Genomic DNA, 70334 nt, shown 5'->3' with positions numbered 1-70334 from the left:
AGTTTGTATATATTTATATCATTTACTATAATGTGTTTAGTCTGGTTTATGTATATTTATATATGTTTGCATGTATGTGCATAATATGATATAATTAATTTCATGCTGTTATTAATTTCTGTGCAATAATATTGTAATATGTTTGTATTGCATTCAATAAAGATTATACTTATACTAATTCTCTCTCCCATTAAAATAATTATTATTATTCTACTATCTACCACCAAATACATACCAAGAAGCCTACTAAAATGGGCTGTAATTTTACAAGCTTCATGTAGTAATAGTACATTGTGTGATATGTGTTACAACTTCCAATGTTTTAAGTTACATTATGTTAAGTTTAAGAAATTTTTAAATAAAACACAAAGCATATATTATTTTTTATATTTTGTAATATTTATAGGCTTGCATCTTAATTTTATCCATTTCATTGTATCGACTGATTTTGCCTTTCAATATTTTGTTCACATCTCCACATCAAGTTAGTTATACATGAGACAATAAAATTTTCTAAAGAAGAGTGCACTTCACATGATAAATTAAAATTGGAATATATATCAATATTCAATAAAATATTATCAAACAATTGCAGAGACACCGGAGATTCCTGTATGCACTTTACATTTACATATATTAAACAAAGCTTTCATAAAGTCTACGAATTTTGCAGATGGATGTGTCAGTGATCTTTTTGAATAATCATGCTCATATATATATATATGACAAATCACATCTTTCATCTCCTATAAAGCTTTTGATATATACAGGACAGTTTTTAAAGACCTAAGCCCTAGACATTTTCAATACCCAGTCTGCCACATATTTTTTGTTTCATTATGAATTAAACAATTACTTTCTTGGCTAGACTCGTTAGGTGCCTCCAGTTCTTGAAAGTAAAAATATAGCAAAAAATATTTCAATTATTTTAAGAAACCATTGTGTTGAATAAAACTCGTAACACTAGGTATTTCTGTAGGAAAAAGTACTGATGCTGGAGAAGAATAGCCATGTATAGTAGAGGTGGGTGCTGATCGAAGTGACATTGCTTGTTCTAGCAGATGATCAGGCGATGCTGTAAATAATAACATTATGTTACTTAGATCCTTACAAGCAACACTCATTTGGGGCAACAAATCTGGTATATTTATTTTTTCATATGAACACTATTTGTACAAAGATAAAAATTTAATATCTTAGAAAAAAAAGGCTCGGTATTGTGTTTCACACGTAGTTAACACTAATTTCATCAAGAACATCTTACTCTAGCTTACATGGATTTATATCAGGCTGAAGCTGTTTTTATGCATAAATGGTAATACGAGAATAATTTATACATGAATTACTTACTTCCTTAAAGTATTAAGATTTATAACTTACATATATTTAATGTGGGAACTGCATTTCTTATTAACAGGTGACTTGGTAATTGTTAATAATTTTCAAAGTATCTGTAGCAAAATCGGATGTTATTGTAAATATATTCATCGCTCGTTTTAATAATACTTTCCAGATAGATACATGATAGATTCTTTCCTGATGAGGATAAACCCACTTTGGAAATCTGTACAATGGTCCTGAAATATAAACAAGTTAATGGAATATATACTTAGATAATAATTCAGTAGAACCAATAAGTAATCGTTGGTTAGAAAGAGTTTCTCTACTTTTAAATTTATGAACAAGTACCAATATTAGAAATATTCAAGAACTTACTAAAATATTATATTATGGCCTTTGCAATATAAAAAGTATGTATTTATATATATATATATATATATATAATCTTACCATGCACCCAAAATAACATTTCAATTCAGATTTTTTGGTTATTTTTTCCTTTACGCTTAAAATCGAAGTCCAAATCAAAGCCAGGTACGTCGTAGAAACGGGACAAAAACCAATTAACGTAGCAAGTTTATAATCGTGGAAGCAAGTCGTAGAGTCCATAAACAGTCGATAACTCGATATTTTAATAGAAACCACAAAGCTTTCCACTGCTTCTATACAAGACAGGATTTGATTCTCGTTAATAAGCACGGTATGAAATATTTTGAATTGCCAAATACTTTTCGTTAGAAGCAGATAGTGTTGCCGCTTAAAATGTTATTTAGCAACAATAAAATATTTAAAATTACAAAAACTTTTGAAAAATATTCTAATATGGTAAAAATATATATGAATAACATATAATATTAAACTTTAATAAATAAATTTTTTGTATATAAAGCGATAGAAGAGCCATCTAGTCACATCTATGAAGAATCAGCAATTTTTTTGTTTATCCACGGATAATAGATGGCGATAGTTTCGTTAGATTTTTTCGTTTTGAATTTTATATAGGAGTGACATCCCCATGGATAAAATAGTAAATCGGCAACGTAACATTTTTCATAATCGATTCGATTATTGACACCTTAATATTGTGTATTGGTTTTTCTGTTGAATAACAAAAAACTTTTTGTTTATTTTGTTGGCGGTCTCTATGAATTGAATTTCGTTGTTAATTTGTTGAAATGCAATGAATTTGTGTTGAAGTGTGATTTAGTAGATAGTTAAAAAACTTATAAGCAAAATAGCAGCAGAGCATGACCACACAGTTCTGACTTCCACCCGTAGACAGAGAAACTAATAGACGAAATGACGATTTCTCACTTACTCAAAAAAGTGAACGAAAATTACGTTACAAATGGCTTAGACAGAGAGAGAATTATCAAATCTTTTGTCCCTTATCGCGTAACCCGTTTTGGTGTTCGTTTCACTACTCAAGTAGCGAAACAAACTTGACAGTTGGTGCGTCCATTGTATTTTTTTTTGTTCAATTTTTGCTTATTTTTATGTTAGAAAATGATTCTAATCCAGGGAAAAGACCGAGAAACAATCCTTATATCATATCGAAGATTATACAATGGTGCATTGTCGTATTATTTCATGTTAAAGCGATAGCAAGAAGAAAATTGCCGGCGTGTGTTTTCACGCGTAAGTACGACGGTTGGGTCCTTAATATAGTTTCTCAGTGATGTTTATTTAATCCATAGCATGATAGAACCTTATACTGCATTAAAATCCTGAAGATAATAGAATTTTCCAGTTTTTTCATTCATAACCTATAATTATTTATCATGTAATTGCTGCCAGCGTCAGCTAAAAAAATGTCCCGATTTTTGTAAAAATTTCGACTCGTCGACAATGTAAACAAATAAATACGGAGTCCAATAATAACCTAAAGTGCTTCGTTATACATAATTATGTTATTTTAATTTATTCGTTCTCCTATTTAAAATTTTTCATCAATTTATAATATTATTAGATTCCGAGTCAAGAGGTTAACGTAGAAATATATGTGTCGACCATTCTTTATTAATAAATTAATTGAGTGTTTTAGATTTCAACGTCTGAGGAGAATGCTAATCCAGTACCATATAATGATGCTGAAGTACTATTGATAACGGAAACAAAAACAAACAATGCAACGGTTTTTGGGTGTAGTGGGAAAACAAAAAAATATTTTAATTAAATCCTGAAAATTATTTATCTCCCAAAACAGGGAATGCAGTTACTATGGCAGCATTATACGCACACATTGACAAACTATCTCTGTCTCAATCGCGGTTTCACTGCCCCTTGGCCTATTTGTTTCTCTGTCTACGCGTCCACCATTCCACCTCCAATAGAATGTACGTAATCGAATGAATAAGTCAAAAGATACTAAGATTTGTAGCCAGAAACAATATGATTCCACCATTTACAGGAAACAAGATACTCGATTTATTAAAGTACTTTTATGATTACTAGATAGTGACCCCTGAAAATCGGTCAATTGTATTGATAAGGACTATAAAAATTATATTATCAAATTGGGAAAGAGGTGTGCCTTTTCACATTATAAGATAGCTAGAACAGATTACAATAAATTACTTAGTTGGTGGTACCGCTTCGTGAAAGCCCGTCTGGTTAGGTACCCGCTCATCAGATATTTTACCGCTAAATCGCAATACAATTGTTGCGTTCCGGTTTGAAGGATGTGTGACCAAATACAGGCACAAGGGACATGCGATGGTGTTCACTAAACATCAGGTGGCCCATTTGTCCGTGCGCCTACCTATAACATAAAAAGAAGTTAGGTTATGTCTCGTCATCCGTCGAAAATTCTATGATAGAACTAAAAAGATGCAAACAAACTATAGTGATTACCTATGTATAAACTCATAGTTTTCGATTTATTTATTTGCGGCGAATACTGCCACCAAGCGGCAGAACGTAACTACATTTATTATTTACATACATTATATTTTTTTATATGCATTATATGGAGATCGGGTATAATAATTGAATTAAATAGAGGCCTTACAAATTGTAATCATTCTTAAAACTGTATACATTCTACCAAACCTTCAATCAATCCTTAACTATTATTAAATGTAGATTTTCAATTGAAATAAATTAATATACTTTTACAAATAGTATAATATAGTCGCAGACAGTACCGTGTCGACGGAGACCGCTCAATCAACTAAATGTTGCAGTTTGGTTAGGCAGCTCACACTGCGTAATTAACGCCTTACACATGGTCGCCAGAACTTACTCTGATTAGGCTAAATAATCTTTGCCTTAAAAAATTGCCTGAGTTCATCATTCACCTTTAGATCTATAAAGTTTGGAGTGGCAAATGTGCATTTTTAAAGGGTCAGCATAACGTATATCTTTCCATGAAAAATCTCCAAATCTTTGTAAATTTTGGAGAATAATTCTAACATGCTCGGGATCGGCACCTTAAACTGATGTATTAATGAACCCTTAATTCAAAAGACAAGGAGTATTGTTTGCGCCCCTTGTAGGCCGTTTCAAACAAAAACCATTTCGTCGAATAATCTAGACCTGCAGAATCAAGAGCACGAGTCTATAGTTGACATGTTTGGTTATTATCCGGAGAAAGCGAACTCAATCAATTATTCGAAGGTATTTGCGTGTAAGATGAAGTTTGATAAATATTTTGCAATAAAATATTGATCAGCTTACCAATCTTGTATCTCAAATCCAAATATGGAGTTAATATGAAAACTTCATCCGCATCCTTCGTCTACCGTATGACTCGCTATCAATGGAATTTGGATCACTTTGTTTTTTCTTTTCTTCGACGCCGGGTTTAAGACCGGAGATTGTCTAGACCGGCTATTACAACCTGCGCCTTGCTCTAAACCAATATGAGATCCAAGTACACATTTTCTACTTCACTTCTCATAATTTATAATAGGTCAATCACTACTTAACAGTTCACACAGTTCACTTAAGCGAATGAAATAATCACTAAAATAACCTCAGAACATTGAACAAAAACAAATATTTACACTAAAAGAAGTAATGACGCTATGAAAGCAAAATGGCTAGGTTTGTACCCTGGGACCAATCAAATTGTGGGGGCGGACGTGATGTCACATCCCCACACTAAAGACAAGAAACAGGAAAGGAAAGTATACAATGCACTCACACGCCAAATAATAAAGTTTATTTTATGTGTATTATATATATTATAGTATATTTTTTGCAATAACTCTATCAAAATGTCTAAATATACATTCACATCATCTTCACTATACTTTGTGATTTGACAGATGTCGATATTAGTCACGCGCCAAAAGATCCAATATTCGCCCTAACAACTTAACTCATTGAGTAATAATAATATAAATAAATATAATATAAAAAAGTAATAATAATATAAATAAATAACTCATTGAGTAATAATAATATATATAAATACTGAATGAAAAACTGCTGACAGTAATGCATAAAACCTTAACTAAATCTTTATTAACTTTCAAAAAACCAAACTTACTAACGGTATTATAACATGTGCTATTCAAGAAGTGAGAAAAAATAAGTTAATTAAATAAGATTAGGTTACAATTATGTCATATTTATTTGAATATCAAATCATTAATGAAATAAAGAGCGAAATGAGTGTAACTGATACTTTTCATGTTTTGCGCACCATCAGTTGTGTGGATCGAGTCTGGCCGATGTCTTAAACTATACTACTAACATGCAAAGAAAAATAATATTAACCATAGTTATTCAATTAATTTCATTGTTCTAATATAATAAAAGAAAATATATAAAATAATAACACTTTTTTAGGAAACAATTTAATAGGAAAATTATATAATATTATTTACTTCCTTTTCTTCTTAAGACCCTTTTTATGTTTATGTTTAAGTTTTTGCTTTATTTTATCTTTACGCAATCGTTCTTTTACAATCTGCTGTTTGTCACGGAATTCTTTGGAAGAGGCCTCCGACTTCTTCTTAGCCACGCGTTCGTTGTGTTTTACCCAGCGCGGTCGGAACTCTGAGGCTAAAGACAAAACAATGCATCTTCTATTACAGATATAATACAATTATCCTTAGTATACAACACAAGTGTACAAATAATCTTTGCAATAATCACGATCGTTAGTCGTAGGCATATTATTGTGGCTTTAATAGTCAAAACCTAATAAGTAAGGAGTGGAGATGCGTCACCTGTGTGGGCGCGCTGGCCGTCGTGCTCGTCGTGCTCGTCGGCGGCGTTGCGCGCGCGCCACGCGTCGTACCGCCCGCTGCGGAACGACGCCGGCACGCGCCCGCCGCTCTCCGTGCGGATCATCTTGCGACCGCCGTCCTAGTACCATTGATCATTTTAATACTTATTGTTCTATAATAAAAAGAAGAAATTCCGGCAAGAATGCGAAATGCATCTTCTCTTTTACTAAAAAAATTCCAATGAACCAGCCCGCGCGACACCAGTGCAAGCAATTAGATGAGATGTTAAATCTTATTGATTTTTTTTACATCCTAGATTTAAGGCCAACTATTTTAACTGCAAACACACGAAGTATATAAAATATCTTAATTATTTAGTTCCAATAGTAAACTTTACTCAGGGAAAACATCAGTAATAGGATAGGAGTATTTTAAATTATATATTATGTTTAATTTAAATTATATTTGTTATCCAACTTATTTCAATTTCATATATAAAATTTGTAATTCAATGAATTCCTAAAAAAATAATTTGTGATAGGTATTTCGTATTTTAAATATGTGAGAAAAATATTTCGTATGTTCTTTCAAGCAAAGCATGTATTTTGGCCTGCGGCCCTAGGGCACGTATAAAGTATGACAAAGACAAGGAGTACGCACGGGGTCGACGTGCACCATGCGCTTGCGCTTGCGGTCCCAGCGCAGCTGCGCGCGGCGTTGGCGCAGGCCCGCCTCGCTGTCGCCGCGTAACTCCAGCTCCGCCGAAGACGCGCTCGACGCGAAGTTCACCGCCATGCTGAAACATTACCGATTACATTAAGTGTCATATTAGAACTTACAAATTGTATAAAATATTACCTGTGATACAAATTTTCTAATTTCTGGTTTAGTTGCGTTATGCATTATGAAAATGTTGTGTGCAGTTATTATTTGATAACAGTTTTAGTTTAATTTATAGTGTAATGCTGAATAAAATTGTTTGAATCTGTTCTCTATTACTACGTCTAATAAAATAAAATAAAAATAAAACTTATGCGCATATTGTACATTTTTAACCATATCATTGTTTTTAATTTTGTACTTACCCGGCCTCTGTATGTTGGTCGCTAGCAAAGTGAGGTATATAATTTTCGTCGCGTTGTACGACCTTTTTCTTTTTCTTTATACATGCGGTTTTGTGAGCGTCCTTGGCGGGGTCGTTATTAGTATTGAAATTCTCTTCTAATACTCCATCTCCCTAAGAAAGAAATAATGTTACTTATTACTAGATTAAAAAATATTCGTTAATAAGTAATATAAATTAAAATAAAAACTTGTGATATTTAAATTTCAATTCAGTTTCCAATATAATAACTACTTGTTGATTTTTATTTTCCCTTGTTTTCTGAATAGTTTTTCCGTGCACGCGTCGCTTCGCTTTCATGGCGAGGTACATCGGTGAGTCCTGTTTTCCAGTCAGCTCGAGAATCGTCTGCAATAAAACATGAATATGATATTAGCTATGTCGGTAACAACGGTATAAGTTTAAGAAAAAAATTATCATTTATAGATAATTTTATTCCTCAGTCTTAATAAGGGCCAGTTACCGATAAATTTCGAAAAATAATATTGAAGGTTGGGCTTTTAAAAATTTAAATATTTTACGCGATAAGTACAAGCAAATCACACTAAAAGTACAAGCAAGCGTACACTCAACGGTAACGTTACTAGGTGATAGGAAAAAACCTTGACTGCTTCGTTGGTCTAGTCATGTAAGGCCGCAGACCCGGAGGTCTTGCGTTCAAAGCCCAGGTCGGGTCAATAAAAAGTTATTGAGTTTCTCTGTCGAAAATTTTCAGTAGCAGCCCGGATTCTGGAAGATGGAGGTGTGTGTACTCTCCCGTGCCTCGGAAAGCACGAAAAGCCCTGGGTCCTGCGCCTGAACTCTTTCCGGTCGTGTCGGATTGCCGTCCCATCGAATTAACAGAGTTAGGGAATAGAGAGTGCACTTGTGTTTGCGCACACACTTGTGCACTATAATTATAAATATTTCCTGCGTAGTTGGCTAATCTCTCTTGAGTCGCCTTGGTCGAATTCGGTCTGGAGGACATTATAGGTGGTAGGGCTTTGTGGAAGCTCATCTGGGTACCTACCCAGACCAACCAATCATCAGATATTCTACTGCTAAACAGCAATACTTAGTATTGTTGCGTTTCGATTTGAAGGTTGAATAAGCCAATGGCACAGGCACAAGGAACATAACAATCTTACCCCAAGGTAGCATAAAAAATACGCCTACCATTAAAAAAAAAATAATAAGATCTTCGCACTTTGAATGTGCTGCCGCGTATATAGCTGTTCATATTGTCAAGAGATGGGACCGGCGTCGGGACGCTTTTCAAAACGAAATGTTATACTGCCCTATGGCCTCTCACCGAGAACGAAAAGTTACACGTGCTCGCACTCTGTCTCTGTCTCCCTGTCGTAAAGTAACTCACTCCTTTCGGCGTGTAGTTCCGGATCTGCTCGGCGAGGTCGGCGCCGACGCGCTCGAGGCGGTCGCGCAGGAAGGGGTGCGGGCGCGCGGGCGGCGGCGTGGCCTTGGCGCGGCGGTTGGCCTCCGCCGACGCCGCCTCCCGCCAGCGCACGTACTGCTGCCAGCCGCGTCCGCACACGCGGCTCGCCTCCTCCTGCACGAGAACAACTCCGTGTGTTTTATATTGCAACATTTAATTCCACAATCGTGGGTGATATAATGTATACAGATATGTCGCATAATTGCTCGAAATGCTTGCTCAAAATAGGAATATTAACATAATACACGCAGCATTAAGAGAAGCCGGGAAAGAATGTGTTTAAATCAATGAAATGTTTTGCTAGGTTACTTGATACATACGAAATATACAAAATTACTATTAAATATCTATCCTAGTATTTTTGTTATCATATTCCGTATTTTTGTTTTCTATCATTACTTCTCCTGAAAAATGTATTAATATTTTGGCAACTTATTATGATTGGTTTATATAATATACAGATAATAACGATTTCTTACGATTTCCGAGATGTTCTTTTCCCAGGTCACGACATCCTGGTGTCTAAGTTCCAGCGCGCTGATGGGTAAGCTTCCCCACACGCCGCTAGGACACTCATCTCCATATTCTGTTATCTATAACATCATCGTTAAATAAGTTATATAATTGTATGTTTCGGTTAGTATGACGCAGTGGGTAAATATAGGCTTGTATTTTTCTTTTGCAGTTACAAAAAGATAAAATACATGGCCATACAGTAAAAACTTGGACAGTATATATATATGTATATGCTAAAAATTTTTACATAACTATCCAAGATCAATTTAATTATTAGTTTATAATTTATTACATACATATATAATTTGAATAATTTTGTTTTGCTCATTGCTTAAGGTATAAGATTGCTTATTTTTCCCTGGTTTCAAAAAGTTTTATAGACAATAGAAGCTCAAACCTCATCCGGAGAAATGAGTTGCGTGCCAAGGAAGAGGTGCAGGTCGAGCAAGTGCGCCACGTCCTCCGCCGACACCAGCGACAGCGCGCGACCCGCCCGCCCCGCGCGTGCGCTGCGACCTGCGCGCACACACACAGGATAGATATATAAACAGCGCTGCTGGAACGCGCCATTTTATTATCAATGTCATGTTAGCTAAAAGCTTGTGGCAAAACTGATGATGAAATACGTACAATAGTAAAAATTGCTTAAGCAGATAGCTTACTTGCATTTTAATTAAAAAGGGAACTTGTTCATTATAGCTTATATTATTTAAATACTAAAGAAATAAGCTTACACACCAACTCTATGGACAAAAAGCTTGGGTTTTGCTGGAAAGTTATAATTGATGACTGTATCCAATGACGGCAAGTCCAATCCTCTCGCAGCAACATCAGTAACCAAAAGAACTGAGCATTTTTTATTCATAAATTTTCCAAGAGCAATCTTACGGGCTGATGCATCAAGACCAGAATAAGCATACGTTGATGTGATGCCGGCTTGTTGAAGTATCTGAAATTATTTATATAATAAAAAATCCTTCAACAACTCACAACAACAACAATCTATATCTACTAAAGCCAAAAAAGCTATCTTGAAAGTATCTCGAAAGTTGTGCTTATAATTAGTATTTATAATAATAGTTACCAAATACAAGTATTCCACATGATGTTTAGTTGCCGCAAAAACTACTGCTTGTGGAGTTGTAGGAGTTATTACTCTATCTAATAACATTAACAAGGCTGCTGTTTTCAATTCAGATCGGACATATATCCAACCGAGCCATAATGTTGAAGGTAACTTCCAATCAACATCTAATCGTATTAGGACAGGGTCACTGAGACCAGCACGAGCAAACTCTACCAACATTTTCGGTAGTGTTGCAGAAAATAGCAAAGTTTGACGATTGGTTGGCAAACGTGAAACTATTTCTTGTAATTGCTCTCCAAATCCAAGTTCAAATAATCTATCTGCCTCATCAAATACTACAATTTCTGTAAAAAATATTTTGTATAACAACAACCTACAACTTATAAATAATACACACTGCAGCATGTAAATTGATTAACTAAGTGTTGATTCAATAAAAAATAATTTAAATTTTTTTTTTAAGTAATTTAAATAAATTATATAAAGTTCATACTTATGTTATCCAATTTAAGGTTCATTTCTATACATATATGTAGAAATCGTCCCGGCGTAGCAACAACAATGTCAGGAGCAGCACCCGACATTACTCCAAATTGTTGTTCAATAGATTCACCACCGAGAATTGCTGCCGAAGTTAAACCAGTAAACTTGCCAAGTTCCCTCATAAATCTCAGTGTCTAGAATTAAAATAAGATACAACAGTAGTGTAAATTAATTGAACAATTAAAATGAGGAAAGCCAAAGATTAAATACCTGTAATGCTAATTCTCTCGTAGGAGAGAGAACAAGGGCTCTTAAATTTTTTCCTTGCGGACACTTATTTACAGAAGCCATAAGTTTTTCAAGAATTGGCAGAACAAAACAAGCAGTTTTACCAGATCCAGTTCGGCCCATTGCAACTACATCTTTATTATCCAGTGCTATAGGTATTGTCTGAAAATTATAACATTATATATTTTATATTTAGTTTAGTAAATAAATTGAACATTGGGAATAAAATAAGAAAAATCATATAAAGATATTTCATATTCCAAAACATCTAAAATAAAAAAAATATTTTATTATTTTTAAAAACCTAGATGTCTAAAATCTAGATGTCTTTCAAAAAGGCAGTAACGGCGTATAATATCTGGAATTTTCAGGTTATGAAAATAATATAACACTCTCTCACCTTACGCTGGATAGGTGTCGGTTGTTTATAACCCCTCTTAGTTATACCTTTGAGTACAAGAAAACTTAGTCCCATGGACTGAAAGCCTCCAGAATTCTTTTTTTGCTTTTTGTTTGGCACTACGCCTTTCTCGAAGTTTTCGTTTACAGGCACTTCAAAACCTGGGAGATCATCCCCAAGTTTTGGAGTTTGAATCATGATGTAACAATTTTAATATAATTAACGAAAAAGTATCATTAGTTTATAATTAATCTTAAATACTCTAACTACTAAATCTTAATTATAAAAAACACGTGCATCCAGTTTGTTTTGGAATCTTAATTATTTTGACTTATCGTGCTTCTTTGACATTGACAAGCTTTATCTATTATCAATTTGAAATTGACGTTCCTGTAGACTGGCGAAGCATACCACTTTTTTTCTACTTTTTCTTGCGTGCAATCTACACTTATTGTGCAATCTACACTTATTGAGTCCAAAGAAAGTATACTATTACCACTAAGCTTTTAGATTTTTTAAATTATAATACGGCAATATGATAATTGGTTGGTCACCAAACTTAATTCCATAATTGTATTCAGAATCTCCGCTTTAGTAAAAGATGGACGTTATTGATTTTATATTATTTTTAAAACTAATCGGTATAACTCTAATATATTTGTACTAGGAAGTCAAAGCCTTCTTTTTTTATAAAAAAAGTTTTATAACTACTAATTAAGGCTTAAGTATGTGAACATTTCTTACCATTCATCTCGTGTTCAATATCTCAATATTTGCTTTTGTTTTAGAATTTTAAATTAAATAATAATCAACATGTACAACAGTAATGGCAACAATAATTACTGGCACGCTGACCGATCTACTAACACAAATTCAACACTGTATTATACTGCCATATATTCGAATTCCTAGCTCAAATGGTTGTAATGTATGTTGTATGTCAGTTCTCTAACCTAAGGATAGCGTAAGCCGGAGTAAGACCTCTATCGACTGCTACAAAATTTTTAAGCAATGTGCATATCAGCGTTCACCTTAAGAAAATATGGTCTAAGACTATATACTTCAAAACTGTGTAGTTTTAACATTTAAAAAAAAATTTAACCGCCATATATTTTCGATGGATTTACAATTTTATTACAAATTAATGAAACTTGAGATAATCCAAGTAGTGTGGAATGACTTTATCCCTACTTCTGAAACAAAAACGAAGCCCTGAATCCACTAATAAATAAGGAATTAAGGGTCAAGCAAAACGAAGAAGGATTCCCACGTTTTCTTCTTCATGATACTCTTGTCAAAGCGGTCGAGGTCGCCGTGTAGTATTATGAACAACAGTTGTGTTTATTTGATCGGTCCATCGTATGAGCGTCCTTTCACGTGGACTGGAGCTATCCACCTTACCTTGAACGACAAGGCGCTTTATAAGACTAGGACCCCAACAATCACATAAAACTAAGCCCGGGGACGGGGACGATATAATCACGCTGTACGTAATCATATTAAAAACTAAAAAATAATATTTAAAATAAGTATTGCAACACAGTGTTCACTTTGTGTTCCAATACTATATAAAGTATAGAAACGGAAAAGGTTACTGAACTGAATATAACTATTCATTTGAATTATACAGTACAAAATCAGGGTTCAGCTTAGGGGGTCTCATCATAAATTTATAGGACAAAAATATTGATTGCATGTAAGACACTGAATATTATAAAATGTAAACCGACGACTTAGGACGAGTCGCGGGAAGCCGTTGGATGCGGGCAGCGTAAGACCGGCCAACGTGGAAATCCTTGGAGGAGGCCTTTGTCCAGCTGTGAAGGTCTTTCGGGTGATAGGATGATGATGATGATAAATCAAGTATGTTATCCAAGTATGTTATCCAATCTAAATTTCATAATAATTATAACATATATTGGTATTTTAAATGGATTTATTTGTGTATGGATAATTATATTATATTTTTTTACTGTATAATATTAACATTTAACCAAATATTTGGGAACATAATTATGAGGAAAATAAAAACTCAAATCGTGGCAACACTAGCTACAATAAATATATACCTACTTGGAAATTTCTCGAACGAACACGTTTTTAGCGATCGAATAATCTACAGAAGTGAATAAGTTCGAAGGTTCTCGCTGCCTCTATTAAGCTGCTAATAAACGTCATTCGGTTTTTGTGAAGTTGTTCTCTGACTCGCGTGCGTAATTTGCAAAATCAAGCGTTGCTGATAAACGTGCATTATATTGTACAGTTTTATTAAATCAAATTGCAAAAAGGTGAGGTGTTATAGATATTTGATTCTTTTTGACAAATGGCCTATATAAGAATGATGCATTCAACAATAGTCTTACCTGTTCTAACAAAGTTTTAATTGCATTAAATTTAACCTTTATACTAAATTTATATTTTTTGCTTCATCATCATAATTCTTGTCTAGTAATTATTAATTGTGAATTTTATATGTTAAATACGTTTCAATTATCCGATAAAACGAAAGATAAAATGTCATTTTACAATTTTAACTTCTTTAATTTTTTTGAAACCATTTATAAAAAATTACACGACATGAAATATTCTTTTTAAAATTATATCACACTTACTATAGTATGGTAGTGTTATACGTTCATTATCATACTTTTAATTTTATGCTTGAAATACATTTGCAAAATTAAATTAATCAATACACTATATTTTAACATCTTTGTATTTTATAAAAATGTTTTATATATGTTTCATTGCTGCTAAAATAACATCCATGTGTTACATACACATTGTAAAAAAAAGTGGTAGCCAAAATAATTGTTGAAATACTATTATATCACAGTTATAATTATTTTTATTTTTGTGTAGGCATCAAAATGGTCAAAGAAACAACATACTATGACATACTTGGAGTGAAACCCAATTGTACATCAGATGAATTAAAAAAGGCATATAGGAAATTAGCTCTTAAGTACCACCCTGACAAGAACCCGAATGAGGGTGAACGGTTCAAGCAAATTTCACAAGCTTATGAAGTTCTCTCAAATCCTGATAAAAGAAAAGTCTATGATCAAGGTAAACTTTTAAGTATTTCTATTTATTTCTGTAATCATAAAAATAGTTCTATTAAATATATAAAACTTACGATTCAATATTTGTTAAGGTGGTGAACAAGCTTTGAAGGAAGGTGGAGGTGGAGGAAGTGGTTTCTCCTCACCCATGGACTTGTTTGACATGTTCTTTGGTGGAGGCTTCAGTGGTGGACGACGACGTGGACGTGAGAGGAAGGGTAAAGATGTTATACATCAGTTATCCGTTACTCTGGAAGAGCTTTACAAAGGAGCAGTTCGTAAGCTTGCTTTACAGAAGAGTGTTATTTGTGACAAATGTGAAGGCAGAGGTGGAAAAAAGGTTTGAAATGATTCTTTGTTCATGTATAAAGTTTCATAAATTAAAAACAATTACAGTAAATATTTTGTCTAGTAAATTAAAAAAAAATCCAAATCAATCTAATATACAACATTTTATAGGGAGCAGTACAAGTTTGTCCAACTTGTGGAGGTACAGGTATGCAGTTACAAATACAACAACTTGGACCTGGTATGATCCAGCAGATACAGACCATGTGCACAGATTGCAGAGGTCAAAGAGAAAAAATTGACCCTAAAGATCGCTGTAAAGTTTGCCAAGTAAGTGTATATGTTATTGGTATTATTGCAAATTTACCAGTAATCAAATAAATTCTAGTTGGCAGACATTTCAATTAAAAAAAAATAATAAATTTTGTTTTTAGGGACGCAAAACAGTTCGTGAGAGAAAGATTCTTGAAGTTCATGTTGATAAGGGAATGACTGATGGTCAGAAGATAGTATTCAGTGGGGAAGGGGATCAAGAACCTGAGTTGGAGGCGGGAGATCTTATTATTGTTTTAGATGAGAAGGAGCATGATGTAAGAATACACATTTTTTACTCACAAAGCTAATTGATGATATAAGAAATTTAGCCTAAATGGCTACAGTTATTGGATTACAATTGGGCACAATTTTTTTTTATGTAGTGCAATATATTAATAGTATGTAATGGCTTCACAAATTATTATTTTAACATCACATTTACAATAAAGTAAATTTTAAAAGAAAGTTGTCCTTATTAAAATATTAAATACAAATTTCAAGTTTCCAGGATAATAAAAAATATATTTGTTTCAGGTGTTCAAAAGATCTGGGAATGATTTAATAGTTAGAATTAATATTGAGCTAGTTGAATCTTTGTGTGGCTTCCAGAAAGTGATTAGAACTTTGGATGATAGAGATATTGTCATAACAGTATTACCTGGAGAAGTGACGAAGCATGGTGAAGTAAAATGTGTTATGAATGAAGGTTATTATTATTTCTAGTTTCCCATTTTTTATATGGTTAAGTTATTGTTTTTTCATTATAATTCAATGAAATTTTAAGGATCAAGTAAATAATATAATTTCTATTCAAACTACTTCATGTACAAAATGTCAGTACCACTTACATTGATACCAAATATGATTGTTATAGTACATCACTTTTTTATTTTTTCAGGTATGCCGATGTATAAAAATCCATTCGACAAAGGACAACTTATAATACAATTTTTAGTCAATTTCCCTAATAGCATTCCACAAGGAGTCATTCCAGTTTTGGAAAACAGTCTCCCACCTCGACCAAGGGTAAGAAATTACTATAACTTTTTATTTAAGTAAAGTAATAGTTCTTTACTATCCCTCTGCATGGCGAACTTCGCCACGTAATGTTTCATAGGAGGAGATTTCGATGTCACCGAAACCATTGTATTATTTTATATCCAATTTAAATGTGATAGGGTCTTTTGAAATGAACCATACAATGTTAACTTACTGTAAGTTTTAAGTAAATTTTAATCAAAATTACTGCGAAAGACGAAATGCACTAAGCAAGTTGTCAATCAATCTTTTGTAAGAGTACACTGGTGTATCATCTGAAAAAGAATGATGTGTGCTAAGTAAAGTAAAAGAATTTAATAATTACCCAATACCAAAATGATTGAAAAGATTTATGAATGTATAAATTATATATTTTTGCTATTCATTATAGTAGCTTCTTTCTTGTAGTTTTGAGAAATAATTTGTTATAAATTATATTGTTTTTTTCTGCCGCTACAAATAATTATTGAGTAGTAAAAGTTTAAAAAACACTAAATTGAACACTATTTTTATTTTTTATTTTTTTATAATCACTAAGTTATAGGGAAAATAGTATACGAAATCAAATGTACAGGTGGAAATTCCCGAGTTGGCAGAAGAGTGCATGTTGATGGACCTGGATCCGGAGCAAGAGTCCCGACGGCGCCGCTCGAACCAGGCGCATGCGTACGAGGAGGACGATGAGCACCCCGGCGTCAACCGTGTGCAGTGCGCTACGGGCTAGCCGATTTCATATTGATAGCTTATTCTGCGTATTTTTTGCAAAACTGTATCCCGATATAGCATCGATTAATCCCTTTACTAAGTTTACTATCTTAAAGAATTGCAGTTACTCATATTGTTATTTATATACATTATATATTATCACCCCTCTTATTATAATTACAAAACATATAGTGCTCGATTTATGATCGCGGTTTTAGGTCTCGATCTGAATGTATTATGGTAATGTTCGAGTTTTAAAATATTTACAGCTTATTGTCACTGTGATTTTCTTTTTTAATGTAGGGATTGGTTTAAAATAGCATAATGTAGTGTGTAATTGACAGGTTTTTGCTAATAATATTATTGGATTCGATATATACGAAATAGATTGAGCTAGCTGATGTAGACCAAATAGAAAGGATTTTCGAATTGGCAATACAGTATAAATTGTGGGCCTGGTACAGTTTTAACCAAGCAAACTAGGAAACTGCTTAAAATTTATAGTAATAAAAACTACCTATATCAATAAACTCTTCTCGATAATTTATCTTTTATTTTCTTCCCTTTCGTTTTATACTCCATTTCTATATAAACAAGACATAGAATAACAAAAACAAAAAAGAATTATTAACCTTTTAATCATTATTCTTAAAATACATTTCAACAAGACAGTCATTGTATTATTAAAAATATATAAATCCATTTTGAAAACTACATTACCTTATTCTATACCGAATTTCCTAAAAAAAATATTAATATGATAAAATTAATGGCAATCCAATATATGGACTACATTGTATTTACAAAATATAGTAACATTTAATAACATAAATTTTTTACATGTGGTATTAAACAATACAAAAGTGTTTCTTTTTTCTAAACATCAACTTATTGATAAAAAAACACTTCTTAAAATTTAAATCACAAGAGAAAAATGTTTTAAAGTCAGTAATAATTATGTAATAACTATTAGTGTCATAGATTTAATTAAATGAATTATTATACATAAATTAACTTCAAACTATGGAGTTATAAATATCATTTGTCCAATTAGCAATTCAATTTCAATAATATACATATCTTTTTACTATGGAGGCTGCTTCAACTTCGCCCATGTCCTCTAGTAGATGAGCTAAAGATTTGGTAGTGATAATATCACTATCCTGAAAAATCATATACAAAATATGAATTATTTTAATTCTCACTATACCTTGTCCATTTGGTTATTTACTTTTTGAGATCTGCCTTAAAAAGTATCTGCTATTTCCGCCTCTACATTCGCGGAAAAAAAAACCTTAAAATGCAAGTGTAGATGGTTTCGCCCCGTTAGCTTTACAGATTAAGTAAAAGTTATCTTTAAATTGCGTCATAAGAAAAAGATGTAAACTGCCTTATTCTTATTTAATTGTACATGCTGAAAAGTGTGCATTTGCATAATCTGACTATTTGAGGGTTACGCAAGGTAGATCATCAACTTGCAAAAAGTGTCATTCTCGAGCGCGGTCGATTTCTATTTTGAATTCGAGAATAATGGAAAAAATATAATCAAATGAATAAATCGAAAATAATTATTTATATACTTAGGTAAATTAGTACATACTCGTACCTTGAATCAACTGAAATTTCAATGACATATATAGATTAAACAATCCTATATTTCTATAATATTTTACATATTTTGAAAATAAGCCAATCATCATTGCCCATGGAATGCAACCTGCAACCGGAGGGCTGATGCACAGATGCGTTGTCGGCCTTTTCTTGAAGGTTTGTTTCGTAATATAAAATAAGCTGTTACATATTATAAACACAATTAACACATAGAAACCTACACTTGTTCTATCTGTCAAAAAGTGAATAACCAAGTGGACAGAGTACAGTAATGAAAAAGTGGTACCCATTTATCGTGTTGTTGTGTTTAAGAAGAGAATGGACGTCAACAAATACCTTGAGTTGCAGCAGCAGGTGTCGCGCCGAGAGCGCGTCCCGCGCCAGTCTGCGCGCCAGCTCGCGCCACGCCGCGTCGCGCTCCAGCGCCGCCGCCAGCTCGTCCACGAACTGCGGCAACTCCGCCAGCGCCGGCTCGGCCTCCTGCTTACACGGCGGTCGTCCATTATTATACTCAAAATGTTACGCGTCTAAAGGAGATTTGGGGCCTGACTGTTGAAGGTCCAAATTCCTTTCTGTCCCTGCACCCGTGAGTGTTTTTGTCTGCGTGTGAGTGGGTGACAAGTAGACAGTACATCTAGACAATATATACTAACGTCTTCGTCCGCTGACTCAAACTCGTCCTCAGGCTCCGATTTGATATCGTCCTCAATAACGATTCGTGGGTCCATGTAAGCCTGTAGTAGTTGTAGCAACGCTGGTTTATCGCGAGCTAGTTTCCACGCTGGTTGGTTGTACTCTTCGTGTTTCGTCGGATCCGCCTTACATAAAATTGTGAAAGAATAATAAAATACCTTTGATCGAAAGTAAGCCAAAATAACATCAACATCGATTATTAAATATATATAAAACCTTATTTACTTATCATTACTTTGTTATTGATTAGGTGTCAAATATAATTATAAACTAGTTCCTTGTATTATAATTATTAAATATAATTGAAAGTTAAGCTTATGCATAAACTTTAATACATAATCAAATTTTGATAAGATCACGCTTACTTTGTTTTCCAAAAGATGCTTTGCTATTTCAAGCGTATTTTCTTTCATTTCTCCATCACATATAATTTGAAGAGGCGTGTAGCCGTTTCCATCTACCATGTCAACGTAACTCTAAGATAAGAAAACAATACGTTAATTACAATTGTTGTCCTCTGTTTATGTCAAGGTAAATATTCTTTACTATCCTGGCCGCTAGCGTATGTCTCAACCTTGCTTTTATTCACTGATTTAAATTTGAAGTTAAGTCAAGTTTAGGGAACTTGCTCAGAAGGATCAGAATAAATTGAGTCTTGTGTAGAAAAGTACAAGCTAGATTTATTTAAAGCCAACAGTGTAATCTTTACTAACATTATAAATGAGAACGTTAGTTTTTTCATTTGTTAAGTGTTCATGTCTTAGCTACTCAACTGATCTTGAGACTTTGCATACACGTTGTACCTAAAACACCTCACGGGCGGGCGATGTTGTCCACTTTAGAAATGTAACAAGTAACGCCACTTTTTAAAATTACTTGTTGTGGTAGTGTTACTATGTATTTTTAGCGTTGACTGACGATGAGCGGTGAGATAAATAAAATCATCTAGATTTTTAGTTAAATTGGAAATAAAACAATTTCTAATGCTTAAACTGTATAAAGCTAGACTTATTTGGGGTTTTCGTTAAAAATGTGGCACAGCCTGTAAATTTGAAAACGTTATCGGAACAAAAGTTAACCTTAATAAAAATCTATGCTTTAAACGACCCACATCTTCGATTCCGAGTATCGTTAATTTCGGAACCCATTAACATAAGACACGAGAGACGTACGCGGTCGGCGGGGAGGGCGTGGCGCGGGCCGAGCGGCTGCAGCAGGTCGCGCGCGCCGCGGCGCCAGGCGGCGGCGGCCGCGAGGTGCAGCGGCGCGCGCCCGGCCGCGTCGCGCGCGAGCGCGCTGGCGCCGCGCCGCCGCAGCGCGCGCACGCTGTCCGCGCAGCGGTAGATGGTCGCCAGGTGCAGCGCCGTCTGCTTCTCTGCGCGCACCCCACCACCTCGTTAGCATCGCTGTCCCCGTTCCCACATCTCGGCATAATGATAAAATATAATACGTGATGAGAGTCGATACGATCGCTGTATTGATCGCTGGGACGAAATTAGGCTCGGCATCGACTCGAATTGGTAAGTACCTTATTGTATCGCAGGGGAAATATTTTGAAGAGAATTTGATTTAATCGGATATCAATAGATTCATAACCAAAAATATGAATAGATTAAATATACGTTCGTCATTACCGTTGTTATAGGCGTTTATATCACAGGGGACGGAGTAGGTTTTGATAGCGTCCAAAAGAGGTTCAATACATGATTGATATATAACAGCATAGTGGATGGCATTGTTCCCATCGCCATCTTCCTCCATTGGATTGCAGCCTGGAATCAATTAAATTAATTATTTTTGATAAACAAGATAAGCATTTGAACATTTTTATACATTTAAAATGACTTCGAAAAGGATATTGTAAAGTTTCGAACAAACATACCTTTTGACACGAGGAATGTAACCAATCTTGGTAGATCGTTTATGACAGCGAGATGAAGGATGGTTTGCATCTGATCGTTTTTCAAATTCAACAGTTTCGTCATTTTCATACTATGTATGAGTTTTACGATATATTCTAGACTAGGCTGATTGCTGCATAGTGTCATATGTAAGAACCTAAAAAACATTTTATCACGTACATACTCAATTTTATCAATTATCAGTAATCGGCGCTGGTAATTCTAATTAACTAAGCTAGTGAAAAGATTTAACATAGAGTTGTTACTTCGACCGTTTGGATGCTACTAATTACCCTCATAAAACTTTGGATTGTCTAAAAGCACACGAGGTATGCATCTTGTATAACAATAATAATAATTTATTGTGAAAGTAAGTAAGTAAAAAAATAAATAAAAACAATTATAATATAAGACTAGGTACATAGCTTTGTGGCAGGCTAATTATTTATTAATGATATACAAAATTATTATACTGACTTCCATACTAGGCAATAAACCTTTCTTGGATAATCTAATAAATATAAATAAAATATATGCTTGGCCGCGCATTGTCGATGTAAGAACGTTTGACATTGTGATTGTTAAAAATACCATCACATAAAATTACTTCATATGAACTTAGTTTTATTTTTCAGGATCCCCGTATTGGTAAAAAATGATTCGCAGCTACAGGAGCTTTTTATTACTAAATTAGCACAACCTATTCCGCCCGATTGCCTGTCACGAATTAAAATAATAAAATTGAAGCATGTGAAAATCAATACAGTCAATATTACGTAATGGTTACTTACGTATCTCCATTACTCAATCGCATTTCAAAGAGTCGCTCCAGTTTATTTCTAACCATTTGTTTCTTGTGGCCCGTTTTATTTCTGATCATCTCGCATAATTCTTTGACGAGCTGAAAATATAATTGATTTATAAAAATCACAGTTTGTTTTGAAAGTTAAATTGTAACTTATAATAGTTCAATAATTGTGACGGCAATGTTAATGAATATGATTATGGTAAAATATCTTACCTATACAGGATGGGAGGTGGGTCTCTACCTTAATCTCTGTAGTTACAGGAAAACTTTTTTAAAAGGCAAAGTATAAGGAAAAGTATACATTACCTATCGGTAAGTCGCAAAACTAGATGATGACAGATAAAAATACGAATTTGCATACAGTTTAGCATTTTGCGAATATTTTTTTACCGAAAATTTATGATTTGATATAATTCTATATAATCATTTATTTGTAATTTTGGAAAGTTTTAAAAAACATGAATCAATGTTGTATTTGTTAAATAATAATTACAACAAAAAATATTTAAATGTCTTTAATTCCAACTGATGTCAAATAGGTAAATACATATTATTAAATGTTAGACATTTCATATTAAATTCATATATTAAAAAAAAAAATAAAAAAAAAACAATCTTATTTATTGGTTACGTAAAAAATTTACTCTTATCAATCCTTAGTTTTAAATAAGAAAGGAATGAGAGACTAAGGGGCATCTGAGATGAAGATGTAACAAGAAAAATAAACATTCTTTATTAAAAAAAATATAACAATATAATCACATATCTCAGAATAACATTTTCATAGATAATTTCAAAATAAAGTTTTGTTGGATTATAACTAAAAAATATATTTAATATCAGGGTTGATTCAAGAAACACGTAAAATAATGCAAGTAAGATTTTTAAATATCGTTTTTTTTTTACATTTTTACTTTAAATATCATTAAGAAAATCTTCTATTACAATTTTTTCGAGAGTAAAATACAAATGTTACCTAATGATATAATTGAGAATGTTTTGAATTCACTCTTTGGTCATCGTAATCGTAGAACAACGGCGCATCTGCGATTCTATACTCACATTTTACATGCGTATTTAAGTCAAATATATGAGAAGTGTGACAAGACTGGCTTTGCAAATAAAAAAAGAAGAATGACTTTGATAAATGTTACTTATTTATATATTAAAATAAATATATATTTAAAACCGCCTTTGCTTTACGACTTAGACGATTTATTCGTTACCTTCTGGTAACCTTTAAAATATTTTATATTCTATATTTTTAAAGATTTTTTTTCAAGAATATTTGTGAATATTTAAAGGTTTATAAATATATATTAGCATTACATATGGCACGAACCAAATCAACAATTAACAACACTTAATTATAAATTATATAAGAAGTAGTCTGACAAACTTCACATTTATATTTAATTTTTTATTTACGATTGACAAATTGACAGACTTCTACTATTCAATAGCCTAAATGTATTTTAAATATCTTTGGTAAACAAATCTGGTTATCTAAATAAATATGTTCTATGATGATTGAAAATAGAAAAGAATAGATAAATAGGGAAAGTTTAAAGGTTTTCGAAAGTTATTTCAAACTTTCAAATACGATAAAGGACGGTGGACGTGAGTTTTGAAAGAAGATGAATTTAAAATCAGTAAAGAAGAGAGTCATGAAGCATCTGTAAAGTATAGTAAGATGTAAACGATTGAAGTAAAATGGTATTGTACATATGTATATTAGTTGTTACGACGAATTGTTTTAGAATGCGAACAGTTCTGAGTTTGAATTGGATAGTGTCCAAAGCAGGGTAGGCTCAGGTCTCAGTCTTGAACAAACATGAAACAAAGTGATTTGTGAGGTCGCTCAGTGTTTTGTCTTTTTATAAAACTGCTTGATGATTATATCTGATAACCTGATAAATATAGTTCTTGATAATGTGTTGTATCATCATGTAGTTATTGATTAGTAATGTGATGTAAAGTTGTTTTATAATTAATTGAATTAAAAAAAAAAAAAGGAAATTAGCCCGAAAAGCGACGGGGCAAGCCGCCCACTATGGTATGCTATATATAGCTAGTTAATTCACTACTATATTATAAATTCTTAGCTTAGCAAAATACTTTGTGTTTTCTTATCATAGATTATTAAGCATGAACTTAGTGATGAATAAAATATAGACTTGTGCTTGAAACATCATCTACTACTAAAATTAAAAACTGTGGAAAATATGCATTCGCCATAAATCACAATTCACTTACTTTTTTAACTTCAACTCCATCTTCTGCTTTGTAAAATGCTGAATATTCAATATTGGTTTTCTTTTTAATATTTTTAGAATTTTCCTCTTTGACGGTACCGACATTATTTTCCTCTGTCTTAATGTTCTACAAAAAAAAATCTTATTATTTTTTTACAAGTATAAATTCATAAAAAACATACACGATTAATACGCCATTAACTCACATCCTATTATTGTAACTTGTTACCCGACCTTTTTAGCGTTACGAGTAAGCTAAGTAATTCGGCTTCGAAACTTGCGGAACCTTTTTATAAGGACAATTTTTAATGACAAATCTAATTATTATCCGTAAGAAAAACAAATATTAAACAAAAAAGATTATACTCAGAAAGTACAAATAATTGCAATAGCCTCACTCATTCTACATTCCAATGGAAAAAGGAGTAACGATAAACAAACAATGATTTACATATTCCATGCGATTTGCTATATTATGAACTACAAAAAGTTCTCGATTATTGTATCTTTATTTATAATACATCATTATTCTATTTAACTACTTATATCCACTTTAATTTCATTTTTAGATCAATTATGAGAATATATAGGTTATTATACAATCAATGAATATATTTGACGGTGGTAGTTTCTAGTTTGACAATCAATAAGTAAGTGTATAGCTTCAATGTTGAATAAAATATTTTGCTTTGGTTTGATTTGATAGCAACTTAGCCGAGATTTAACGCCACTCTCTCACGAATCCATTATGAGTACCACATAACAATTCATATCATTAGTTTATTTATCTTTGCTGCCATTGGAATCGGCTAATGCAACTCGTTTTTATTATTAGCATATGATGTCCTGACTGATTTTGGTCACTCCGACCAATCTCAAGATTAGCCAACTACGCAGGACATACGTGCACAAGTATGTGCGCAAACACAGATGCACTCTCTATTCCCTATCTCTTATAACCCTATGGGACGACAATCTGACACGATTGGAAAGAGTTTAGACGGAGGATTTATTTTGTTATTTTTATATTATAGGTTGGCGGACGAGCATATGGGCCACCTGATGGTAAGTGGTCACCAACGCACATAGACATTGGCATTGTAAGAAATGTTAACCATCGCGTACATCGCCAATGCGCCACCAACCTTGAGAACTAAGATGTTATGTCCCTTGTGCCTGTAATTACACCGGCTCACCCACCCTTCAAACCGGAACACAACAATAAAAAGTACTGTTGTTTTGCGGTAGAATATCTGCTTGACATGGTTTCCGAGGCAAGTGTGTACACTCCCGTGTACAAACTACCATTTATCAGAATCCGGGCTACAGGGGAAAACCTTCGACAGAAAAACCCAATAACTTTTTATTGCCCCACCTGGGATTTGAACCCACGACCTCGGAACTTGCGGCCTACTGCGGCCTCTAGATCAAGGAGACATGTTTATTATCATATAAAAGTGATATAAAACAAAACGTACTGTGATTCTTCCTGAATCAGCGACCAGCATTCCCGACTTAATGAAGTCCATTGTACTTAGCTGAAAAAACATAGCGGAAATGACATATACTAAAAAAAATTAACCTAAAGTTAAGGAATTATAAAGGTATTTGTTTTTAATTGCAAAACGTATAATTAATATCTTAAAGTAGACTTTTTTAAGCAGTAATAATAACTTATTAATGTGTTATAAATGATATAAAAAACAAAAATATTTACCCCGCTTATGTCGGTACCATCGTAATACTGGAAATATTCTGAAAATAAAGTTTTATCACTATAAATAAATAAATTGAAAAGCACATTAAATTTATAACAGCGAGTGAACCACAGAGTAGTATGTCACTTAACTGCAGTCTTATAACGGTAATAATATCGTATAACAGTAATAGGTGCTTATAGTGCCACACGTTTCTTTTCAAGTTTTTTAATTTGTCGCAGGAAAACAGACGACAGCTGCCAGCCCGTACTCGTGTCGATGAAATAGTCAATGTTTGTTACAGAACCTAGAAGAAACATAGACTGCTCCTTACACCGTAATCAGATGTCGCTTCTCTAGTGCCTGCTACTGGACTGACTCACCGATCATTTAAAAATAGAACCCAGCAATATGTACAAAGTATAAAGATGGCATAACAAAAAGTCGGAGGAGGTCTACCACCTGCGGCAGTATAGCTATGGACTGACCGGCGAGGTCGGCGTCGAGGAAGCGGCGGCGCTCGTCGGGCGCGGGCTCGAGGATGCGCTCCATCTCCGACGAGTGCAGGCTGAGCACGGGCGGGCCGGCCACGGCGGGCGCGCCCAGCAGCGGCGCGAAGGCTGAGCCGGCCGGGTCGGCGCCCGCGCTCACGCTGTGGCTCCAGATGGCGTCCGCCATCAGCTCCGACGAGCTGGCGCCCGCGTGCGCGCCCGCCGGCACCTGCGCGCGCACACGTTAGCCTCGGCCGTTCCTAACACTAAGATTGTGCGCCCGCGTCCGCGATCGCATTCTATTTTTTTTTTCAACTCAGTAGGTGGGCCCAAATATTACAGTTTTGAATTCTCGGAATCCAATAAGAGATTCTCAACCGTTGCCGTACGACCCGCCATATACGAATCGAATCGATACGATGATGTTCGACTTCGAGGGATGTCATTATCAGATTTTTTAGCTGTTTGGTTTGTAACGTTTAAGAACATATCGGGCTGGGCGCCCGATATGTTCTTAAACTAAGCTTTACATAAAACGACTCACTTTGATAGTGAAGGCGGGAGTTTCGTTCATGATCTCGTCTTGCGTAACCAAGTTGTCGCTTTGCTGGAGAAAAGAAGTTATAAATTGAACTTCATTGTAATAATTTTACAATGACGATATCCACCATTTAAAAAAAAGGTATACTCACATTTATATAATCTATAGTAATGGGTAGTTCATTGAAACTTTTAATGGAACCTGTAAGTACAATATTTATTTAATAAATAAAGTCACAATTTTGTATAAGTTTTTTGCCATAAATTTGTAAATATAATCTTTAAAATATACCTGTCATACTATCAAAGGAAGAATAGGAAGAGTTAGCCTTTCTCTTCTTTGTTTGGCAGTATATCGATTCCGCTTTGTATGTGAACTCTCTGGGCTCACTCGTTCTCCCGTCGCTCGGTCTAACCAACTCGACGAGGACTTTCACGTCTGATGTTATTTTCGGATCCGAGTAAGCCGGGGTTCTGTCATTTAATAAAAAAAAACAAATGATAAATTTCCATTATACAAATAAAAATAAATATTAATTTCATCTTTATACAAACTACTGTTCTATGACAAATATACTTCCTTTGTCAAAGAATTGACTTAATAATAATTAAATTGGGTTTTGTTAGTTTAGTACAACATTTTTTTATTAATTAAACAATATTTTTTTAAATATATTATTTACCAGTTGATTGTATAACAAATGATCTTTGTTTATTTAATACAAAGATCCTCTTGCTACGTTTTCTTATTCATTATAAACATTATTTATTAAAGCCACTAATAGTTCAACATATGTTAACTGTTTGTTAATTTTAGAATTTTATTTATTTATTACTAGTTACATAAAAATATATAGTAATATAAATTATATTTTAAAATATCTTTATGTTAATTATTAAAAAATATATAATACTAATTTATTCGTTTAATCGATCATTGGTTGAGTTCTAAACAGTTTGTGGTTCGTTACGTGAAAAATTTATATCTTGAATGTCGGCGAAGAAAATAAGAGTAGAAAAAAAATATGTTTTTAACATGCAAAGTCATATACGGTTTCCTCAAAATTTCAATAATAATTATTGTAGAATAACGTCCAATGGGCGAGCACTAGCCGTAATAAATTGTATTGAGATAGATGATAACAAATAAATACAAAATAATTTAAATCACTCATCTCGTGGGATGTTTGCTACGTTCGATGATGGTTGTAATCGTGAATTTTTATTATATTTAATTATTATCATTCTTTCATTATTTTCCAACAGCGTCACTTCCGTGAATTCCAGATTAAAATTCTATATATATATTTTATGAAATTGTGTTCTCACGATCAGTAAAATAATGTTATTCTTATGAGAATCATAAAGATTCTTCAACAATGATAATATGATATTTTTAATTGATGTGTAAAGAGTTCAGTTGATACATGGCACCATGTGGCGGAGCTGGAACGGGAAAATCCGATCCGATCTAGCTTCGCGGAGACGATGTCGACGTCGGCTCGGCCCTCCCACAGCCCCGACGCCCGAGGCTTAATTAAGATAGGGATAGAACCCTGGGGCCGTGGATGCGTGAGGTGGGCGTCTTGCGTGTCTTATTTCAGACCGCCCCGAGGAGGACGGCAGCCGGGATAGCCTCGCACTACCGTATGCACTAGCGAGGAGTGCGGGGGGACGAGATTACCTGCGCCCCCTGAGGAGAGCGGGAGGGGGGGCGAGATTACCTTCGCCCCCTGAGGAGAGCTCCGCCGAGCCACGAGCAAAGCAAAGCACGGGAGAGGCCACGGATACGTTATATCAACACGATCCCGCAGCCTCCCCGAACCGAGCCGAGGAGGGCTATCGCAGTGGTTTCAGAGGGTAAGAATCCCACATAACCCTTTTCCCCCCTAATGGGAGCTGGGTACCTTTCTAAAGGTTTCCACTGCGTGAAAAAAAAATATGGCACCATGCGCAACGAAGTTGACAGCTGGTTGTTTAAATTTTGAATGACGCAGCCAACGACCGGTTGGTCAATAATTACAAGCAACGTTGTAAAATTATTCACTTAATATATTTTTATAGTTTAGTTTTTAAGTGAAGAGAATAATTGAAGAGGTTTGAGTTCGATTCGTTCGTTCGAGGATCGTTGTGTCAATAAATTCTGAATAATGTAATAATATAATGTAGTTACTTGAACACGATGCCGTACTGGTGATGCACGTCGCTCTGCGGGAACGACGCGTCGGCGGTCCACACGCGATCGCCGTTTTCGTCCAATTCGAAAAATCTGATCTTAATGTTTTCTGAAAATATTATAAAAGTAAATTAACCCTTTGTAAGTTTGTGTTTTTATTCGCTCGTTGTTCAATTCACATCGCATCACTGAATAACATGATGACAAACATAATTATATTAAGATATAAATTGTATCAGGTTACTGAATAATTAAGACCGTTTTACAATAGTAAAATAACCATCTCCCAATTTATCAAATTAATATGTTTATATATAGAAAGAGCACAGTATAAATTAAGCTCTAAATTGTTATTCTGCGTATTACCCATAAGTGACAAACACTAGTTATCTTTCTTTTTCGTACTAATTTAAATACCCTATCTCTTTCACACGACAGCGCAATGTAGTGAAATGTTACCTACATTTCATGTAAAACAATGCGCGCGTGTGTTGTTGCGGAATAATTTTTTCGTTTGTTTTATTAGTGTATAAAACATGTATACATTTTAAAATTATGGCTTTGGCCTATTTCAATGACACAAGTACAAAATACAAATAAATAACGTTGACCGTGAATTGAAATTATAAAATGTGATCTAAAATAATAGATTCATTAATTTTATTTAGAAAACGTGTTCACTTTGTAGTAGCCACATTACAAGTAATAAGGTCAATTTAAAACTTACTTTTGTTAACTTTCTCCACGAATATGAAAACATCATCTCCGCCCTTTGGTCGGCCGCAATAGCGACTGATGCGACATATTTTCAGATCATTCGTGGCTGCGCTCTCTAAATGAAAAATAAATGTCAAATATTACAATAAATAAAACACGTAGATGTAAACTTAAGCGGGTCCTAAAGTCCAAAGTCGCGGGTTCTTATTCTCATGAGTCAGCTGTAACAGAAAACATCTTCGGCAAACCTGCACGTGTCGAATGAAATGCTTACAAATCTACATCCGAACTGTAGAGCTATTCTACATTAACAAACTCGAAACTCACCGCAGAAAAAGGTCGTAAGATGTCAGAAAGTGATATGCGACAATGACCGTAATAATCATAACATTTCAGGAATACACAGATCAAAATATCATATCACCATAATCAACATTTCACGTATGAGCAATGCAAGCAAGTGAGTTCTATAGAATCATACTACTGTGCTTTTTTATTAAGATCATTAATTGTTTCAAATTAATTATAAATACTGTTGACAAACATAGATTGGTAAAATTATTTAAATTGTAATATTCGCTGACGTAGGAATAATTATATTTTGCAAACAAAAACCTTCGAAACATTATCAGTGTCATCCTGTATAAATATATCATCATACTATAATACTATGTCATAATATCATACTATAATGATAAAAATAACATTCTAAACAATCGTTATAAAGGAAATCTTATTAGTGTAATAAGGAGAGAACAGTATTTTTATATACACACATAAGCAAAAAAATAATTAAACTACATTTTATCTTACCGGGTGACCGGTACCAGTGTGAGCAAAATTTCTACCAGTTTTTACCCATATATACACATATGCATGTAATGTTTATAACTATGTGTACTTCCAGTACACTACCAGATGTGTTGTATAAAAGCTTGTAATCATTATTGAAATCTTTTAAAATGAAACATACAAAAGTAACAAACTACTAAATGTCCCCTTACTGTTGGGCTCAAGTCCTCCCTTATTGAGAAAATTTGGAGTTTACTCCACTACGCTGTCTCATTTCAGGTTGGTGGATACACGTGTGCACATTTAAATTCGACCTATGCAGGTTTACTTACGACGTTTTTCCTTACCGCCAAGTACGAGATGTGTAATGAACAAAATAAGCTCAAGAAAATTCAATTTAATTCAAATTCTTTATTTGAATAGCTTGAGTTACATTATATATCACTTTATATAGTAATTCAGTGGTGCTTGTTTCATCCGGCAATCATCGATTAAGATTTATGTGTTCCATCCACCGAGCTATCTCAGCTACAATTGCGAATCAATAGAAAACTAAGTGTAATCATAATTACTAGGAAATTAATTTCTTAAAAACTTACTCATGTTATGAATGGGTTCTGAAAACACCGGCGGACAAATTTCTTTATCAGTCAACAAATCATGAGCGCTGAATTTGAGCCGGACGATATTTAAGTTGATATTCTTTGCTTCATTCTCACACCGTACGCGGAGCTGAAATAAATAATAAATAAAAATAAAAACATAACGCAGTGTTTACTGTAGAACATCGTGACATAAATTTAGTCCCTATGTGTGTAGCACTTCACGGCTCGTAACAAACATTTATCGCTTTTGAGCACGATGACTGTGTAATTGTACACGGCTGCTGTATATGAATGTAAACAACGAACTGATTGTGTTCTGCTGACGCTCAACTTACCAACGATAATATAATACCATTAAACTTTCGGTTTACTAACAAACATTAGGCTCTATGGTGTTACGCTGACATTATTATAAGCTTAATGTAAACATTGTACAGTTGGGTCAATTAGAATTCAAGACAGTTTCTCAGTTTTCATTGTCGCAATTATAGATTAGAATAAAATCAAAATTTTCAGAACATAACAGGAATTCATAGATGTGAAACAAAATGTTATCTTTGTTATACATTATATAACTATATATTGAAACTATTTATAACGAAACTATTTATAATTTGTACAAAATTATATACATATAAAAAATAGAATAAAGAGAATCGGTGTTTTACAAGTGAACAAAAGAGAAATAAAAAAAGACGTAATTACAAGTCTTAGGAGGAAAAAAAAAAAAAAATATTAAAGCAATTAAAATTATTTTTGGGACACAACGGACACTGCCTGTTGTGTCCCAAACACGTGAAGGAACCATTAAGCTTCCAAATGAGGTTATATAATAATATAAGGTGTATTGTGTAATATTAATAGTTATGTTGAATGATGTCAAACATAAGTATAATTTTTTTTTTTTTTTTATATGCCCCGGGATGGCAAATGGCTCTACTCCACCTGATGGTAAGTGGTAGTAGAGTCCAAACGCGACGACGGCCAGTACAGTCGGGAAGAATGTTCTGTACTAGCCGTCCCCGCCTTGCCGGCCCGCAAGATGCCTCTTCACGCCTCGTTTGAAGGAACCCGGGTTGTAAGAGGAGGGGAACACGTGAGCTGGTAAGGAATTCCATTCTTTGGTAGTGCGACAAAGAAAGGAGTTGCCAAATTTCTTTGTGCGCGATGGAATTGATGTCACAGTTAGGCGGTGACATCGAGAACCAGCTCGCGTGGACTTAAGAAGGAAGGGGGAAGCAGGAATTAGAGAGAATAATTCCTCAGAGCATAATGAATCTGTAATATTATGTTACAGATAAAGTTGTTATTTGAACAAAATAAAACATCAATGTTAGGGGTTGAAGCCGAGATGGCCCAGTGGTAAGAACATGTGAATCTTAACCGATGATCGTGGGTTCAAACCCGGGCAAGCACCACTGAATTTTCATGTGCTTAATTTGTGATTATAATTCATCTCGTGCTTTACGGTGAAGGAAAACATCGTGAGGAAACCTGCATGTGTCTAATTTCACTGAAATTCTGCCACATGTGTATTCCACCAACCCGCATTGGAGCAGCGTGGTGGAATAAGCTCCAAACCTTCTCCTCAAAAAGAGGAGAGGAGGCCTTTAGCCCAGCAGTGGGACATTCACAGGCTGTTACATTACATTACATTTTATAAAACATCAAAGCCGGACGTGCTAGACATTGCTTGTTATCCTAACACCTAGACTAACAGAAGGCAGTACATTCCGTGTTAAAAAATATTACCAACATACCTTGTTTTCATTATATGGCGTATCTGGCGCAGATTCTGTCGCATATTTTTTATACAACATCGCTGGTACATCTTTCTTAGCAGTATGAATTATACCCATACCACTGAACCTGTCAAAACAGTTAAGATTTATATAGATCTATTAAACATTTTTTATAAAAGTTTTTCGTCACATTTTTCGATTTGTGCCCAATAAACTATAAATGCGAAAGTCACTCTGTGTGTCTGTTAAGCCGTCGATCTGCGCCAGAACTCTTTCAGTCGTGTCGTATTGTCATCCCATCGAATTATGAAAGCGAGGGAATAGAGTGCTCTTGAGTTTACACTTAGTATACTATAATATGCCCTGAGCAGTTGGTTCATCTCTCTTAAGATTAGCTGCCGCTGCCGAAATCGGTAAGGCCTTCTTCTCCCTCTTCATACTGCTATGCATGTTTATTGGTTAGGTCCATAATTAATAGAAGTGTATTTAAATAAACAACTCACGCGACTCTGTAACTTCCATGTTCTGGAAGAATACTGCTTACGTCCCGATCCTGGTCATCTTCCAGCAGTTTATGTGGATGTTCTTCTGGTTTGTCATGCCGAGCCAATCGACATCTTAAAAGAGCTTTCCCAGTAAAATTTCGTAACTAAAATGATAATTAACAATTTAAATAATCAACATTTATTTAAAGAAAAGATCAACAATTCAGCAATAACTATTGTTGATTAATTTTGATGATATAACAAATATCATAGAGTATAGATTTGAGTTTGTATATTTATTAATTTATTAAAAAGCGTTTATATCATGATCTAGTAGTTTAAAAAAAATATTTTTACAATAGATAGCTCATTTCATTTATTGAAGTTATCCTTGCAACTGCGAATTTGAGTTTATTTGTTTCGCTTTTACATTTTATCTACTCAACTAATTATCATGAAATTTTATATATATCCCTGTCAGGGATGTATATATAAAGACATAGGGTACTTAACAAACCCCTTCTCGTCACACGCGGGCAAAAACGCGGATGGAAACTACTATACTGTGCATGCATAAATGCATAGATAGCATCTTACAACCAATCCCGCCACGGTTAGTTTTATGTATTAGTATTATTCAAGTTTTATTTATTTATTTATTTAGGATTAAAACCATGACATACAGTAATAAATACAAATTAAAAGTTTACAAATTAATAGGTTTAAGGGTAAAAGTTGCCCTACTTATAGGTAAACATTCAATTGTTTTTTATTATCATACTTTTTCCAGATATGTATTTGTAAAATTCTAATTTGATATAATATTTTATTATTAATTTGATTATTAATATTTACCCTAAAAGTATGTAAAGTCACTCAACATAACATACACATACAAAAACTTGATACACAACCTTTACCATTTCTTTATAAATAATTTATTTTTACCTATTCCTTATTCCATTAAAAGTATAAATGTTGCTCGGTTTTCCTAAACATTATTAATTTATCACCTCCGTCTTTCTAATCATTGTTCAGTTATTAGTTTTAATTATAGTAATTAGTAAAAATTTATGATACTTAATATTAATAGCCCAATCTATTAATGAAAATTATAAATTTGTCAAATAAGAGGAAAGTTCCAAACAAAAGTATACACTCTCCTACATGAGACAAAAGAGATTCAGTGAGTTACTACTACTGACAAGATCATTATTTTTTCAATTTGTGTTTTGACCATAACCATATGGCAATTTAGTTTATTTCAATCAATAGCCATTCATAGTCCACTGCTGAACATAGGCCTCTCCCAAGGTGCGCCAAAGCTCCTTGTCCTCTGCCTTAGGCATCCAGTCGGTACTCACCTTCTTAAGGTCATCCACTTTCTTAAGGTCATACTACTAGTTACCATCAGTATGTAAAAATTGGCTCTGTAAGAAATATTATCCAGGCCTTACAACATCAATGTTTTACCAATCTGGGAACAAAGACATTGTGTCCCTTGAGCCTGTAATTACTAACTCACTCATCCTTAAAACAAAAATACTAAGAATTATAATAACGAATTATAATAATTCTAAAGAATATATGCTGTGTGGGTGGTACCTAATCAGACAGGCCTTCAGAAAGCCCTACTATCACTTTCATCCTGTGAAATAATTCAAATAAACAAATATAAAAAAAGGCTTTATTACCTCGACAGTTGGGTGAGTTTTTAACTTATTTGATGATTTGCCAAGGAGACAGCCATGTGTACCAATCATTTCACTTTTGTATCTAAATCTGAAGTGGTTCTGTGGTTGCTCCACAATGCGCAGTTCAGGACACTTGCCTGTTTTAGAGGAGTCATTATTTTTTTTTTTATTAATGATATAGATGATATTGATAAAACATGTAATTAGATACAATAATTATTATTCTATGCATATATAAAATATTAAAACTATTCTTAACATTTTTTGTTTATTTTTTTAAAGTGTGAGGAGAAAGTAAATGCAGTTAGCTTGAGGACAATCAAAGGTGATAACAAATAGATTAGCATCCAATTTAGTATAAGAATAAATACAATACAGATAGTACTTTTTTTATCTTTTTTATTATCATTTTAGCAAAGTATATGTACCAAATACCATTAAATATTTAATCTTTAAAAATAATGCATACTCACAAAATGTGCATGCCATTAATTTAGAATGATATAAGAAAAATTGTTTAATAAATTTTTTTGAGTATTTAAGTGTGATTGTACTCTAGCCTAAGCCTAATTAAATAAAATTAAAAAAAAAAATTCTTTTTTTTCAATAATAATATTATTAATAATAATATATTATTTTTTTGGTAATTTTAATACAGGATAGTGATGATAAAGAAGGGGTCATGTTCATACTGTATATTTTACTTACTATTGTGCGTGTATAATTTGTCTGTACATGATAACTCCGAAATGTTATTGGCCAGTTGGGGTACTTGTTGCGACGGGGAACTATAAGGCGATTCTGTTTGAGAAAATGGAGAATCTAAATTTGAATCACTCATAGTATCGGCTTCACTTGTAGACATTTTGCAGAAACTTGTACGACAACTTGAGGATAAACACAATCTACAGTGTGACGAAATTTAAATGCACTAATCTTGAAAATCACATTTATTTATTACATTAATTATATACGTTTGTTTACAAATAATTACTTAAAAAATAACTAAATTTAAATTGATTAAGTTTCAATTACAACACAATGGCTAATAGTCCGATATCAACACAACATGATAATTCCTATTGCCTTATTTGCCTGACAGTTGCAAAGTGTTACTATAATAAGCTGTACCAAATCTGTAACTAAAATGTTATATAAAACAATTTTCACTGCATAAAAAATATAAATTGTTGTGATGTTAATTTATTGAATTATTAAGGTTTATTTGTAATGACTAAAACTAGCGATCCCCCTAACCTGTTATAATTTTACTAATCTGTAATAGATAAAAATTATAATAATTTATATATACATAAACCGTCCTCGTTTATCGCTCTTTCTGTGAGTAAAAACCGTATTAAAATCTGTTGCTAGGCTTTGAAGAAGTGAGCAGCAATACACACAGAAACAGACAGTGACTTGATATTTATTTATCCTTAAAATTAAGATTACTTCATAATAACTTCTTTCTCATTCTTACTACTAATATAATAAATGCAAAAGTGAGTTTGTATGTTACGCTATCACGTCTTAACGTCTCCACCGATTATCATAAAATTTTGCACAGCCCTTTGTCAGAGGAACAATAGGACATAGGGACTTCACACCTATTCATTCACGGGCGAAAACGCCTCTGGAAACTATTTAAAAATATGTTTAATGATGTTTATGTAAAAATCAAAGTAATAAATAATATAGTTATTATTTATTTTTTCATCTATAACACATAATTTAAAGGATTTCAATCAATAATAATAAGTACATGCGACGAATTTTAGACGATTAACAAGAACGTATAACGGTTTTATAAGTTTTTTTTTATTTTAGCTTAAAAAGTAATTTAATATTGTCACGTATAAATGTATTAAATTATATTATTTTAACAAAAAAAAAGGAATTTACCATATTTCGGGGAGTTATATAATGGTATCACAGTTTCAAGGTTTTAACTGACGGAAGCGTACACGGGGAAGAACAGTCTAGGTACTCGAAACGTGAGTCACAAAAATCCCCGTTTTTGTGATAGCATTGCTTATAGCGGCCAAACAAAACTTGTTTGTTTCAAATTCAGTCACTAGTCAATACTATCTATAGAACAATAAGATATAGCTATATAAATATACGAGATAAACTGTAAATTTGCGAATAATAATAATAATGATATTTTTATAGTTTTGTATTAAAATTTTATTAAGTACCTATATATTTCACTATGTAATTCCAAAATTATACCTTAAATCGTACTTAGGTTCTTACAAAATTACTTTTAAAAATGTTTCCGAAAAAGTAAAATTTTGTACTTACTTACTTCCATTCGGTTTTATTACCCACGATTAACAAATAATTTACAAAATGTTACGTATTACGGTGCTTCTATATTATATATGGGTCTCGTTAATATTCATATAAAATACACTATTGTATTTGGAATATATTGTTGTTGCTATTTTTTGATTCCATGTGAAATGTACAGCCTTTCTCCGGTTTTTCATATAATATAGTTTCCTCACGAGCTTACATTATTACGTGTACGTTACGTATTAGTACGTTTTCCGGAATGTAATCCTCACTTTGATCACGTACGTATTTATTTTGAAATTACTAATGAACATCACGGATTATCATATTGTAATCTGAGGTGTATATATCAAACAGTAGCTTAAGTTTTCTTAATTCGTCCCCACATTATTGCTTTTTCGTAAAGATTTTAAGTTCTTTGCTTTTAATGTCTTTAAGTTTAACACTTTCACTGCCGTCTACCCGAATCCGTTTGTATACACACGTTTTTCATCCGTACGCTTTACTCCGTTCTAAATTGTAGCTGATAAAATGTGTATAGATACGACGATAACAGGTGACAAGCTAAGAGGATAGGTAAACTAACTTAAAATGGGTTTTAACTTTATTTCGTTCGCAAAACTGTAATATATGTAACTGTAGAGTAAAATCATTAATTAAATTCTACCGATAATGCAAATAAGCAAAAATATAAAAAACCTTTATCAAATAATGAAATTATTTCTACTTTTATTTTAAAAAAATATACCATATTTATTTACGCCTAACATTAAATATTAATTTATTGTATTTAGCATTGCGAATTAAATAGTTAAACAAGGAACAATGTATTTGCTGTTATGAATAAATTTATAAATAAAAAATTACATAGTAAAATTCTAGTAAGTAATTTTGAACACACTTCTTAGCCAGGAGTGAACCCACGATGACCCCGGAGGAAACCACGTGAACCCGGTTTTGGACATAGTGGCATCGCCTGAACGTCGAAGTACTCAAAAATGTAAAGTCCCAAATTTTTTTTGGCATACCGATTAGTTTTAGTAAATGAGCTTGGCAGTGAAAGTGTGTAAATGAGATTTGCGAAATTGTCTATATTTTAGGTGTGACGGACATGAATTGATTCATGATTTTATAATTGTTTTTCAGTTACCATAAACACGACCGTCAGAAACGTTCGTTGTTGAAAATGAAGTACTTTTCAAAAGTACTTAAAAAGAAAAAATAAACAGACAAAACTTTTAAATTGTAGAATTGCTACTAATTCTACGATTTAAAAGTAAAAGACAAATGATATTAAACGATGATAGGAGAAGCTGAGAGCCATTGATAAAAATAGAACAATATATACAAGTCGATTAAATGTCATAAGAAAATCTTTGTATTTATCAGTAAAATAAGTCAAAGGTTATAGTTTCGGCTTGCTTACTGTTACAATAATTATTACAATGATTCGTACAGGTATTATTATGAAATATAGTTAAAACATGTTAATACTGCGTAAGCTGTTAATGCTTTATTAAATTCAATAAAAAAAAGTCATATTTCAGATCAACTTTAATATAGTATATAATTTTTTGTCTTATTTTAATATAAGGCACATTGAGGAATGTTTGTATATAGATTCCTAAGATTACTCAAATAACTCTTGAATTATTATTCAATTGCAATTGGTATATAATAGGAAAAATGTTTATGTAAAAATTCTATAAAAACATTATACATAATAATAATCAACCTCATTTTGCTTACAATACAAATGATATGTGGTGTAACAGTTTAATGATGGAAAAGTCTGAGGTTAGTATGAGCAAGTACAATATTATGTTCGTTGCAAGCATCAATCACTTCTTTGTCGTTATTAGATCCTGACGGACTTCCGATGTACTCCACACCACACTGAAATGTAGCAAGATTGAAATTAACAGTATTGTATAATAAAACATTATAACTATGCATACTATGTGCGAATGAAAGCGTCCCATGAGCATTTACGTTAGATAAAGTTCGGAAATATAGCTTTTTGATTTTTCGAACTATATGAGAAAGTTAACTAAAAATACATTTAGTGTTTCTTCATTGCACAGAATGTAACCGTTTTAAGCCATTAAAGCAAATTATATTTTATCATTTAATATTTTTTGTTATGCCATAATTACATTTATACAATTTCAATAATTGGTAGATACCTGAACAGCTCTGTCAATATTATCTCTGAAGGGGAAAAATGCATCTGAAGCAAGCGCTACTTTATCCAATTTCTTGACCCACTCGTCTCTCTCTTCGGCCGTGAGGAGTGCGGGCGGCTCGCCATCAAAGAGGCTCTTCCATTGGTCTAATGGCAGATCCGTTCCTAAGACATACAATACTCATTTAATATACTTAAATTAAGCAAAAACATTATATACTTCAAAATAACCTTCGTCAAGAGAGTTACTACACTAGGCCACTTATAAACAAATACAAAATTATTTAGGAATGGACTAAACGATACGGAAGGACATGGTTCGATTCTCTAAATATAAGTTCGGAGATGTGTCTCACCGACGGTGCCGTTGACGTAGTTGTCGACGGCGTTGGACAGCACGGCGCGCGAGAGGCCGGCGCGCGCGCAGGCGGCGGCGCGCAGCACGCGCGGGTGTGCGCGCGTCCACCACAGCGCCGCCTTGCCGCCCGCCAGCCGCGTGCAGTGGATGCGCGACTGCTGCCCCGCGCCGATGCCGATCACCTGCGACACACCTTACTGATCACACTGCCGACTTGCAGTTTGCATGCCTCGTTTTATTTAATTTTTAAATAACATATATATATATATATATATATATATATATATATATATATATATATATATATTTATATGTTGGACGATGTACAACATTTTCCATTTGATCAGATTCGGATTTCAAATTTAAACTTCACGGACCTGTCCATCCTTCGCGTAGCATACGGAATTACTCTGTGTATATTTTAAAGCGATTGTTGCGATGATGAGATCCCTCACGGCACTCGGCGGAAGATCCTTATTGTTGGTCACGATGTTTTTGAAAAGTTCCGATGTAATCTTTGCGTCGTTACGTCTCTGTTCCAAAGTGAGACCGAAAATTGTCTTCTGCTCCATCAAGTCCGGTGTATACTTGGGATCCATCTAAAAATATAAAATATTATAATGATAGAGTATAAACCCGAAAATTTCCAGATTAAAAAAATGTATGTCGAGACTCGCCTGTAGCACACAGTAGTTGCCGCCCTTCTTTTTTTTGAGCACTGCTAGTGCGGCGGGCGTATACCCGGGCGCCACGATACCGTCCGACACCTCCCGAGATATGATCCGGGCGGTGATCTCGTCGCACTCGTCGGAGATGGCGATGAAGTCTCCGAAGGAGCTCATGCGGTCTGCCCCTCGCGCGCGTGCGTAGGCGCATGCCAGCGGACTCAGCTGTGGCAGGAGATCTGCCACCATGCACACTGCGGCCTGTTTTTACACGTTTAATTAATGTTTCGACATTTATTTTGTTATTTAGACAAACAATTACAGACCGCACTGTACTTTGTTGACTTATTAAGAAATATTTTAAATTAAATTAAAAATATTATATATGGATAAGAGAAACACGTTTTGAACAACTTTTTATCATATATTTAGTATATATAACACATACACCCGTATACACACACACACATATATATATATATATAAGCGAAAGTGGAAAGCCAACTTAGATCGCACGTATTATAAGTTAGACTGACTCACCTCTTCTTTAGTCAAAGGGAGACCAACAGCTGCTCCAGCGGGTGAAACGTGTTTGAAGCTGGTGGCTGCTGGCAGACCTAAGGCCTCTTTTAATTCCAAGACTAGTTGCCATGCGTTTAAAGCGTCGCAAAGATTTATGAAACCAGGAGATCCATTCAATGTGGTCAGCGGCAAGCGATCGTGGGTTGTGAACACTTGAGCAGGCTTTTGGTGTGGGTTCATACCTTAAAATATAAACAGAAAACCCGGTATCCTCTACTTCTATTTACAAATAATACATTTTTTTGTTCTTATTTTATGATTTTACGCATCGTTCTTCCGATTAAGTTAAACCGTGCAATAAAGGGCACTTGCTTGAAGGTTTATGGCATATAACGATCAGCTAACCATAGGTGGTGCTTGAGACGTATAGGGTTATTATTGTCATATAAAAATAAGAGGTATTCCACCATGCATGTCTAACTATACAAGTAATTTACAATAAAATGACTTTATGCATTTACAAGAAATGTATACTATAATATTTTATTATCATGACATATAGCATGTTAATTGTCATTGAAATGCTGTAGCGAGCAATACGTATATATTCACAGAGACTAGCCAAATAGCCATGTCCCAGGCAGTCTATAAAAAGACAGGCTAGGTCTCAGTGGTGACACGCAATTTAGTAAGTGCAGACTTATTTTAGTAATTATAATTGTTAAATGACCTTTATTCTCATACTTGCCCAAGTATGTTTTAAAATAGAGAAGATATTTACAATATAATTCTTCATTTAAGAATTTTAAATATTAAAAAGTTATTTAAAAGAACGTTATAATAATATAAGTTCGATATTTGAATATTACTTACCATATCTCAAAGTCAGCTGTGATTGACCTGCTGAATATTGCTTGCGGAAGTAGTCGGAAATATGAACATCATACTGGGAAGTGTGAGTGAACGCTTTTAAAGCCAATTTTTGCCTGTATAGAAGGAAAAGGGAAATAGGCAATGTTATTATTATACTACTATTGATATTTGAGAAAAGTCATAAAAGGCTAAATATATTATAAAAAAAGTAGACATTTTGGTTACAAACCTTGTATCCAATGAAGTTTGATGATCTTTGCTCTCCGTTAATTCCTTAATAACTTTGTCATAATCAGTGGGGTCACAAATAACAGTCACTCTGTCGTGGTTCTTGGCAGCTGCTCTTAGTAATGTCACACCTCCAATGTCGATGTTCTCTACCGCATCAGCGATAGTGACGTCAGCTTTCGACACCGTCTCAACAAATGGGTAAAGGTTGCAGACAACTACGCTTATCATGTCAAACTTCTGACGCTTCATATCAGCCTGATCAGATTCTGTGAGCCTGTCATAAAGAATAAACAATTGGAATTATGAATTATGAATGTGTACTTATGCAATACAATAAAAGCATAATATTTTTTTACTGTGGTAAAAATTTTATATTTTAAAGGAGATTTCAAAACATAGTGTTGTATTTTAACAACACGAAATTTTCAAATTAATAATAAAGTGTTTGTTGTTATGTTCCATTTTCATATACTAGCATAATAAGAAAATACTTTAGCAATATAAAATCCCTATTCATTACGTACATTACATTATGTATTTTACATACGTGATTGGGTATGCATAAGTGGACAGGTTTTTACAAGTTTGGCGATACTCGAAACAGTGTTGCCATGGATATGAAATGAAAATCGTATTGGAAATATTAGGAAGGAACTTGATGTTGATCAGGTTTATGGACTGTCTGAGTAGCGATACTTATTATTGTGATCTGATTTGATCTAGTGACATAGCGTCTTATTTCCTAAGGTTGGTGGCGCATTGGCGGTGCAAGGAATGGTTAATATTTGTTTTACTCGTCCGCCTATTATAAAGAAGCTGGCTTCAAGTGTAAGTAGAAAATTTACTGGTGTCTTTTGCCTTTAAGTATTATGTTATTGGTACTACTATCCTACATTAGATAGGTAATGTATTTGACACAAATATAATTTAGCGTTAATAATTTTACTTACCTTGACAATATTCCAGCATGAACCGCTGGATGAAGAGACTTTACACGTCCTCCGAGCATTTCCGGAGCTCCAGTGATATCGGAAACATCCTGAACTTTGAAACCAGCATTGCGAAGTGCTGAAGCTGTACCTCCGCTACCAACTAATCCAAGGCCGATTTCAGAGAGACATTTCGCCAAAGGTATCAGGCCTGTTTTATCTGATACACTGAGAAGAGCTGTAAAATATTTTATGATATATTTATCTGTTCTGATCAAATTTTAGCAGGAAAGCATGCACGTTCCTATTGTTGAGCGGACGATGATCATTTAAGAATATAATTTTATATAAATATCTAAATTATATAAAAATATAAAATAAATCTGAGATTATTTAAAATATATACAATATAAACTACACATATACAGTTAAAAAATTATTATGCATAAAGGCAATTTTATCGCTAAGAGAGAAAGGTAACATTATTGTACTTAAAGTAGAGAACTGATAATCCTTAAAAAGGGCTATTAAAATGTCTCGGTCATTTTCATACACCAATATTTATATTTTTCTATGCCAATTATTTAATGTAAAAATAAATAGTGAAATAAATAAAGAAATATTATTATATTTTCATACCTAATTTTCCATTGACTGCCATGACTGAATCTTCAAAATGTAATTATTGAACTGTGAGAACAATGTTCTTGATTACCAAGTATCAATTTGACCTCGCAGAGGGGTCCTGATAACAAAATAATTTGTTTGGTAAATAGAGATAGGGTTGTACATAAACACTAATTTTATAAATGTAGTTGGTTGGACACATAAATATTATTTAATTTAGAAAATCATTAAATAAGTTTAATAGTAAGTATATACAATAAGTAACACACACAGGTTTGTGTTTGTAGTTCATCTTGTACTCTGCGTGACCACCTTATATTACGGATGAAATTTTGCCATGCCCAGCCGCATTGGTAAAATAAATTCCAAGCTCTCTCAAAAAGAGGAGATCAAAGTTCTTAGCCCAGCAGTGGAAAATTTACAGGCTGTTACTTAGATGTTTGTGTGTATAGTGGTTTTTTTAAATCATAATATGATAACAATTTTAAATTAGTATATGTATATCAATGTTTTGACAGCCCTATCACGTTTAAGATTAATATGATGAAAATAATGATGTAAAAATATCTTACGATAGAACACTACATACTGAAATAAACAAATTATATATAAATAATTCTTTTATTCGTTTGTGAGCGTAAAGTATAGTATTTATCTTTATATCAAAAAGGATTTAAGTATTTTTGTAATATTTTTTGATATTCTATATTATGTAGGCTATTAAGTAGTTTAATTAATATATGTAACTTTATTTAAAAAATGTAACACTAATATTTACATTTGCTTTAAAATATTAACATAAGATTCAAAATCTCAAACACCATGGCTACATTATCAGCCGCAGAATATGTCGGATTAAAACAATGTTGTGCAAAAAAATTAAGTAATTTTTTTATTGTAACATAAGCAATGTTCATGTTTTATAATTAACTCAATTATTTCTAGCCCTTCATTAAATTGACTTCGCTTTCGCTTCATCACTCTCAATAAATTCGAGATCTTTTTTAAATACTCCATACATCAAAATATGATCAAAATATAAAGGTCTAGCAGAATGTATACTTACGTATTATATTTGTTCATGGGGTGCCGCTGCCAAAACCCATATGTTAATGGCTGAGCGTACCCAGCGTGCACTACTTAAAGTAATTATGTATTTACCATTCCGATTTTCAACAAAAAAGGTTTACGAAAAGGCGGATGTTTTATCTATGAGAAAACTTTATGTCCACCTATGGATACAAAAATACCATAAAACAGTTGTCCCTTTCCTACCCACAACTAATTTCAGTAGAAGAGATCAATTTCTTTACAATAATGTTAAAAGTAAATTTGTACAGCAACAATATAACAGTCTCGCACCCAGATTTTATAAAAAATTAAATAAATTTTCAAGAATAAAGGACATTAATAAATAGAGATCAAAGCCGAGGTCTTGTGTTCAAACCCAGGTTGGGGAATGTATATATAAATGAAAAGTTATTAGGTTTTTTCTGTAGAAAAATTCTCAATAACAACATGGAGTCTGGATATTTGTTTATAATCTCGTGCCTCGGAAAGCATATAAAGCCTTGGTCTTGTGCCTGATGTGTTTTTGGTTGGCTGATTTGCCAGCCCATTAGATTATTAGAGCACATACTTATTATATGTGGTTGAACTAAGCTCCCTTGAATTTTAAAACCATGGCTAAAATCAGTAAAGAGGATATTATATTTTATAATACACTACACTATATTAATATACTTTTTATTTTTAAAGTTAATTTAATGTTGGTGTAATAAAGTTCGCAAGCAAAGTGCCAAACATCAACATTATAAACAACATATACCATAGATTATTCAAGATCTCGAACTCGATGATATCACATCGATTAGAAGTCAAAGTTTTTTATTTGTTTTCAATATCGATCAATAGGAATCTTATTTCATTAATTTTACACTTTTCAAGGTAATATTTCACTGCTGAATAAAGCCCTCCTCCTCTCCTGTTGCGGAGATCTATTGGGTGGTTGATGAATATACAATTGTTCGATTTTGTGTTTTTAGTGATTGGGTAGTATGTAGGTTCCAGATCCTGGGATCCAACCTTTTGAAGTAATTCTTAGTAAAAAGCATTTACTTCCACAAGTTTTTATTGTTTACAATCTCGGAAAGAAGTTATAGCAAGTTGTTAGTCCAGCGCCTAAATTCTTTCATCAGGCATTCATCCTAGAGAATGACCGTCGAAAATAAGTAAAGACATTTATATAATAATAAAAAAATAGATGAAAATTAAATATTTCTGTTATTACATCTATTCAATTAAATAATAACACACATTTTACTTACCGGTAGTTAATAATTAGTTCTAGTTAGGACTATTTAAGTAAAAAAATGTGATAAATATGTTTTTTTTACAGTTATGCTATATTTGACTTCTATGAAAGAATACAATAGAAATTATTTAAACATAAAAAAACCACATGTAGATCACATGAAATTACTGGTGTCATGAAATGTCATTTCTAAGTACCGATTGTATTTGTATATTTTTTAAATGACATCTAAATTATTCGTAGACAGAGAAACAAATAGACCAAGGGGCCGTGAAACCGCGATTGAGTAGTAGAAACAGAGATAGTTTTCAATGTGTGCGTAAAATGTTGCCATATTAATTGCATTCCCTGTTTTGGGAGATAAATAATTTTTAGGATTTAACTAAAACAAAATAAGATTATTAAATCTTACTTTTAATATTTATTATACATTTTTTTATTAAAATATTCTTTTGTCTTCCAACTACACCCAAAAACCGTTGCATTGTTTGTTTTTATTTCCGTTATCAATAGTACTTCAGCATCTTTATATGGTACTGGATTAACATTCTCCTCAGATGTTGAAATCTAAAACACACAATTAAATTATTAATAAAGTATGGTTACCACATATATTTCTATGTTAACCTCTTGACTCGAAATCTAATATTATTTTAAATTCATGAAGAATGTTAAATAATGTTGTCATTCGGAAATGAGAAATAGAAGAACGAATAAAGTAAAATAACATATTTATATATAACGAAGCAATTTAGGCTATTATTGGACTCCGTATTTATTTGTTTAAATTGACGACGAGTTAATATTTTTATCGAATATCGGGACACTTTTTTAGCTGTCGCTGGCAGCACTTACATGATAAATAATTATAAGCCAAGTCCACACTATTATGTTCAGTTACTTTTATGTAGTCGTTATATATATGCAGTGATATCACTTCTCGTTTTTATTAATTATAATTTTTATTAAAATATCTATCTATTTTAGAGAATATTTTGTATTAATATTTTAGTATTTTTGTTAGTATAATTTGGATGCTTATTTATTTAAAAAACCATTAATGTCATTTTTTTTATTTATTAAATTATATTTATTTTAATGTTAATCTTATAACGTAGTCACATGCACAATTGCAATATTTTAAAAATAATTAATTATAATTCGTATTGGCATAATATTTACTGACGTAGATTGACGTAGGGTAGGGCTTTGTGCCAGCTCATCTGGGTAGGTACAACCCATTCATCAGATATTCTATCACAAACCAGTAGTTCCGATTTTCTGCGCATTAGCGATGTAAGCGATGGTTAACATTTCTTACAATGGCACTTACCATCAGGTGGCCCATTTGCTCGTCCGCTACCTATATGCTGTGCTCTGAAGTGTAAACGTTGCTTAATTTTATACAGAAAATCTTTACACTTTGTACCTTGGTTGCTTTTATAGTACCTATCTAATCTGTGGTACCTATATACACTTTGACATATGTAGCTTGACACTTTAAAATCCTAATTTCTTCACGTGCTGTTTCAATCATACCTATGAATTTGTTGAGTATAAGCAATTAAAAAAAAGTATGTCTTTATCTATAGAATCAATAAAACCCGCTGGCAAAAGTTGGCGAGAAATAAATCAAGAGCGAAAAGCTCTAAAGCGTCAAAGAAATGAGGAGAAAATTGTGAAAAGGGAGAAGCGGCTTGCAATAGAGAAGGAGGCTGACTTACAAAATAAAGAAGACATCAAAAAAGAAAAGCAAAATGCTGAAATATCTACTGTAAGCATTGCAGTGCCAGGATCCATATTAGAAAATGCTCAATCGGCCGAATTACGTACATATTTGGCAGGCCAAATTGCACGAGCTGCTTGTGTTTTTTGTGTTGATGAAATTATAGTATACGATGACATTGGAGATAAGTTAGATACAAAAAAGTCAAAATTAGAAGACATCGATGGTGTTAAAATTGCCCGAAAGAGTTGCGTACAATTAGCAAGGATATTACAATATTTAGAATGTCCTCAATATTTGAGAAAACACTTTTTTCCAATACATAAAGATTTAGAATTTGCGGGACTGTTAAATCCACTAGATGCACCACATCATTTACGCATGACTAATGATTTTAAATTTAGGTATTATACAAATAAGATTTATTATTTAGTATTTTGTTTATTATATTTAAGTAGTTTGAAATAATTTACTCATATTGTACATTTCAAATTCACATTGTGAAGTAATTTTATCTTCTAACTCTGTACAATGACTTGAACATTTCTAGATAAATACAATTTTCTCAATTTTAGGGAAGGGATAACTATGAACAAAAAAGTCAAACCTGGAAAAGGTTCACAAGTCAATGTGGGATTATTACAAGATGTTTCTACAGACAAATTATTAAACCCTGGTATTAGAGTAACAGTCAAATTGCTACCCTCTCCTGAAGGTAGTAAGAAAATAAAGGGGAAAATTGTTAGTCTAACATCACCAAGGGCTGAAACTGGTGTGTACTGGGGGTACACCGTGAGAATAGCTAATAGCCTCAGTCAAGTATTTACACTTTGCCCACATAAAGCTGGGTATGTAAATTGCTCATATAATAGAAGAACTTTACCATTATTATTATATATTGTAGTACCAGTATCTTTTGAGTGGTATAAATTAAATTTTTATTTAAAAAATACTAAAATAAATTTGTCATAATATTCAATGTATTATAAATTTATGTTAATATGAAAAATATGAATTACTAGTTACATTAACAATGTTTTAATTGCAATTTTTACAGGTATGATTTGACTATAGGAACATCTGATAAAGGTACACCAATAGATGATTTACCAATGAATGAGGTCAAATATAACCATGCACTAATTGTATTTGGAGGTTTGCATGGTATAGAAGCAGCTCTTGAAAGTGATGAGCAGTTACAAGTAGAGGAAGCCAGTTTGCTATTTAATCATTATGTCAATGTTTTACCCAATCAGGGTTCAAGAACAATTAGAACTGAAGAAGCCATATTCATAGCTATGTCGAGCCTTAGAACAAAATTGAAAGCTAACCATGAGCCCATGAAATTCAAGGAGTGTGGAATAGCTGTTAGCTCTGCATTCCCAAAACAAAATGAAAATACCAGTGATGGAAACAGATTAGATTTAAGCAGATTCGACTAAAACATCTTTATAAAGCCATACATTGTTTTATTTTAGTTTTTAAAAAAGTAAAAAGTATATGGAAGACAATCACTACAAGGAATGTGTATCCTAAAAATGCATAATTTTAGCTTTTGTCTTAATTGATTTACCCTGATGGTAGATCAAGAATGTAAAATTAAGTATCTTATTAATATATAAGCATCTTAAGAACAATATTTCTCAATAGCTTGTTGCACCGTATCCCGCATTAATTTGATCGTTGAAGCTTGATCCTGTGCTTTAATTACAGCTGTACCAGATACTACCATATTTGCACCAGCCTAAAAAGAAATACATTTAACTGATTACTGAATAAAAAATATAACTGTAAACTTAGTGAGAATTTATACATGCTTTTGAAGTTCGGAAAAGAATGATTGAAAATAATTTTAAAAAACAAGTTTAAATATTTATTATCCTATACTATTTAAGCATAATAATTAGAAAAAAGAATTCCTTAATATTAATATCATTATGTATGTTTATGTAAATATATTTTTCAAATTTAAGTTCTAATTTAAAAATTTCATTCAGTATATGGAATGCTATGCAATGAGGGATATAAGTAAACATTTAATATTATTAAAATATACTTACATTAGCACAACAGTTTATAGTTGAAGGACCAACACCACCATCTACCTCAATATTCAGGAGTGGATAATGTTCTCTGAGGTAAGTAACTTTTTCCATTTGATCTGCCATAAACTTTTGCCCTCCAAAGCCAGGTTCTACTGTCATTATTAACACCATGTCTGTTATAGATATGTACTTTTCAACTTCTGCTACATCAGTACCTGGTTTAATTGCCACACCTACCTACCACAAACCATTTCAGAGTTCAATTGATGAAAAAAAAAGTAATATTTTAAGGCATTAAACATACAGTTATACCTTCATTCCATTCTCCTTTATTTTTCGGCATACATCTTCAACATTACTCACTGATTCAATATGAAATGTATATTGATTTACTCCCGCATCAGCCATGGGCACAATCCACTGGAATAATAAAAAGTAAAAGACACGTCGGATAAGACTATAATGTAAAAAATATCTATAAATAGACAGTTTACATGATTGTACACATAATCTATGTGTGCGTATTTAAGCATTTGTTCAAAATGTTTCGTCAAATATTTAATAAATTATTCCTGGCGGCTTTACTTCAAAATGAAGCATTTGTCAGATAAGTTCCGCACACATCCCCGGAGATTCAGAGGTATAAAACACTTTCATTAATCAAAAATTAAAAAGTTTATTTGCAAAACAGTTTTTAATATTTCTTAAGTAATTAACACAACAATAAATAATCAAACAAATTAAAAAAAAAAACAATAAATAGACAAAATTCATTTTGATTTAAAAAGATAATGTATTAATTTAAAAGTATATCGAATTCTCATCACAATTCACAAAAAAGTAGTGTTCCTCTGTTGAATTTTCTGTTATACTTCCCTATTGTGTTATTTTATTATTTATAAAATAATATTTACTATATTTACATTCAAATTCAATCAATGGAAATTTAATTTTATTCATAATAGTATTTATTTAACAGTTATCAAACAAAAATAAAAATGTCATTATTTCAAGTAAGCCACATGACCTTATTTCGACAATTTAAATAAATTGAATACCTAATGGTGATACTGACAGTATTTAGGTAGCTAAAGTCAAATAAAAACACTCTTTGTACAATAGGGTTTGCCCATCAGTTAATAATAAAAACCTTGCTTAGTCAGAAACGGTTTACGATATCTGGATACGGTGAAGATCGGCATACACCGGTCTTTGCCTCCAACAACTAGACGGACTTAACCAATAATTCACTTAAAGGCTATAATTGTATCATTAGAAGTAATTTCTTAAAATATGAGTTTTATTCAACTTTGAGATAATTATTAGATAAAGAAATTGTTTTATTAAATTGTAAACTAATGCACTAACCTGCACAAATCCGAATAACATCACACAAAAACGCCATATTTTTTTTTAACAATGTGGTATCGTCTTGATGAAAGTTAACTGACAATCTAAATTTCAAATGAAGTTTTTTCTCTCTGTGTTTTAACTAACGCCATGTGCTTAAATTTATAGATATTAGAAGAGTAAACCATTTTCGTACATCATTCTGCTATGTACGTAGCTATTAAGAATTAGTCGTATTCCTTACTGTACGGCCTTACCTGCCCGACGGTCTTCCCCGAATTGACCCTAAGACATTTAAAACATTTTCCATTTTTTTACCTGCTCTGGTTTAGAGACCATCATATGGGTTTCAAAGAAGGCATCCTTAATTTTGTTGCGAAGGCACTTAACTATTGGGTGGCCGAATGTTAAATTAGGTACAAAATGTCCATCCATTACATCTAAGTGTAAATAGTCTGCGCCGTTATCAAGTAACTTTTGAGATTCTTCGTATAACTGAGATAAATCGGCATTAAGAATGCTCGGCCCAATTAGAGCTTTTAATTTGCGACTCATCTTTTAATATTTTCCAAAATATGATTATCTAGCTCTATTTTATGCCTTATCATAAAAACGATTAATACTATACTGTATTTGAAAAAGTTAACAAAGGTTATCTTTATCACGAAGAATAATACCTATGTAAACTTTAAGTCACTGTAGTTATGACAAATGACACCAGTGATGTCAACCCATATAGAACATTCCCCCTAGAACCAACTTCAAATTCGTATAAATATCGAACCCCTAAATTTTTTGTTGTACATTCGGTTTGAGAGGAAAGTGATTAGTAGTATAAAATAGCTGTTGTATTTATGCGGGTCCGTTTTACACATTTAGATACATTAATTAATGACCTAATAATATTAATGATGATATCAATGAAATTAAACGATTTTCATTTTTCATTCAGTGACCAAAAATCAAAGCCCGAGCGGGCCTCCTACATGTTGTACAAGCACGCTGACCGTTGAGCTATTATTTCAATCTCAATATATTATAGTTTTTTGATATTTCAGTTATAGCCCCGCTTGGAGTTTATATTTAGTTTTGGTTTAGTTTTTTAGTTTAGTTTATTGGTTGCGTTCAAGGCTTAATATAAATTGCAGAGTCGTACATTTTTTTAAGGTAAAAATCTTGAATAATATGAGACCCCCTAAAAAATCCCTCTAAATAAATGTATCCCTTAAAAAACCCTTGGACATCTTGTTTCCCCGTGATTTGATAAATTTGGGGGAAAACCCCTAAGTTGGCATCATTGAATGACACCAAAGATTGTATAACTAATAGGATATGTACATAAATGTCACGTACGTTTTGAAATTTCTACTTTTACATAATACTCTACCTTAAATTGAGGAGAATAAAAGTAATACCTAATATTAATATTTTACAATATTACTAGACTTGTTTTTTTAGCCGGTTTACATGTTTTATTTCTATTGTTTACTATACAGCAACATTATTATAGCAACCCATACGCCAACGTCAAGGGTGACGTTTTATAGAATAGGCGCCAAATTATTCAAAATTTGAAACCGAATAATCTCATATATGTGTCATCTATTTTACACGTGACATTGGCAGAATATTTTGCGCTCAAATAGCGTAGATACACGCCAGAAAAGAGAAAAAAAAGAATGTGGCCAATAATTGAATTGTGATCATGGTGGTTCCATTCCATTCTATCTAAATATAAATAAACGCAAATACATCCTTTTTAACTATAACTTTGAGGATGCCGTCTTGTTGCAAATTTAGACATTCATTATAGTAAAATCAAAACAAATGCTGCTATTGCTGTTATTGTTGGTACAAAGTAAATAGATAAATACTGCTACTTTTCCGCCAATTAGCCACGAAGTTAGAAGTGAATAGCTAATCGAAACGAATAAGGGGTAAATAACAACGAAAAGAGGTTATAACAAGAATATTATTCTTAGGGTTGGCAAAAATATTGTATTTGCATGTAATTATTACAATAAAATCAATTTCATATAAAATGCAAGTTAGTAAATATATAATGACCTATGGTTGATCTACTTCATAGTGTTATATCACAATCAAATAAAAAAATCAAAAGATAAATAATAATCAACATTGAATTAATATTATAACTTTGATCGAGAACTTGAATAAAGTTTTGACTTTCGGAGAGATTTTATTCGAACTTTGAAAGTAAAATAAAAGTACATATAAGTAATTAAGTGTAATAGTGTTGTTTTATAAACATATATTTAGGTATTATTCAACCTTTTTGTAGTGTATATAATGTAGCAGAGCTATTAGCAAATCTCATAGAATATGATTGTCTTCATTATATATCTAACGTTTGTTTCGTTACTCCCGCGATTGGAATAGGCTAATTTCATGATCTTTTTGTGAGTACAACAGGGAAATTGGTAATTGGCTAAACGGTATTTCGTTTCTTTGCAGTCATTTAGGACATTTTAATTGAATTTACAATGCACGTGAGCCTTTCTAGGCTTTTTTCATCGTTTCCTAGCGATAACTATATTCTTTTATCGCTGAACATTACTTATTCTCAAACGCGCTAAAATATCACTCAGTACAAAAAAGTACTGTGACGTCCCATTTTGATCCAGTGACAGAAAGAGTAGAGAGAGTAAGAAAAGTGGATTTCAATTATTTCATAATAATATGATAAATAAACGAAAAAGCTTAGTCAAGCTTAACAAAGACCATCTGGATTTTCGAAACTGTCCATATATTGTTATGATCACAGTTTTTTATTAAGTTTAAAGTAAATTACATAAATGCTGTTATTAATAAATTTATTTTTAACTTGTTCTTTTATTATATTATGTTTTTGGGTATTTTATTGTGATTCCAGAAATTTTTGTAGTGTTAAATTTTGTAATAACACTAAAGAACACATCTTATGTAAATTTCAGGTTAGTTTGATTTAATTATATTTTATAAAAGCTAGAAATTAACTTTGTGAATATGTAGGAATTTCTTATTTGTACCTACTCATTTGCATGCATACGCTATATGCGTATGCATGCACAATGCTATGATGGTTAAGAGAAAATTTTAAACTTGTGTCTTATCAGTCCCCAGGCCCTGCAATTTCTTGTATTAATTATATAAAGTTATTTACTACCGAAGAAGAGAAAAAAGATTTGTTACACAAAATCAACAGCAGAAGAAATAAAGTTGCCTCGGGAGAAATTCGCTCCTTACCCGCAGCGGAAAATATGATAAAATTGGTAAGACATTTTTTTAAGCAAGTAGTGTACCTTTTAAATATTTTGCAACAAACGTTCAATATATTCCTTCTAACTGTAAACATTACAGTTAGAGGAAATATATACGATAGGCAATTAATATTCATGTACATTATAAAAATTCGAGTGATTTAAATTCTGTTTGACATTTGTTTATTAGCGATGGAACAAAGATTTGGAAATATCAGCTCAGCGATGGGCAGATCAGTGTGTGCAAAGTAGTTTGAATGATGGCATGGACTCGTGTAGAGATTTAGGTTAGTTAAAATTTTAATGTTTATAAATAGTACAGTAAGAGGTCAGTTCAGAACTCATTTTAAAATTTATCCGTTATATACGCGATAACCCGAGCACAGTTCCGTAACAGCCTGTGAATGTCCCACTGCTGGGCTAAAGGCCCCTTCTCCCTTTTTTGAGGAGAAGGTTTGGAGCTTATTCCACCATGCTGCTCCAGTGCGGGTTGGTGGAATACACATGTGGCAGAATTTCAGTGATATTAGAGATATGCAGGTTTCCTCACGATGTTTTCCTTCATCGTAAATGCACGAGATGAATTATAATCATAAATCAAATCATCGGTTAAGATTCACGCGTTCTAACCAAAAGGCTATCTCGGCTAATTCGCTCGTGCACAGTTCGCTCCATAATACTATTAAGCGGACGCTATGTGACTGAATTAGTGACTGACTTGTCACGCAGTGAATGTCTGTCATGAGTACCAAACTATATAACTTTATATATTCACTTGGCTAATACAGCTACGCAGCATTTCGGTAAATTGTTCCAGCTTTGCAATAATAATTATATAATCAACAAATGTTATCTTTTGTTTAATTATAATATGATATGTAATTTGAGTTTAGCTTGCCCATGTTACTTAAGCTATTTTATTGATGAATAATATTTTTTTTAATTAATTCAAAACATCAAGTTTCGTTCTAAAGCTATTCATTCGTGTGAGTCGTATCGGATATATGTATATAAGTATAATATGTTTTTTTATTTCACAATAGAGTATATGCCAGTAGGTCAAAATATAGCTACAATATATGGCGAGGCACCGGGATTGACACCAACATCGATGATTGATTTGTGGTTTGTGGAGTTACTTAACATGAATGCGTCAATTTTGTCTCGTTACTTACCGTGAGTGCACTTGTACTATGTTTTTAAACATAGTATTATATTTTTATATATATTAATTAAGTATTTCTTGTATTATTCATTTGCTTTTCTTTTTTCTTTTTTGTTATGTTTGAGGACTTATCGTCTTATTCGTTGTTGCTGTATATAGTATGTATTTATATCATATACTTATAATTTTGTATGTACTGATAATATAATTTATTTATGGATATATGTATAGTATGTGTATTTTATATTATATATATAAATTGTTTTATATTATATATGTATGTATAATATGTGTATTTTATATTTACATTTCATAAATGGTTTTGTTTTAATTAAATATTAATATTATTTTATTCATACCATCACCTACCTGGAAGAGATCGCTGTGTAGCGATAAGGTCGCCATAATTGTACATTTATTTAGGCAGTATACATGTTTTGTATTTTTCTCATTGTGGTGTGATGTACAATAAAGTATTAAAGTAAAGTAAAGTAATTTTAATAATTAAATTAAGTAATTTTAATCTATCTTGTAGTGTGATGATATTTATTGATATAGATACTATAAATTGACTAAAATTTTTATTTTTATTAATTTATATTGTTATTGTTATTATCAATCAGGGCAAAGGCTCTCTATCTTCATACTATTCTCTTATAACGTGGTAAACAAAGAACTCGAAGTTTATATGAAATTACCCCAGTTTGGTATACCTTGGTTTAGTAGGATCCCTATATAGGATAATACGTTATTTATAAACATAAAGTTGCCGGTGACAAGATAGAAAGTATAAATATTCTAAAAATAATGTATGTAGTCTATAAAGAATATTTATATGATAAAGAGGTACAGTTTGTAAGTTTGGATGTAGCCCTGTGTACTCACTGAATGCGTGGTGACTAGGGCCTATGGCTGGCTCGAGCGAGGAACGCGCGGTGGCCACAGTGTCGAGCGAGCTGTTATAGCGCTAAGACTTACCTATTCAGGTGTTGCAAACCATGAACGAGGTTTTGGTATTTTTATATCATAGTACGATCCTATCCTATTAGATATCCGATCCGATTAATCTAATATACCTATTAGATTAAACTTACCTTCACTTCCAGGAAATTGTTCTTTTAAATCGCTCCATAATTTTCTTGTTAATGTACGATTTCTGTGGTGTGGATGTTTATTTTGCTGTATTACACATATAAACACCTTACGTCATTTTACAAAAAAATGTTAGCAGACGCGCTAACGCTGAGCGACAAGACCGAGCTGGTTTGATACCACCGCCACTCGCGTATTATTAGCTCGCTTGTTTGACTAAAGAGAAATGTAGAGCGTAAAGAGATCTGCGAGAAAGTGTGCGATGATGTATTAAAGGTTTTTCTTTATAAAATTTTAATGATCCAAAAAAGTCAAGCCACAGAAATACACTGAACTGAACAATATATTTCTTTACTAGAATTATTTAAAATTATACAAACAACATCCACTTCGTTCTAAAAAATGAACAGTTATTTCCTTTTTTTACTTTATAAAATAAACTATACTGTCGACTCTTTATTTTAGATCTTCAATAACAGGAATGCAACACTACGATTACTTTACACAACTTGTGTGGGGCAACACTACTGATGTTGGCTGTGGTGGAGTTAAATTTAAAGTAAAGTCTTTGTATTCTAAAACTGCATAAATACATGTATTGAATAAGTAAATCATTTATAAAATTTTAGGAAATAGGCATTGAATCCGGCTCGTACCAGAACAGAACAGTCAATAGGTTGGTATGTAATTTTGCACCGGCCGGCAATCTTCACTTTAAACCTGTATATAGTTTTGGCTCATCAAGCTCTCGATGTGATTTTGGAAGCAACTGTGACTCTGAATATACATACTTATGTTGTAAGTTACAAACGAGTATTTAATACAGTAAAACTAGAATTTAACGTAGCTATGACTTAGTTATAATTGTCTAAATATAGAAGAAACATTATTTTATAAAACTTATGAAACTTAATTTTTTTCTTGCAGCTTCAAGAATAACTTCTACTGATTTTGGTTTTATAAGTTATTATGATAATAATAATCCACATGTAGGCAATGATGTAAATTTTGATACCATTAGCAATGCAACAGATTTGTCAAAAGATGCTAAGTTTGGTATAAACTCAGATGTTGAACATACTGTAGCTACAACGCAAAAAATTTACGAAAGTATTGACACACAGTTTGATTATTTTTCTGATCTGTTTGAGGTGACTAAGTCACCCATCTTACAAACGGAACAAGGTCCAACCAAATGTAAAGAGGTTTTGGCTGTAGACGAATTTATTGAATTATTGAAAAGTAAAATCAGTAACGACCACATATTGAAAGATTTGTTCCAATTGACAACTAGATTGCCGAACACCGAGCCCATGTTCGTAGACGGCACTGTAGCAGCTATTGTAAAACAGCTATATAGCAAAAAAGAAACACCAACAACGAGTAAATCAACAGACAGTGATAGTTTAAATTCAACACTCTTGGTTGATTTAGTAGAAGCTATTATATTTAGACACAGCGGTAAACAACATTTAATATAATTTGTTTTTAGATTAAAGGAGCTTTTGCAGTACATATTATACAGCTTAGTTTTTGTTGCAGATAAATATACAAGTACCGAAGACACAAAACTGCTCACCCCAATTGTTTCTGACGTAAGGCCTGTCAAAATACGACCAGAACTCGGAGAAGTTAAATTCAACAAAGAGTTTACAGGACACTATTTTTTTCCTGAAGAAGAAAAAGAGGAAACGGAACAAGAAACATCTGACTTATATGACGAAATCATTCCAACATCCGAAATATCACTAGAAATCGAAGAATTAAAAAGAGACCATGGTACGAAAGATTTCTTAGAGGAAATTCTTGAATCGGACTTTATTTCAGAAGGCACAATGAAGAATAATATTTTACCAACTATAAATGATCCAAATGGTACGAGTTTTGAGATAGAATATAAATTATAATGATTATATATTATATTAAATATATCATTTTAGCTTAATTTTTAGGGTTAAATTTTAAAACCATATTATATAATCATTCTAGGTGGCTAAATTTAGAGAAATCTACATTTAAAAAATATAAAAGACTGAAAAGAAAAACCTGTGACGATTTATTTATAAATTACATCGATTTGTTGAAAAAATTAGCCACTGATTTAAGAAATTTGAAGTTATATGAAAAATTCCATTGTTCTTATAACTCTACAGAGAAGGTGTCGCCTTATATTATTCGTTTAGGCGTTATGGCTTCCATTGTTTGTATTTTTCAAGTTACTTATATAAATTAAAATAAAATGAACATATTTATTTTTTTATTACACAAAAGTACATATTGATATAAATATAAATAAATTTAAATGATTAATTTTGTTAGTGTTATTACATAGGCATTTACTGTTGGAATGTAATGAATTTTTCATTTTCCATTGATTGAGATTTTTTTTTAACACAGAATAATACAAGTCACCATAGGATACTATATTTTTGCTATAGTCAGTTTCAAATTTAATATTTTCTCTTTTCTTATTCCTGTAATTTAGTAATTTTTCTTCTAATCTTTTATTAATAATTCCATTTCTTTTATTTCTGAAATTATTATTGTAACAATTACAATCGATAAATGTTTCACTAATATTAGGTTTTCCATTATTTGTGAAAATATTTAAAGGGTTTTGTGTTGAATAAGATTTATTATCTAAGTCACTTATTTCAAATGAAACAGTTTTATTTGAATGTCGTCGATTTAAAGAACGCCGTTCACAGTAGTCCTCTTCGTCGCCTGAATCAAATTCAGGAGTTGTAGTTTCAACAGGTAATGTAACCATTTTGTTTCTATTCATATAATCACGAGTACATGTCGATGTACGCGTACAACCTTCGACGTAGCCAGGTGGCGTGCGGGAACCCATATGTCCAGCTGCACCTCCTGCTCCTCCCGGTATAACACTACCGGCACTGTCAGTTAAAGAAGCGGCAGTCCAAGTACATGTTAATTTACGTGTACAATGTTTCATACGAATAAACGGCGTATTAGCAGTATATTCTAGGGTGCTCTCTGTCGTTTCTGATTTTCTTAGCGATTGATTACCTTCATTATCCTCGGAATGAATATCATGAAATCGTCGACTGCTGTAATTACCAGCGTTCAATTTTCTAAGATGCATAAGTTCATCAAATGATAAATATTTTTCAGAAACGGGCTTTCTATTTTCATTCTGTTCATGATTAAATTTTAAGGTTATGTGCTCCGTTTTCATTTTTTCCTTTGAAGTGGTTCTTTTTGACAACCTGGTTTTCTTTTTTGCTAACGTGGTATATCTCATAGATTTTAGCTGGGGTTGTTTTTTATTAGTAAAACCATCTGTTTGCCAAAACGGTTTAAATTTTGTATTATCTTCGAACACACTTCTCTTTATTTCACTAAAATAAGAAATACACTTAAATAAAGTAAAATACAAATAAAATACTTTAATTCATTAATTTACCTGCCTGTAATTTGGGTAATTTTCTTTTGATTTATGAAAAAGATTTAAATGATCTTTATCTAATATTTTTAAATTGTCATTAGTAAGAACTTTTACTTCTTGTTTCACAGTCGTTAATGTTGGGCCAAACTTTTTTAACCCAATATTAGAAAATAATTCAAAATAATGGCTTTCTTCTTGTTTTTCCATATTATTATTGACTGTAACCCCTATAGTTCGAAGCATATTTGGGCAGCGTTTAACTGGATAATTACAGTTAAAACATTCGCTGTTTGTGTTTTGGTTACATCGAATAGTAGTGGGGCAAGTAGTTTGAAAGTTATGACATCTACAATTATCCTGTGGATACGTGGGAGCTGTTGTGCAAAATTCGCGATCTCTACAAACTTGTGTCATCTGAGGATTAACTTTCTGTCCTCTGGTACATTTTAATTTTTTACATGGATTACATTCTGTAGCAAAATTATTAATAATCGTAGATCCTATATTACGAGTACACTGACTATTTTTGTTATGTTTTCTGTAGTCTTGGTTTTTACGATAATTTAATAGAGTAGTAGTGTACTCAAATCTCCGAGAATCTTTAAATAATGCTTCTGGATGAATTGAATCAAATTTGTTTCTATGGTCATGACCGTGATATACTCTTGAATGTCCTTTATCCTGTTGCTGGAAGTCATTGACATAATTTCGGGATGTATTTCTGTGATTTATCCAAAAATTCTCGTTATCTAAAGTATGGCTGCGTTTGACTCCATCTAAATAAATACATATTTTTGACAGATATAAATAATCGATATTAAAATGAAAAAGTGAGTTTTAGTGAGTTTATTAGTAATCGTAAGAGTGCTCTTCAGGTATAAGTTTAAGATAGGTGCTTTTTTTCAAAATTAAGTTAAGAAGTTGTTCATGTTTATATTGAGAAGCTTTGAAGAAAAAGCTAATTGAGACTCATTTTTTTATTTTATTAAGATAATTAAGCACTGTCACTTCGCTTTCCGTTCGTGTACAATAGCAAAGTAAATGTCTGGTAATTAAAAACATGTAAAAGTATCTATTTTAAATCATATAATATTTTGTGATAAAATAAACATAGTACCGAAAGCATTATCCTGCACAATAGTAGAGATTGATTGTTTGTGGATTTGAGGACATTCGTTGTTGCATGTTTTTTTCATGTGCTTTAAATTATGATAAACGGGATCAATTTCCCGCTTCTCAGAATCATTAAATAAATTACGAATCCGAAGTAAACTATTGGCTATTGATGTCACCGATAATGATATACCTAAAAAGGATTGTATTTATGAGTAAATGATTTTATTAAAATATAGTCTTTTCGGATAATTAAATTCGTGCTCGGCGGTGAAAGAAAATATTTTGGGAAATATCTAATTGGATCAGCGTGGTGGATATAAACTATAAAATTTCTCCTTAAGAAAACGGGTAGCTTTTGCTCAGCAGTAGGACATTTACAAGATACTACCATGTCTGTGTAAAAAATAATAATATAAGAGTTTTTTGTTGATTTAAACCTGAATAACTCTTTTTGTTATCAAATACTTCATTTGCTCGACTGCATAATCCAGGAAAAAATATATCGGGGTGCATATTGTCTAAGCATTGCGTTGTAGCGTATCCAATAATATAAACTGGTTTTCCATGAATGTTGCCCCCTGGCACGAAGTTACAAACTAGTCTTTCTGCGACTGTTATTTTATGATTTTTAACCTGAAATGTTTTTTAAGTTCACTATGCAAATCAGTAACAAAATAATATTAACAAAAATAAAAAGCATATACTTAATGTAGTAGATGTTGATTTTAAACATACACTTAAGAAATTTTATGATATTATTGGATTGTTAAAAATCGGGTTAAATTACTTCATTATTTCTTTTTTTATTTTGCGAATATGATTCTTATAATAACTAAAAATAATCTATGAAGCAACCTAGATAATTTATTTAATAATTCTCACGTAAAATTTAGCTTTTCCACATCCAACTTTTTCACTGTTGGCCCAAATTAGTTGCGTAAATTGATTACTCTTATTATCTCGAGATCTAAAACATAATGCTATATATTTTTAAAGCTATTCTATTATAATTTTACTTTATTAATTTTTTTTAGATCTGCTTCAGTATGATAAGCCCTTAACAAGAACATACATTTCAATCAATCATCAAAAATTGGTCGATTTTTATATCCAAATCTCATTTATAAGGTATAAAACTATATATTAGTATATTTTAATTTAAAATAATATAGTAATACGTACTCATTGTAATATGTAACTTCTCCGATATAGTCCAATGATTGCATGAACCACATTTCAACGAAACTTTTCACATTGATTCCCGGGGATGGTCCTGTTACCGTAGCAATATTTTGTCCAACTTTCATGTTTTCTAAATATATTGGATTATCAATTTGTGTAACCATGAATAAGATACATGAAATAAACGTTTCGATATGTTTTATTATTTAAAACATGAATATTTTGATACTTTAATAAATAACAGTTATTTAAACAATAATATTATTTAATTATATATTTACGACACTTAATAAATATGTTTTTATTAAGTCCATTTTATTGCTAATTTAAAAACTTGCAGGAATTATACTATTTAATTCAAAGCCATGGTGTACCTAGTTCCCTTATGCTGCACGCATATAAATAATTAATAAAAAAACAAAACAATATCTTTTTAATTAAAAATTTTTACAAGAATAAGTATAAATGGCGAGAGTGTATATTATTATCGATCCACTGTTACCTAAATCACGACATTGATCTTCTTTTTCAGGCCTTAATGTTGGGTCACATTGGTCTACCCATCGCTGAGCATATGTTGCTAATTCTTGAGACCAAATCTATCGTAAAAGTGTTTAATGAACATGATGACAAATTAATCATTGATAAAAATATACTTTAAAATAAAACTAGCATTTTTAATTTTTTAAATTTTGAAATCAATCAACAAAGCGAGTCAATCATTTTCTTTACATGAGGGATATTCGCCTTTGAAAAGTATTAAGGGATAAGCATTTATAAAATGTCTTACAATCTTTTTCATATTTGCAGCTCCGGGCAAGAAATTTGAATGACCCAATGCAATGAAATTTCTTCGATGATTAATTTGATCAACTATTCCTTTTATATCATTCTTTGTTAGTAATGCTTTTTTGTCATATCCAAAGCATGTGGAACTTGGACCTGAAGCCTAAAATGATTTAGGTGATAGTTTATATAATAGTTTTATAAGTAAAATTGAGTTTTGATAGATTATCTGAAACATAATACTGACCTCGTACATGCAAAGTGTATGGTTTGGGCATATTTCACAATAATTTTTTGGATAAGTATAAATACGATAAAAACAAATTATTAAAACAAGATATACTTTTAGCATAATAATTTTGTTCAAATTATTTACGAATAAATTAAATGACACTTTTAAATAAATTACTTTCTTAGCTTACTAGATTATTCTCTATAACAATTTTACATTTTTGAAAGACATTTATAGTTACCTATATAAAAATGAACGACATGAATAATATTGGTTATGTTACTTACGTTTTATACCGTTTTACATTTACTTATTTCTCAAACCAACAGTTACAATATTAAAAGAGAAGAAAGAACAGAATATAATGAAGTTATTTCGAAAACTAATGGTATTTTAGTCCATTATATGTGTTTTTATATTGAATAGAATATTCTATGGTAATATTTGTTTCAGAAACTGTAACCACAATGAAAACAATTACACAAGATCAAAATTATTATTTGAATATGATAAAATATTCAAGAAAAGTTCCAAATTTAAAGTCAAATATATTTGATAAGATGCTATCTAACGAAATGTTGTCTATTAAGCAACATTTACATGAGAAAGATACAATTTCGTCATCAGTTTATTTTTCATTCAAAAACAATGTACATACTCCAACACTGGAAATAAATCAAAAGTGGCCTATTGATAAATTAATATCTGTAACAAGTAATAAGCCAAAGTTTAATGATGCTCGCAGCGATATATCTGAGGATTTTTCTTTGTCAGACAAAAAACAAAACCCCGATGGAACGAAATTCAATGAAATTGTGTATAAAGATGAAAATTTAAATATGGAAATTGGGACAAAAAATAAACATATCGAAGTAAGAAGTTTTTCCGTTATGCCTATTCATACTACGGACAGCTTACCACACATTCAGCAAGCTAAACGGCAGTGCACTTGTATGAAAAATAATCACCATATAGTCTGTAGTCATCGTGGCCTTGGGTCTCAAATTAATAATGAGAAAATTTGCACACACACAGAAAATTATTTGACAATAAGTCCTGAATGTACAAGAACTGAGGCTATTTCGGTTTCGCTCACGTATTTTCCTTATTTTGTTTACCCATCTTTTTTCGTAGGTTTAACTACAGACGCTTTTAAAACTTATTATCATCCAGATATGATGAATGATTTAAAATTACCAAAGCATAAAAAACATAGGAAAAATAAGAAACCGTACGAGGCAATATTCTTAGATGCAGTTGAAAGTAAAGAGGTTTATGATGATAATGAGAATCAATATGACTATTCAGAAATTGATAAATCAGACGATGATGTAGCTATACATAAATTTACAAAAAGTAAATGCAACTTGAATCCTAAATTATATAACATAAATTATGAAAATAGTGGTACAGAAAATTCCGATTTAGCAAAAAATATACATAAAGGTTACATAAAAGTTTCGGATAGCAATAAATTTGTCGAAAATGTAATCGAAGATTTAAAAGTGTACTATAACGATGCTGTTATTAAAGATTGTTACTGTTCTTTGTCATCCTTGAAATGCAGGTCTAAAAACATGTTAATTTATATTATCGCTATTTTATTTTTACTATGGAATTAAAATTATGTCTCCTCTCTGTTAATGGTTATCAATTAATTCCTTAAAGTTTAAACAAATTTCGCTTATTTAACTAATTCGATTTAATATAATATAAGAAACTAGCGATTCAAACGCGGCTATGCCCGCGTCATAATCAAAATTCCACTTAAACGGGACAAAAAAGCCAAAATATGTTAATTATGTCATATTTTAGCTGTGATAAATCTCGAAGAAGTTACAAATAATTACAACATACTCGGTTTTTCGTATTTATTACTTACTCACACAACCGTATTCATAATATCAGTGTGATTATTATTATTCTAGTAATTAAAAAAAATGGATTTACTGACTTATTGTAATGCTTCCTTATATTCTATATTAGGTGTAGTATTTCAATTTTATAGGAAAGTGATATCATTGGCATGACTTACACGTGAACATGCTACATATAGTTGCCCAGTAGCAAGTAATAGAAAAAAATTATAACCCCTCTAATCTAATAAAACTATAAATAAAGTAAAAACATAATATAATAGGTATCTCATAATATATGGCCATATTTACATTAAAATAGGCGGTTTTTTGAAACAGATGCTTCAATTTTATTTATTTGTATAGATTGTAAAATCAGATCATCAGATTAAACAAAACTACTTAATACACTAAAACATTATTTATAATTAATAATCCTAACACCTCATTGTAAGCCGGTCATGTTCAATGACTGGCCTTGAGATTTATTGATTGTCATAGCGAAGCACATTTTAAGAGGGAACTATATTCTTTGAAATTCGTAAGTATATTGTGATGGATGGTATTCTTTCCAAAACTTTAAAATAAATGTTTATCAATTCATTTAAGAAACACAAACGGTATATTTCAACCAGATCAGACCATTTATTTATACTAATATTTCCGACCCGCTTGAGCTGTAATTTCCAAAAATTACAAAATATGTCTACATTTATTTTTTCTCAGAAGCTTATATATAAAATTTCATGCGTTTTACATCAAAAATGACGGACTTGCCATATAAACTTTTTACCCCTATTTCACCCTATTGGAGGGTGGATTTTAAAAAATACTGAATTACATATTTATTTATTTCTAACCAGAAGCTTGTATGAAAAATTTCATGCTTCTAACATAAAAAATGACGGATTTCTATTCAACCGTTCTTTCCTTATTTCCCTTTTTAGGGGTGGAATTTCCAAAAATCTTTTCTTAGTGTGTGGTGTCATCATATGTATTGATTATAAATAAATGCATTGACTGTTAAAATTTTCTAACTCCTGTGGTTTAGGCTCTGCGTTAATGAGTCAGTCAGGACAAGTCATTATATATATATATAAGGACATGCATTTATAAATTTCACCGGTGAGACAATCACATAAAATGAATCATTGACTTAATCAAATTTAAAATAATGTAAAATGCGTTTCATTTGTTCGACGCGTAAGCTTAAAAATTAACTTTCAAAATTTGGGAAAAACCAAGCATTTTACATTGTTATGATAGAGATTTGGCCAAAATTACGTACATTTTTATTTAATTTACGTACATATAATTTGTGCATTTTTGTAATATAATGTTATTTTAGAATAACTAATTTTAAACATTCAGTCGTAATATTAAGTATATTATGTCATATTATGTATATTATTATACACAGTACTGTTAATGTAAGCCTTCGTTTGTTCACGAAAAACAGAGAAAAGGATCGTGGTTTGTGTCCTGTAATTAAACGCCTATTCTCGAATCTCTGAGACTGTTTGTTTTAACTAATTAAAGCTCTGTTATTTGGATTTTTCATAACCATGAACTAGGTGAAAATGTTTGTCATAATCTTCATAAATGTAAATATGTATATGTTTAGCTATTTCATTTCGATTAGTTTGTTTCTATTTGCTGATAAATACTCTAGGAGTTATATTATTCTAACTCTTGATACATCGCCTACATTGAATTTGAGATTATATTTATTACTAAACCGATTCATCTTCTTACTTATTATTCTTAAGCAAAAAAGGACATGGCCAATTTCTGTTTGCATAGGTATCGAATTAAATGCTTACATATTTAGCAGTAACTCAATTTGTCTGTTTTAATAGAAACTGTTAGTTGCTAATAATTGAATCGATTGAAAGGCAATAAAAAAACGCGGTTGGCCCACTGGAATTATAAAAGGATTAATTTAAATTAATATGTTAGGAGTCACGGCAAAATTAATTCTCGCGCAAGAAGAAAAATTATGATGATGAACAACGATGCGACAGCGAAATAGCCAGCGCAAAGATTATGTTCCATTCGTATGTACTATGTTTATCCCATATTCTACCGCCAAAGAGCAATATTTAGTGTTTTTGTGCTTAAGTGAGTTGTGAGCTTAAAGGGCGATGGAGCCAGTGTAACTAAAGGCACAAAGGACAACTTAGTTCCCAAGGTTGGTGGCGCATTCGCAATGTAAGGAATGGTTAATATATATGGGTGGGGGTGACCATATACCAATATTATAAAGGAAACAAATATCGGACCACCTTTTTCAAGTTCAAGTTCTGCCTCATAATGTGGGACGAATGTACGATGAGTCACCACTCACGCACAAAATCCATAGATACAACCTAAGAAAACAATAATAAATAAACGCATGAAAAATTCGCAGGGTGGTGCTTTATGCATATACGTATAATGACAATCGATAAGTCGCAAGGCCAACCGATGTCCGTTTGTGGATTAGATTTGGGCACACCATGTTTATCACACGGACAAGTAAGCGTGGCACGTTCTCGGATGGGCAAACCATCGAGCTTATTTGTGTTGGCTAAAGACGGACTAACAAAAAATATCGTACACTCGATTAATCTTCGATATTAATTAACTGCTTTAAATTAAAAAAATTGGATAAAAATATATTACTTTTTCATCTTACATTTAAGTTTTAATCAAACAATGAATATGTCCATTACATTAATGAAATACATAAAATTGAGAAAATGAATGATCGGTGTTTTTTGTTGTCTACAGTGCTCCTTTCCTTTTTCTGTCGTAGATTCCATCCCCACACACTTAAAATAAATTAGTTAATTTTTATTTAAATTCCAAAATATTCAGTAAATATAATTTATATGGCAGAACAACGTTTGCCAGATCAGCTAGTTAATAAATAAAAACCTCAACGAACTTTACAACATTATAATAGACTAGACGTAAACAATTTTATTAAACCTTTATTTAAATCTCTGGCAATAAGTTAGATATAATGATTTTGCTATTTAAAAACTTAAGGAGCTTTCAAATAGTGAACAGTTGTGAATTATTGCAGTTAACATTAACACGCGCCAGACAAGAAAAAATAATTATGACCGTTAACCGACGTGGTTTTGAGGTACAGGAAAATACAAATTAAAACAAAAGTGTATGTATAATTATTTATATAAATTTATCTAATGATATTAGAGAAAAAATACAAGCAGACTGGTATATTATTTTGTAATTGTGATTGCGACTTTTTTAGAAACATTACCTGTTGTTCCTTAAAATTAAGGTTTTTTTAATATTCTTTAATTGTTATTAATATGTTGAACGCAACTCATTTTTTTCCGAATTGTTTGCCATCGCTGTTGGACTTAATGGTTGTTTCCTCGCCTAGTCATGTTGATGCGCATGGTCAGCTTCCCGCTGAAGCCTTTTCTTACCATGACTTAATTTATTTATCCTATAGGATACGGCCTCCGCGGGCTAAGCCCATCATAGTCATGCGACGAAATTACCGCACTGGACTGCAATATATAATGCCAGCTCAATAGACGATAAAATGAATATATTTAATTCTCTATTAAATGATCTATTGAATGCCCCTTTGAGACCTATTAAGCTTAAGCACCTACCGGCTCCTTGGCTAACTCAGGACATTAAAGCACTCATGGCAAAGCGTAATGCTGCGAAAGCTAGATACAAAAGAAATGCGACGAACGATAACCTTCTAAAATATAAGCAGCTGCGAAATCGTTGCAGTATACTTTGTGGTGATGCTCAGCGTAAGTTTATTACTAATGCTATCGAAAAAAGCGGAACATCTAGTATATGGCAGTTTTTGAGATCATTGGGGATAGGGCGTCAGCGGGAAACATTTCCTGCCAATTTCAATCTCGATGATCTTAATAAACACTTTATTTCCTCTTCCTCTCTAAACAATCAGTACAAATCCATCACACTCAACTATCTCCATTCGTTGCCAATCCCTAGCTATCCTCCTTTCCAATTCAGCCCTGTTACCATGGGAGAATTAAAAAAACACATCCTATGCATCAAATCTGATGCAATCGGTTGTGACGGAATTAGTCAAAAACTTATACTTCTTACCCTTAACAGTATATTGCCTACTTTATGCCATATATTAAACTATTCTTTATTACATGGTGCCTTCCCTTCTGTATGGCGTAAAGCTCTTGTAATTATTATTCCCAAAGTTTCCAATTCCTTGCTTCCTTCTCATTTTAGACCTATTTCTGTTCTTCCATTTCTTTCAAAGGTATTAGAGCGTGTTGTTCACTCTCAACTAAACCAATTCCTCACTATTAATAAAATCCTGTGCCCTTTTCAATCTGGGTTTAGATAAGGCCATAGTACAGTTACAGCTCTTGTTAAGGTATGTGACGACATTCGCCAGGGTATTGATAACAAATCCGTGACTGTACTAGCTCTCCTTGACTTTTCAAATGCCTTTAATAACATCGACTATGACATATGCCTGGCTAATGCTGCGAAAGCTAGATACAAAAGAAATGCGACGAACGATAACCTTCTAAAATATAAGCAGCTGCGAAATCGTTGCAGTATGCTTTGTGGTGATGCTCAGCGTAAGTTTATTACTAATGCTATCGAAAAAAGCGGA

The 70334-nt window shown here is 32.2% G+C and overlaps 9 protein-coding genes and 2 long non-coding RNA genes across 15 annotated transcripts in view; 5 read left to right on the top strand and 6 right to left on the bottom strand.

Moving 5' to 3' along the window:
• The window catches only part of LOC126769077 (uncharacterized), a 10664-nt gene extending 8622 nt beyond the window's left edge, over window positions 1-2042 (bottom strand). The window contains exons 1-3 of one of the 2 annotated variants that reach the window (XR_007669306.1): window positions 1792-2042; window positions 1381-1577; window positions 414-1075 (exon numbers count right to left, since the gene is read on the bottom strand). This is a non-coding gene — a long non-coding RNA (uncharacterized LOC126769077). Of the gene's footprint in view, window positions 1-413; window positions 1076-1380; window positions 1578-1791 lie in introns of those variants that run through there. The other variant, XR_007669307.1, reaches the window with a different exon arrangement.
• A 3801-nt stretch (window positions 2043-5843) lies between these two features.
• LOC126769266 (ATP-dependent RNA helicase DDX54) lies at window positions 5844-12178 on the bottom strand. Its single transcript, XM_050487938.1, has 13 exons — window positions 11851-12178; window positions 11433-11612; window positions 11173-11356; window positions 10677-11023; window positions 10331-10541; window positions 9990-10108; window positions 9556-9669; window positions 8999-9190; window positions 7879-7992; window positions 7607-7758; window positions 7182-7317; window positions 6522-6660; window positions 5844-6354 (listed from the first exon to the last, which is right to left on the bottom strand). Exons 1-13 carry the CDS (start codon window positions 12046-12048, stop codon window positions 6173-6175), a joined length of 2268 nt encoding a protein of 755 aa, XP_050343895.1. The 5' UTR covers window positions 12049-12178; the 3' UTR covers window positions 5844-6172.
• Window positions 12179-13924: 1746 nt separating this feature from the next.
• LOC126769279 (dnaJ homolog subfamily A member 1) lies at window positions 13925-17804 on the top strand. Its single transcript, XM_050487960.1, has 8 exons — window positions 13925-14138; window positions 14713-14919; window positions 15008-15255; window positions 15375-15533; window positions 15638-15793; window positions 16053-16224; window positions 16417-16544; window positions 17131-17804. Exons 2-8 carry the CDS (start codon window positions 14721-14723, stop codon window positions 17278-17280), a joined length of 1212 nt encoding a protein of 403 aa, XP_050343917.1. The 5' UTR covers window positions 13925-14138; window positions 14713-14720; the 3' UTR covers window positions 17281-17804.
• Window positions 17805-17953: 149 nt separating this feature from the next.
• LOC126769263 (nuclear factor NF-kappa-B p110 subunit) lies at window positions 17954-36546 on the bottom strand. Of its 2 annotated transcripts, none has more exons than XM_050487934.1 (22): window positions 36177-36546; window positions 35469-35605; window positions 33793-33938; window positions 33308-33416; window positions 31542-31674; window positions 30161-30265; window positions 29431-29542; window positions 27559-27731; window positions 27410-27459; window positions 27262-27324; window positions 26715-26946; window positions 26247-26284; window positions 26008-26067; window positions 24531-24656; window positions 22258-22367; window positions 21448-21623; window positions 21200-21337; window positions 20738-20940; window positions 19931-20041; window positions 19526-19690; window positions 19209-19352; window positions 17954-18424 (listed from the first exon to the last, which is right to left on the bottom strand). In XM_050487934.1, exons 1-22 carry the CDS (start codon window positions 36331-36333, stop codon window positions 18326-18328), a joined length of 2787 nt encoding a protein of 928 aa, XP_050343891.1. In that variant the 5' UTR covers window positions 36334-36546; the 3' UTR covers window positions 17954-18325. The 2 variants fall into 2 exon arrangements, with proteins under 2 accessions (XP_050343891.1, XP_050343889.1); XM_050487932.1 differs by having other exon boundaries at window positions 17955-18424; window positions 27550-27731; window positions 36177-36545.
• A 2759-nt stretch (window positions 36547-39305) lies between these two features.
• Window positions 39306-46652, bottom strand: LOC126769271 (bifunctional purine biosynthesis protein ATIC). 2 transcript variants are annotated; one of them, XM_050487944.1, is made up of 11 exons: window positions 46484-46652; window positions 44169-44274; window positions 43551-43767; window positions 42599-42874; window positions 42370-42482; window positions 41515-41738; window positions 40987-41235; window positions 40687-40908; window positions 40308-40491; window positions 39953-40116; window positions 39306-39662 (listed from the first exon to the last, which is right to left on the bottom strand). In XM_050487944.1, the coding sequence occupies exons 2-11, from the start codon at window positions 44188-44190 to the stop codon at window positions 39543-39545; spliced, it is 1791 nt and encodes a 596-aa protein (XP_050343901.1). In that variant the 5' UTR covers window positions 44191-44274; window positions 46484-46652; the 3' UTR covers window positions 39306-39542. The 2 variants fall into 2 exon arrangements, with proteins under 2 accessions (XP_050343901.1, XP_050343903.1); XM_050487946.1 differs by lacking the exon at window positions 46484-46652 and adding an exon at window positions 45223-45469.
• LOC126769306 (uncharacterized) lies at window positions 42147-43703 on the top strand. The gene is made up of 3 exons (XR_007669351.1): window positions 42147-42184; window positions 43348-43428; window positions 43567-43703. It is a non-coding gene; the product is annotated as an uncharacterized LOC126769306 (long non-coding RNA).
• Window positions 46653-47917: 1265 nt separating the features above from the next.
• LOC126769280 (putative methyltransferase C9orf114) lies at window positions 47918-49656 on the top strand. Its single transcript, XM_050487961.1, has 3 exons — window positions 47918-48600; window positions 48772-49044; window positions 49254-49656. The coding sequence occupies exons 1-3, from the start codon at window positions 48047-48049 to the stop codon at window positions 49636-49638; spliced, it is 1212 nt and encodes a 403-aa protein (XP_050343918.1). The 5' UTR covers window positions 47918-48046; the 3' UTR covers window positions 49639-49656.
• On the bottom strand, window positions 49645-52274 carry LOC126769294 (ribulose-phosphate 3-epimerase). The gene is made up of 4 exons (XM_050487985.1): window positions 51910-52274; window positions 50554-50661; window positions 50257-50478; window positions 49645-49940 (listed from the first exon to the last, which is right to left on the bottom strand). Exons 1-4 carry the CDS (start codon window positions 52144-52146, stop codon window positions 49824-49826), a joined length of 684 nt encoding a protein of 227 aa, XP_050343942.1. The 5' UTR covers window positions 52147-52274; the 3' UTR covers window positions 49645-49823.
• Window positions 52275-54789: 2515 nt separating this feature from the next.
• LOC126769275 (peptidase inhibitor 16-like) lies at window positions 54790-59347 on the top strand. Of its 2 annotated transcripts, XM_050487955.1 has the most exons (8): window positions 54790-54863; window positions 55042-55138; window positions 55895-56027; window positions 57574-57667; window positions 57738-57906; window positions 58036-58569; window positions 58651-58983; window positions 59098-59347. In XM_050487955.1, the coding sequence occupies exons 1-8, from the start codon at window positions 54852-54854 to the stop codon at window positions 59103-59105; spliced, it is 1380 nt and encodes a 459-aa protein (XP_050343912.1). In that variant the 5' UTR covers window positions 54790-54851; the 3' UTR covers window positions 59106-59347. The 2 variants fall into 2 exon arrangements, with proteins under 2 accessions (XP_050343912.1, XP_050343913.1); XM_050487956.1 differs by lacking the exons at window positions 54790-54863; window positions 55042-55138; window positions 55895-56027 and adding an exon at window positions 56934-57029 and having other exon boundaries at window positions 58651-59347.
• A 1088-nt stretch (window positions 59348-60435) lies between these two features.
• Window positions 60436-63956, bottom strand: LOC126769212 (uncharacterized). The gene is made up of 8 exons (XM_050487851.1): window positions 63852-63956; window positions 63609-63767; window positions 63321-63417; window positions 62819-62948; window positions 62519-62603; window positions 62074-62269; window positions 61638-61826; window positions 60436-61296 (listed from the first exon to the last, which is right to left on the bottom strand). The coding sequence occupies exons 1-8, from the start codon at window positions 63954-63956 to the stop codon at window positions 60530-60532; spliced, it is 1728 nt and encodes a 575-aa protein (XP_050343808.1). The 3' UTR covers window positions 60436-60529.
• Window positions 63957-64083: 127 nt separating this feature from the next.
• LOC126769297 (uncharacterized) lies at window positions 64084-65092 on the top strand. The gene is made up of 3 exons (XM_050487990.1): window positions 64084-64224; window positions 64290-64708; window positions 64971-65092. Exons 1-3 carry the CDS (start codon window positions 64113-64115, stop codon window positions 64974-64976), a joined length of 537 nt encoding a protein of 178 aa, XP_050343947.1. The 5' UTR covers window positions 64084-64112; the 3' UTR covers window positions 64977-65092.
• Window positions 65093-70334: the final 5242 nt, after the last annotated feature.

This window comes from Nymphalis io, chromosome 6 (genome assembly GCF_905147045.1).
Source record: "Nymphalis io chromosome 6, ilAglIoxx1.1, whole genome shotgun sequence".
NCBI lineage: Eukaryota > Metazoa > Arthropoda > Insecta > Lepidoptera > Nymphalidae > Nymphalis > Nymphalis io.
This window is presented reverse-complemented; position numbering and strand designations above follow the sequence as displayed.

Coding starts and splice junctions, on each gene's coding strand:
- LOC126769266 (XM_050487938.1), bottom strand. CDS start 12,048: ATGATTCAAACTCCAAAACTTGGGGATGATCTCCCAGGTTTTGAAGTG. Junction 11,357..11,432: donor CGAGAGAATTAGCATTACAG/GTATTTAATCTT, acceptor TTTTAATTCTAG/ACACTGAGATTTATGAGGGA. Junction 9,191..9,555: donor AAAAGAACATCTCGGAAATC/GTAAGAAATCGT, acceptor GTTCTCGTGCAG/GAGGAGGCGAGCCGCGTGTG.
- LOC126769279 (XM_050487960.1), top strand. CDS start 14,721: ATGGTCAAAGAAACAACATACTATGACATACTTGGAGTGAAACCCAAT. Junction 15,534..15,637: donor ATCGCTGTAAAGTTTGCCAA/GTAAGTGTATAT, acceptor TTTTGTTTTTAG/GGACGCAAAACAGTTCGTGA. Junction 16,225..16,416: donor AAAATGTGTTATGAATGAAG/GTTATTATTATT, acceptor TTATTTTTTCAG/GTATGCCGATGTATAAAAAT.
- LOC126769263 (XM_050487932.1), bottom strand. CDS start 36,333: ATGTCTACAAGTGAAGCCGATACTATGAGTGATTCAAATTTAGATTCT. Junction 33,417..33,792: donor CATGGAAGTTACAGAGTCGC/GTGAGTTGTTTA, acceptor CTGTTTTGACAG/GTTCAGTGGTATGGGTATAA. Junction 27,460..27,549: donor TTCCTTTGATAGTATGACAG/GTATATTTTAAA, acceptor TTGTACTTACAG/GTTCCATTAAAAGTTTCAAT.
- LOC126769271 (XM_050487944.1), bottom strand. CDS start 44,190: ATGGCAGTCAATGGAAAATTAG. Junction 40,117..40,307: donor CTACGTCAACGGCACCGTCG/GTGAGACACATC, acceptor TGTATGTCTTAG/GAACGGATCTGCCATTAGAC. Junction 39,663..39,952: donor ATATTGACAGAGCTGTTCAG/GTATCTACCAAT, acceptor GCTACATTTCAG/TGTGGTGTGGAGTACATCGG.
- LOC126769280 (XM_050487961.1), top strand. CDS start 48,047: ATGTCTTTATCTATAGAATCAATAAAACCCGCTGGCAAAAGTTGGCGA. Junction 48,601..48,771: donor ACTAATGATTTTAAATTTAG/GTATTATACAAA, acceptor TCTCAATTTTAG/GGAAGGGATAACTATGAACA. Junction 49,045..49,253: donor CTTTGCCCACATAAAGCTGG/GTATGTAAATTG, acceptor CAATTTTTACAG/GTATGATTTGACTATAGGAA.
- LOC126769294 (XM_050487985.1), bottom strand. CDS start 52,146: ATGAGTCGCAAATTAAAAGCTCTAATTGGGCCGAGCATTCTTAATGCC. Junction 50,662..51,909: donor TGGTCTCTAAACCAGAGCAG/GTAAAAAAATGG, acceptor TTATTATTCCAG/TGGATTGTGCCCATGGCTGA. Junction 49,941..50,256: donor CTATAAACTGTTGTGCTAAT/GTAAGTATATTT, acceptor ATTTCTTTTTAG/GCTGGTGCAAATATGGTAGT.
- LOC126769275 (XM_050487955.1), top strand. Junction 56,028..57,573: donor ATTTTGTCTCGTTACTTACC/GTGAGTGCACTT, acceptor TCTTTATTTTAG/ATCTTCAATAACAGGAATGC. Junction 57,907..58,035: donor TGAATATACATACTTATGTT/GTAAGTTACAAA, acceptor TTTTTCTTGCAG/CTTCAAGAATAACTTCTACT.
- LOC126769212 (XM_050487851.1), bottom strand. CDS start 63,956: ATGCTAAAAGTATATCTTGTTTTAATAATTTGTTTTTATCGTATTTAT. Junction 63,418..63,608: donor CTGCAAATATGAAAAAGATT/GTAAGACATTTT, acceptor CTTTTACGATAG/ATTTGGTCTCAAGAATTAGC. Junction 62,949..63,320: donor AGATCAATGTCGTGATTTAG/GTAACAGTGGAT, acceptor CAATATATTTAG/AAAACATGAAAGTTGGACAA.
- LOC126769297 (XM_050487990.1), top strand. CDS start 64,113: ATGTTACTTACGTTTTATACCGTTTTACATTTACTTATTTCTCAAACC. Junction 64,225..64,289: donor AGTTATTTCGAAAACTAATG/GTATTTTAGTCC, acceptor TATTTGTTTCAG/AAACTGTAACCACAATGAAA.